Here is a 72,089-nt window from a genome sequence, read left to right on the forward strand (position 1 = left end):
ATACAATTATATATACGTGTGTGTGTGTGTTTATGTACCATTTTACTAAATAGTACTCGTCAGCTAAGTTACACAAATACCTTTGAATAACTGTGTTATTGGAGCATAATACTCTTGAGTATGTTTTCAGATTAATTTATTAAATAAGACCCCAGTCATTAAATAAAATCAAAATAAAAAAAGTGGAATTTGTGAAAACGTTGTGTTTCTGTGACAAAATATAGATTTATCAGACTTGAGAGAACAAAACCTTATTGAAATACTGCTTCCTTGGGGTCTCACTGCAACACAAAACAAGCAAAACAAAGGGTTAACCTCATTTATCTGCAAAACGGAATTCAGAAGTAAGAGGCAAGGTGGTGGAAAATGTGGTTAATGTATTTTTCAGTACTTGATGCTATGTATTTGATGAAAAAGATAATGCAGAAATGTAACCACAATTTGATCTTGGGCTTTATTAGTTGTTGCAATGTATGTTTTTTTATTTGCATCTTTTCTGTTACATGTGGGCAGGATGATTACAGCAAAACACTTCCAGTTTCCAGGAAACGCAGTAGAGCTTTTATTGGGGGGCTAATAGTGTCATAACGGAAAAATACACTGATCTTGATTAGCCTCCTCAAAGCAAAGACCTTCTTTGCTGCCTTGATATTCTTCGTAACTTTATTTTTTAACGAACAGTGCAGTGCAAATGCTCATTCAACAAGTACTTTATATAAAATGTTTTACGTGTATCAAATTTAAATAAAATAAGAAAACAATCACATTTTCCTGTCATTGCTGTAAGTGTTTTTAATCGTATTTTTTGAGAAACATCACAGTGTTAGTTTAGTGAGCAGAGCAATACATGTTCCAATTACAAAATAAATCGACCAATTCAAAATCTGCTCATTAAATACACAAATTACATGTCATATATCAATGTAATTTTTCATTAAGCAAACTTGATACATCATACACCAAAGTTTCAATTGCAAGCTAGCTATGTCACATACCAAGGTGTGTGTCATATAACATATCAAAGTATTTTTTGAAATATTGCAAACTAAATATATCACATATCAAAAACTGTGTAAACTCCAGGTGTAGTGGTGATCCGCAGGTCGTGAAACCACAGAACATTTTACAGAACAGATTGTATATCCAAATCAGACAAATAAACGTTATTAAAATACATTAAAAATTATAATTATGTCTCATGTCTGGATTGACTACAGGGCATACATTCATGCTGGAGGAAGAGATTTAATCAACCTTATGCAATGTATTAAGTCCTTCAACACCTCGTATTGAAAAAACAAAAAACAAAGTATTGCTCCACTGTTATGTACATAGTAACGCTACATTCTGTTTTGCAAGTGTTAACCTTTCAGTTAATTACCGTAAGCTTCAAATTTGTTTAAATTAGCAGTACAGAATAATTACAGATTTGAAGAACTGTTATACACAGGACAACACAATTAACTGAACATTTAAGTTTATTTATACATTATATACATTAATATGATTAAATATTATGGTATGCATATACATATTTTTTTTTACATTAGACTTAAAAGCATATACAGCTAAATTACAAGCAACTTTGGCAGAACTGGCATTGATTCTGAATAGGCACTACTAAAACATTCTCAGAGAATATCTATTGCAGAAGAAAACAGGGAAACAATTTTGGAAAATTTCAGGATCACTTATAATATTTTTAAAGAATAACAATTTCACTCTTAAAATTGATCATTTTAACTACAGCAAACAAGTCACATTACCAAAGAACATTTCCATTTGACTGGATTCAGTGACATAGGTATCTTTTAGCTTTGTAAACTAATTTGAATTTTTTTTTCCCTTTAGGACAAATACATTATAATCAAAAGACAAAAGCCCTATTTGTACTTTAGAACCTAGTAGACAACAACATTTAGGCAACATTTGTGTATTTGTATGCAGTTTCTATTGTATAAATGTATATCGTTTATTTGCTGTTGTTGAACTCTACATTAGCCAGCTCAACTAATACAAATAACATGGCAGGTCATGATTACATATTTTTTTAGTTACAAAAAATGACTTCTAAGCAGGGGACAAAATATTGTACAATTCATTTATTAAAACCTTTTTGTTGTGTTGTTAAAACTGAAGACAAGAAAATACAAAAATTTGTGACCATTTAAAAAAGGTTTCAATGTTGAATTTTTTTATTTCGGCCCTTAAATAAGGATAAGGGCACAATACAAATGAATACACTGGACACTTATCAGATAATTTCATAGGGTGAAAAAAACACATTTAAACAAAGTTTATAAAAAATAAGCATGGCATTTGCATGTATATATATGCACACACACTAAAATCAACCACTAATTCTTCATTTAATTCAGCCCAAGAAGCTATTTAAAATCAATAGAAAAACATCTATTTAAAGTCTTACCACATTCACATTATACTGTAAGAATTTAAACCCATTACATTAAAATGATTCATGGTAGAAGCAGAAGGAAAGTGACATGTAAAATGTAATTGCTACTAGTGACTTGGTTTTCAGTTAGCAAATGCTCATTCTAAGCAGTTGTGGAAAACATATCTAAATGCTAAAGCCAATGCCAAAACAATTATATATATATATATATATATAAATAATTTTCTGATTATGTATGACTATAGAACACATGCAGAATATATGGCAGAATATATGGCAATAGTTAATAGATAAAATAAGGTGAGTCAATAATCTAAAACCTTTCAAACTTGGTTATTTGGCCTCCTCACAAAAAACATTATAGATATAACCAGAGATGATTATAAATAATAATAATACACAAAAGAAATGTCTGAAATGTCATTGACCAACAATTGATTATTTTGTAAAAGAGATTAACGTAGATCTTAGAAGAATTTAATGTTTGCACTTTGCCCAAACGTCACAGCAAACAAATTCAAAAGTAAATACTTGGGAGAAAAACAACAACGTGTATATCTGTATGGTTGTAGTTTAAATGTACAACCTTTATTTGTCGATTCATTTAATGTAATCATATTTTTTTCCACAGTATGCTGAAAACAGATATTTAAGTTTACAATCCCCATCCTGTATCAGTTTAAACGCCTGGAACCTTAAAACTCAAATCATAAATAAAATGATTTATTAAAAAAATAGATATTTTTGGAAGTTTCAAATGATGCGTGTGAATACTTACTACAGGTTTGTGTGTGTATGTATGTAAAAACAACAACAAATTGAGTTCAAGGAGTTAAATCAAATGTAATTCAGTTTATTAAGTATACGTACATAAAATAATCAGCTTCCTACTTAAAACAGACAAAAATGTTCTGATTGTGATGTTGTATTTTCTTCTATTAAATAAACAAGCCATCTGTACCTCTGTGTGATGAAAGAGAAGGTCATGGCAGCCTCCATTATGCCTGCTTACAGAATGTGCAGAATGATGCGCCGCTTAGCTAGAATGCATATTTATGAAAACAACGCAGCAAAGTATGAAATATAATTTGTAGACAGAGATTTTTGCAATTTCCTTTACATTATCGAAAAGTAATTATTACTTATAGATATAGATATAATCTGAGAGAGTCAGAGCCAGAAAGTCAGAGAGTATCCACTTCGAAAGCCAGATTTTCGAAACTCCAATTGATAAAAATAAAACTATTGACTTTTTGCCCATACATACATACATACATACACACACACACAGGAACATTTGTTTTTCAAACAGTCAGCCAGGCAGTGGTTAACGAATGCAAGAAACAAGTTAAAGTCTAACATGGTACTGTACACTCCAGTGTTTCACAACTTTAGAGTACATTCTTTATATTTGCTAAATTATCTGTATACAACAAATGCAATAACTACTGCAATGTCTCTTACAGCTAAATACTTATGGCTTTCATATTATTAACATGTCCTATACCATAGCCTTTCCATGTACTGTCAAATATTTTAATTTAATCATCTACTCTAGCATGAGGATTTAAACGTGTTTATTCTTCATGGTCCTTGTCTCTTAAGACATTAAATCGTTTCAGCTGAAATGCACTGAATAATAACCATGCTAATTGGAGAGGATCCAATTAGACAGTGCCCTATTTCAGTGCAATGTGTGTACTAATTGATATGTTAGAGTTGATATTGAAGTTAGATTTTGTTTGAAAAGACACTGGACTGAAGCTCACATAAGAGACAGCTGTAATAGAGTTCGTGCAGGAACAGTAAATGCTTCAGTGTGTTTGAAATGTCCAATTATAGATGTCATTCTGGAAAACAAAAAAATACCAGTGCATGACAGCTACATTTACACAAATACAAATAATGACTTAAATCTGAAATGCAAATAAGTCAACAGTGTGTGTGAACATGTATTGTAAACTGTGCATTATGCACTTCTCTTTCTTTAGGGTTTGTACAAAATAAAAGTAAAATCTGATTAAATGTATGTAACTGTTCTCATCACAGTGCTCAATATAGCAATTAGCTAAAACAAAAAGGAGAAGCTATAGATGATAATGTGTGTTAAATTCGTTAAAAACAAATATTACCTTTTGAAAACAAGGGTAAGCATAACAGTTTGCCTGGGAAGGTAGTGCAGTGAGTATGGTAGGAAAAACAGCAGCTCCTAGTGCCGTTGGAAGGCAGCGAAAGATCCCATGCCCGAACATTGATACCAGTAAACCAAGCAACCCGCCGCCCCGTGCCACTTCCATCAAGAAAGACCCCAGACTAGTGCTGGTATGACGATCACAGAGCAGACTCAGGTTGTCAGTGATTCATGCCTCGACAGACGGCACAATCTTTTCATGAAGTATTCCCCAAAATGCTGTAAGAGGACATGAATAACATGTTTTTTCTTAATGAATAGTTTTGTCCAGTTTAATTAATGTTTCTGCTACATTCGCAAGTCCCTCTTAATGTATAAAACAAGAACAGAATTTGCTTTGTTTAACATGATATCAAATACTGAAAATGTTTAAAAAATTTTAATTGCTTTTTATTATACATACATTAAAAAATAATAATAATAATACTGTCCCTACCCACTAAAGTACTGGCTTCTCACTGTCGTGCTTCTCTTCGATATCCTCATCAGAATCTGCAAAGACAGAGCAGTTATACTTACAATCCAAACAACAAAATCTATGCATTCAAAAACAACAGCAAATACAACTGCGCTGTGCTGTGGACAATCACGGAGGTTATTCAACTTTTACAGGACTCTGGTCAGCAGTCTCAGGCAAGTGTTCAAAAAATTATTGTGTGAAAATGAAAAAGCAACCTTTTTACGATTCAGCAGCTTTCATAATTAATCACTGTAAGGTGCTTTAAAAAGAAAGGGATGCATAACCAAAATAAATTTAAAAAAATCTTCAGCGGACTGAAGAAATGCTTCTTAAATATAACTAATTTGAAGATAAAGGTACATTACAATGCATTATTAAAAAACAAGGATACCTTTTACACTTAACAAAACGGATTGTTTCTCTTCAATGTTTAAAACTGGAAGATGTACCATGTGACCCATGCCAAACCTTTTTAACGTAGAAAATGTCTCATGTCTCAAAGACATTTACAAGTCTGACAAGTTTCATGACTTTTGAAGAAGCGGAGTGTGTTTTAAAGGCTTTGGATGTTTTGATAGAATTCAAATAAAAATATAAAAATAATAATCCTAACAACAACAACAACAACAACAACAACAGGTATCAGCAGTTTCGATGCTCAGACCACAATCATTCTGCCATGGAAGCCCAATAATAATAATAATAATAATAATAATAATAATAATAATAATAATAATAATAATAATAATATGATGATGATGATGATGATGATTAAACTGTAACATTTATACAATTGTTGATGTAAAAATAAATATGTAGACACATGGTCCAATCCATAGCTGGAATGTGTGATTATTTGGACACCAGTGGAAAATCTAAAGAAAACCAGAAAGGTAGAAAGGGATGCAGAATACTGCATAATCGCATTACACCTGCATTTATTAAATTCCCCACATCCCCTAATTTTGTTTTAAGTAAATCAGTAAAATGTAAAAAATCATATTAAATTGAAACCTTAAATCAAAAGGAAACGCGCTATACCATAAATAACTTTGTAGGGAGATGCTGATGAAAATCACACATGTACAACGGAGGTAGAGAGCAGACCCTCTCGGCATAACAGAAGAGCAATGCATCCGAGTCCTGGGCGATGTGTACCCTCGTACTCTCAGCAGCTCACATTACAACACTTAGCTATAATACATATATACACTTAGCTATGTTTATTTTTTATTAGATGTTTGATTTTGTTATTCATATGCATTTCTTTCTATGAGTTATCAATATGTACGCATGCAAAGACTTGTTTAATCACAAGTAAATATAATTCGCCTATATGGTTTAAATATCAACATACACACATCTGTCTCTCTCACTCATATATATCTATATCTATAGATATAGATAGTGTGCTACAAGCCATCTATATGTTGTTGACTGTGTGGTACAGTTTGTTAGAGTCATCCTGGCAAAAGTTCTTTATTTAAAAAAAAAAAAAAAATGGTTGATGGGCCACCATTTGTTTTTTTTTTTTTTTCCCTACCTCTCCCTTTTACTGGACCAAGAGTTTTTGTTTTAGTAGCATGAATTGGGAGTTGTGAACCTGAGATAAATAAGCTGCCTTTCACATTCGTGGGAGCAGTAAGCATTTTGATTTGGTGAACCCTACATATTAAATATAACTTCAATTTACTGATTAAAAAAAAAGAATTTAAATTAATAAATAAAATACAAAAGTATACATAACATGTTAGCCTATGTACATTGTAGATTCTCTGAGCATTCACCCTTACTACAACATGAAAAATAAGATAAGGGGAATGTGTGCATGCAATGGAAACAAGCACACCTGTACACTGAAATTAATAAACTACAGAACTCATGGGAGCTCAGTTTACACATTGATCCCACGGGCCTCTGCACGTGAAGTCTGCACAGATCAGATGCTGGTGGTGTAACTTATAAGATTTCCAGATGATAACTGGTTTGATTATTGTGGTTAGCGCTTCTACAAATAATATGGAGTGCTTTACAGTGGTACATAATTCAGTGGAAAATTTGTCAAACACTACCACAGACTACTAATCTAATCAAGTTTAAAAAAAAAAAAAAAAAAAAACAGCTACACATATAGCATTGCAAGAATATGACTGTTCCAATATTTCCAATCCCATCACAGACCCAAACCATGTCAATAAAATCACTTTACTTATGGAGTAAAGATATGAAAGGGTTGAAGTTCAGACTTTTTTTTTGCAGATAATGATTCAGATGTTTTGCAGTCTGCAATAAAGAGGTGATTAAATGCAAAACTGCATACTTAACCATCTTGCACAAAATCTGAACTGCTCAAGATTGAAAAAAAACATCCATATAGAACAAAAACAATCACACTTCCTATTTGAAATATAGTCCATGGCCTTGCCAGAATGAAATGATTAACCTTAAGTGAGACATACGTATTCCAGACAGCAAATACATGTTGGATGGATTGGAGCAAGTATAACACTTTTTCCCCTGTCTTTATCCAAGTACATACAGAATCGACATGTGAAGCGGGGCAGTTCGAGTTCTTTCAAGGCTGCCGCTGCAGTGGGACGTAGACATGACTGTTGTTGCTGACAATCAAGGAATCAATCAAGCAATCAAGAAACGTTCAGAGATTCTTGTTTGTGTTTGAAGATACCACTTAATAACTGGCATTAACAATCAGCACTAGGGTTGGGTGATATTAAAAAATTACATTTCGTGATGTTTTGAACATCCATCATCGGCGATATCCGATATTATAGTCTCCCCGGTGGAAGGGTGATGCATGTTGCGCAGGTGTGCGGCGGGGGAGTAGCGGAGGTGCACTGCCGCCGGAGGATATAAGTTTAGCGCCTATATGTTTTATATGACTATTATTTGTATCTTTCAATTAATTTACATATTTACTTATTTTTGTGCAGTGACAAAATCTGCGTTTCTTTCTTCAATATAAAGCTGTGCTTAATTAATACCCTGCAGCTGCAATAGAAACTTAAACAGCTAGTGGTGTGAGACAGTGGTCGAGGTGTCCATCTGGACGATCACACCTGTAGCGTCAACACATAGCAAGCGTCTCTGAACGAACCTCAGTGCAACATTACCACCTGCAGACAGTTAAAAGATTACGTGAAGCTACTTCTTATTTTTCAACATATTGAAAAACGTATGTGGGTTCACCTTTTTCTGTCAAACACTAATTGAGATGTGTAATTATGATCGTTCATGAGCAAGTGCCGTGAGAATAAAGTGTCATTCTAACGGCCTAGAGATCTGCAATTACCTAATCCAATCACAGACCATGACTCTACAAATATTAAGCCAATCGAAAGACACTCTGAAAGCCCTGGAACTCTCAGGTGATAAGGCAGGTGTCAGATTAAACGCTGCTCCAGAGCACACCGGTCAGAACGCAGAGGACGGACAGAGAAACTGACTTTTACATTGTAGCTTATAAACAATATTGTTTTGCTATGAACCACAACATTTTTGATAACTATGGATTCAAAACAACTTCTGCTGAAATTAGTATGCATGTAAAATGTACTTATAAGGAAGTATTTGAGTGGAAAATGTTCTTCCGCCCCCAACCCCCCAGACGCGAATTGCACATGAAAGATTGCCAATAATATCATCTATCGGCACAACCCTACTCAGCAGTCTTTAAAAACTCCTTTCCTCTTCTATTCTTAAGGTATTTGTTCATTGCACAGTAATTTCTAAAACTAATTCCATACACTTAATCAACTCCCTTGAAATTATTAGGGTTTGGCAACACACTGGATAGGCGTTCCACTTTTTTCATATTCTTGGAAAATGTGGCTGGGGGTTGACTATTATTATTATTATTATTAGAGGAATTCCAATGACAAAACAGAGAAGATTTCAGAGAAGTTGTACATTTCTGGCATCTAGTTTTAGATTTCCACGGAACTGAAAATCAATGAATTAATTTAATAGAAACACACTTCAGTTGTTGAGGCCTGATTATGTAAGCCATCACTGGACTTTGGAAATATATTCCATACCTGCAACAGACTCTGGAGGAGAGTAGAACTGGCCATCTGAGAGGGGACCGGGATGGATAAGAGGTGCCCTGTCTGAAGTATCCACAATCGAAAGTAGCCCTTCAGGAGACAAAAACAAGGAAATAACATGTATACATTTTCTTTGCAAAATCAATGCATTACTTGACATGAAAGTGATGCCTACAGTACACATCGTCTCTCTGTGGAAAACAAATTACAGTATAGACAGTGTGTGTGCGTAACACTGCTGTCACAGCACTCATTTTACGGTTGTTAATTTTTGAATTACTAATGTCAGTATCTGTTCATTAGCTCAAACACAAACGATAAGAATCCTGATAATTATCTGCATCATGCATAATGTCTGACAAAAAGCCTTGATTATCTCTCAGAACTTTGTAAACTCAGATATTCAGATGCTGAAAGATGTACATTTGCTAATCTGTGACTTTATGATTGAAAGTCAACAATACACTTTTTGATATCACAAATTGAGGATTTAATGTTAAAGCAGAAAATTAAAACTTGAAATATAAGTGACTGTCATAGATTACTTAAAGCATGCTTCAAAGGAAAGATACATCATAGGCAACTTGAAAAATAAGTTCACTAAGGGCCTGGAAGTCCATTATTACCAATCAATCTACTTACGGTTTTCATCCTCTGCTTCTTGAGGCAAGACCTTAAAGTCTAGGAACCAGGTCTCAATCCAAGCCAGGATGAATGAAATAATTGGTAGCAGGTAACCAAAAGCCCCTTGAGAAAGAAGCTGCAACAGAGACAGTGAGTTAATGTTACACAAAGATTCAGGAGACATGCTACTTCAAAACTTAAATGCTTTTAAGAGAAGATTTGCAAAAATACATACCTTGGAGATAATTACTTTTGCTATCAAGAAGGCACTAGTAGCTGCTGTTGTTATCTGAAATTAGGAAAATATGTCAGACAATTATTGTTCAAAGGTTATATTTGTATTTAAGCAAACACGTTTACAAACAACTATCTATTTCATCACATTGATGTTACATATTAATCGTTACAGTGGATTACATAAGTGTTTTTTTATTACCCCGGGTGCTCCACAAAGCTGGGCTATATGGGAGAGGGGCGTGGAGAAATTTGTTGCTGAAAATCCATGACATCAAATCCCATTTGGATTTTGCCATAAGGCATGTGAAGCCATGTCAAAGATGTGGCAAAAGGTTCTCTGCTTGGATGAGACCAAAATTGAACTTTGCGGCCTAAATACAAAAGACTTTGTGGTGCAAAGCCAGCACTGCTCATCTCCCAGAGAAGACCATGCCCACAGTAAAGCATGGTGGTGCAGCATCATGTTATGGGGATGCTTTTAATTGTCAGGGACTGGGAAACTTGTCAGGCTTGAGGGCAAGATGAGGGAACCAAATATAGGAAAACCCAAGAGGAAAACCTGCTTCAATGAATGAAACCTTGGACTTGGGGAGAGGTTCACATTTCAGCAAGACAATGATCCACACAGCCTACACTGGGGTGGTTTAAAAACAAAAAAGCGGAGTATCCTAGAACAGCCCAGTCAAAGCCCAGACCTCAATCCAATTGAGAATGTGTGGCAAGATTTGAAAGTTGCTGTAAACCAACAGTGCCCATTCAGCTTGAGAGAGCTAGAGCAATTTTGCAAAGATAAATGGGCAACAATTACAGGAACCAGATGCGCAAAGCTGGTAGAGATCCATAAAGACTCACAGCTGTAACTGAGGTCAAAGTTGTTCTAAGTATTGACTCGGGGGGTGAATACTTATCCAACTAACACATTTCAGGTTTAATCTTTAATTAACGATTTTTTCACAATATTAAAAAAAAATTGCACCTTCAAGTTTCAGTGAACCTAGGAAAGAGTGGATATAGAACTGATGGTTCAGAGATATTAGTGGAGCAGTAATAAAGTCTTGCATACAAAGTTACACAGAAGTTTTTTTTATATATATTTAAAAGGCAATAACTTAATCTGTGTTTTAATTTTGTGCGCGCTTACCGCTATAGCCCACCAGTGATGCAGTTTGCAGACAGCATATGCAAGGATTAACACAGCAAACCTAAACACCGCCAGTATCTGATAAAAAAAAACACCAAAAAAAAAAAACCAACATGAGCAGTTTGGTCATATTACAACAACCTATTGGCCACTTTCCTTCAGCAGTGCTCAGTCAATTGTGCACCGTCCTCTAGTAACTCCTGGCCAACACAGATGATGGCACATGTGGGATATAAGACCAGCTCACTCTCACTTGTATTAGCACTGCATGCACTATGGGCAGAGGCTTTAATCACTGTGCCATGCGGAAGCCCCTGCTTTTGTTTGTTTTAAGAAATCCTGTGCTTCACAAACAGCAAAAGTGTAATTCACTGAGACTAATAAGCTCAAGCTTTTAAAACTCAAGACAGTGACCAAGAAAAAAAATAAACAGACCAAGATGAAACAGATAAAGATATGTACAATTCAACTATTTTTCAACGCACACTGTTTGGATTAACCAATATCACAATGCTCATTCATTCATCATTAAAAGAGTCTTGTCAATTTTGGGATGTCCTGCTATCATTTTATGAATTTCCCACTGTGACTTCCATGAGACTGTTTTTGGGAATTAAAATACTGGTGAGACAGCATAAGTTATTAGCATTTGGCATTTACATGGTTTATGTAGTTTAACACTAGGATAAACATAGTGACTAGAAGATAACTATAATTTAATGCATTGGCAGGATAACAGCTCAATTCCAGTGATGAAGGGAAATGTTTTAGGATTACTACCTTTTGAATACAATGTATATTTCCTTTTTTAAAGAATTATAAATAATTGTAAATACATGTTGTTAAGGACACTTCAATCAGTGTCCTGTGTTTATTTTGTGTTTAAATGTAGTTCACTTAACTTGGTATTTGAACCCAGGCATACATGTGTGTACACATGTAATATTTACTATTAATATACAAAATCCAAGTTCTCTAAAATATTATGGAATGTGTGACTATAAATAAAGCTCAGCAAATGGAACACTGTACATACTAGTGCCACCAAATACATAGGATTGGCACAACCATATAATATTTCAAATCATAAAAATTATGCAATATTTTTAATAAAAAAAGTATTTGATCCCCTGCTGATTTTGTACGTTTTCCCACTGACAAAGAAATGATCAGTCTATAATTTTAATGGTAGGTGTATTTTAACAGTGAGAGACAGAATAACAACAACAAAAATCCAGAAAAACGCATTTCAAAAAAGTTATACATTGATTTGCATGTTAATGAGGGAAATAAGTATTTGATCCCCTATCAATCAGCAAGATTTCTGGCTCCCAGGTGTCTTTTATACAGGTAACGAGCTGAAATTAGGAGCACTCTCTTAAGGGGAGTGCTCCTAATCTCAGCTCGTTACCTGTATAAAAGACACCTGTCCACAGAAGCAATCAATCAATCAGATTCCAAACTCTCCACCATGGCCAAGACCAAAGAGCTGTCCAAGGATGTCAGGGACAAGACTGTAGACCTACACAAGGCTGGAATGGGCTACAAGACCATCGCCAAGCAGCTTGGTGAGAAGGTGACAACAGTTGGTGCGATTATTCGCAAATGGAAGAAACACAAAATAACTGTCAGTCTCCCTTGCTCTGGGGCTCCATGCAAGATCTCACCTCGTGGAGTTTCAATGATCATGAGAACGGTGAGGAATCAGCCCAGAACTACACGGGAGGATCTTGTTAATGATCTCAAGGCAGCTGGGACCATAGTCACCAAGAAAACAATTGGTAACACACTACGTCGTGAAGGACTGAAATCCTGCAGCGCCCGCAAGGTCCCCCTGCTCAAGAAAGCACATGTACAGGCCCGTCTGAAGTTTGCCAATGAACATCTGAATGATTCAGAGGAGAACTGGGTGAAAGTGTTCTGGTCAGATGAGACCAAAATCAAGCTCTTTGGCATCAACTCAACTCGCCGTGTTTGGAGGAGGAGGAATGACCCCAAGAACACCATCCCCACCGTCAAACATGGAGGTGGAAACATTATGCTTTGGGGGTGTTTTTCTGCTAAGGGGACAGGACAACTGCACCGCATCAAAGGGACGATGGACGGGGCCATGTACCGTCAAATCTTGGGTGAGAACCTCCTTCCCTCAGCCAGGGAATTGAAAATGGGTCGTGGATGGGTATTCCAGCATGACAATGACCCAAGGCAACAAAGGAGTGGCTCAAGAAGAAGCACATTAAGGTCCTGGAGTGGCCTAGCCAGTCTCCAGACCTTAATCCCATAGAAAATCTGTGGAGGGAGCTGAAGGTTCGAGTTGACAAACGTCAGCCTCGAAACCTTAATGACTTGGAGAGGATCTGCAAAGAGGAGTGGGACAAAATCCCTCCTGAGATGTGTGCAAACCTGGTGGCCAACTACAAGAAACGTCTGACCTCTGTGATTGCCAACAAGGGTTTTGCCATCAAGTACTAAGTCGAAGGTGTCAAATACTTATTTCCCTCATTAATATGCAAATCAATTTATAACTTTTTTGAAATGCGTTTTTCTGGATTTTTTTGTTGTTATTCTGTCTCTCACTGCTAAAATACACCTACCATTAAAATGATAGACTGATCATTTCTTTGCCAGTGGGCAAATGTACAAAATCAAAAGGGGATCAAATACTTTTTTCCCCCACTGTACAAGTATTACAATGTTTGATAAATTCTGAATTAGTTTGAACAAACCTTTCATATCCCCTTCATCAATTAAAAAAATAACTTATGCATGTATTTAGCAATTAGATCATACATCTATTAACTTTATGAATGTAAAATGACTCAAAAACTACCAAAAGACTATTCAAATTGTAGCACACAACAGCAGGAAATCCTATGATGTTTTCTATCTAGTTAAATTTCAAATTTGTATTAATTGTTTTGCCTGCTATAGGAGGTGAAGAAAATGGCAGTAGTAAGGAGAATGGCTTCTGAATATATATCACACTTATTATCAATTTGGCTGACTGATATAGTTTGTGTTAAAAAAATACAAACGCGCTATGAACTAAGAAGGACATTTAAAAATATATATATTAGGCTTAACAAGCAAATGTTTCTTGACAACAGCAGTAAGATAAATACAAAACATGACACAGAAAATTAGGCAAAGGATGATAAAATCACTGCACTGTGGTAGAAGTACAACTTAATACCAGCATGTGAATGGAATTTATATTACAAAAGTATGTTCATAAAGCAGTATGTTCCACCCCTCAATGTTAATTGCAAGCCAAATTCCCCACTCACATTACTCACAGCACCTTTGCATATAGAGCTTTAAACAAGTTGGTGTACTCTTACATGTGAGCGCCCAACTAGCACGAGGAAGTACAAGAATTTTTGCTTTTGTAGATAAATAATAAAGTCATGAGACTTGTTCATCTTCATGATATTCGGCATGACTGAAATCTGCATGTAAACACAGCCATTGTGGGACATCAAAGGAGTTTAAAAATAAATAGTCACATGCACTCAAATTTTGAATCCTACCCCTTGCTTTCAAAATGACTTCATGAAGCAGTAAGATACTTTCCTTTTGAGAAAAAATATACATAAACAGAAGGATAAATAAAAGAACACTTACAAATATATCAAAGAAGGAATCATGATAATCATAATGGAGAACTTCTTTTATCAGCTGCTTCTCGATACCTCCATTAACCTACAGAGGGACAGAAAAACAAATTAAATACAAATTATTAAATCGGGAAGTTGATTTGTTTTTTAAATAAGAGAATATTCAAAAGTTTATTCAAGCACTGCAATAATAATTTAATTAGGAATAATCTAATATTAAGTCTCAGCATAATTGCTAAGTAGTTGCCATGGCAAGTTTTTTTATAGGCAACTGCATAGTATCCTCTTTGAAATATTTGTGATTACACCTCTACCCCGATATAACGCGGTCCTCAGGAGCCAAAACACTCCATTACAGGTGAAACTGTATTATATTGAACTTGCTTTGGCTTCAAGCATTTCCAGCATTAATAGTCAGCTAATACTTTTTGGTGTATGCAGTAAATAGATCTGTTCTACAATGGTTAAATTACAACAATCATGTCATAAGCTTGCTTAAAAGATACTGTAGTACATCAGTATAATATACATTCAGTACACACTAGTGCTACATGCAGTGTTCTAGGGCAAGCTGTGCTAGTCTTTTTGAGGACTAATTCTTGCATATCGGTGTAGGAATGCACTGCATGCAATGGGAGCAATAGGGCACATAGCATTGTGATTATAGGATGGTTCCTGCTAAATGGAGTCCCTATCATTATATTTACAATTGTTTGCGTTATGTTTATGGTCACAAAGGGTGAACGTGTTGGACCTAGAGTCACTTGTGGGAATAGGTGGCTATGGTATACCCAGGGGGAGTATACAGCTCTGGAAAAAATTAAGAGACCACTGCAACATTATCAGTTTCTCTGGTTTTACTATTTATAGGTATGTGTTTGGGTAAAATTAACATATTTGTTTTATTCTATAAACTACTGACAACATTTCTCCAAAATTCCAAATAAAAATATGAATGGAATGGAATGGCTGCCATACATGTAGAGATGCTGATTTAAGAAAAATTTGCAGTGGTCTCTTAATTTTTTCCAGAGCTGTATATAGAGGTTCTGCAGGGGTTTTGAGGAGTCTGCACCCCAGAGAGTGGAGGTAGCCCATTACTATTCTAATAAATCCCTGTTTGCTTTGAGAAGACTTGTCAGAGTCAGATTTCAGAGCACGTTACAATTTAGTGTATTAACAACACAGGTACAGTACTAAACACTGCTAAAGCAAGTGGACAAGGTTTTATCATAAGTCAATCGTTTGGTCTGCGTGCAATGCTCAGGAAGAAGCAAAATTCACATAAAATATAAGAAAACGCATTCTTAAAAACGGTCGTAAAAAAGAATATTAGTATTTTATCAAACAGGAGTATGGGCCACTTTGTCACTTAGCCACCTATGTTATACTTAGTTTTTTTTAAGTAATATAATATATAACAGTTGAGTTAAATAAATTGAAAACATTTTGGAGATGGTAGATTTTACAAGTTTTAGAGGCACTGATAAAATGGTAAATATCTTGTACATGCTGTAAATGCGCTTGTGTTTGTGTTTTCGACTTTCAAAACTATTTTTGCTTTACCACCTTATATCCGAATTCACGTTATATCGGGGTAATAGTGTATTTGATAATAAATTACAGGACCTTTCAAAAGTTTTTACTTAAGTGCAAATGTTGTCTCTGCCTATTCAAGCTCCAAATAAACCTCTTATTTTGTCTATTCCTAGATCTTTTACAATTGTTTTCAAAGGTTGAGGGAATAAAATTGCTCCTGAATCAGTATGAGCGAGAATGATGTTTGATTTAAAAATAAAGAAAGAAAATAAAAACACACATTCAGTTCTATGATCCACAGCAGTGTGATGAAGAGCAGGTCAAAGGTGACAAAGAGGCAGAAGGTCCTCCTGACGTCAGAGATGGACTTCTTCTCCAAACCCTCGTAGGACTCGAGCCTCGCAGCCAGCTGGGCTGTATTGATGGAGTTTACCACGCGGAGGGAGGCCCTGGAGTCCAGGCTGCCACTCAGTGTACTTTCCATCCTGGACAACTACTGACAGTTGCTGGTATCACAACACATCACATCTGAAAAGGACAAGAAATACAATAGTGAGCACAGAGAGATCTGAAAATGCACACTTGTTTTGTTACAAACGGTCCTATTTTACTAATTAAAAATCTCCCCTTGTCTGATATTTTCCCCATTTATTACAACTATTAACTAGTACAATAGATCATTAACATGTTAGTCAGAGGTTGTGCATGCAAATCACAAAATTGCTAAATCATGAAAAAAGGATAAAACTGAGCTAGGGAATTACAGATCAATATGCTTTGGTGAAAATAACAAGGAGACGAATGTATATGAATAATAACTGTATAAAAGCAGACAGTTATCAAGGATTTATATGGTTTAGATATTCATTAACCTAACTATATCAAAAATGTTAAAAGCCTAGACCTATTTGTTGCCTTACAAGCAGTGTAATTCATCAGACAACATGAACATGAAGATCGGGTTTCACAATTAAGTTAATAGGTCTGATATGTCCATGCTGGCAAAGGTTGTCCCAATACATTATAACTTAGCATATTTTTTAATTTGACAATCATGACATGTTTTGGTTTAGATAGAACTTTTTTTTTTTGTATTTATTAATAGAGCAGGTGCACATTTACATGTACATTTAAAGAGATCTACAGATGGATGATTGTATGTATAATATTAATATAATATTAATATCAATCCATTGGTCTCTACACTTTATATTAATTTTTGTTCAGTGCAAAAGGAAAGATTAAAACAACTAAGTTGGTATTCGGTATTAATTAGTAAATGTATACATTTCGCAAACAAGGCAAAAAAGCATCTGAATGGAAAGAAGGTACAGAATGTCTGAGTAATAATGATGGCATTTAATTGGATCTAATTATTTACACAATAGCTGATAGTTTAAAAAGAAGTTGAATAAAATATTTAATAAATAATAAATGTAATTTTATGAGAACTTATTTAGTATGAACATTTTTTATATAGGGCATAGACAAGGCTAGCATTACACCAGCTCAAGTCAATGTGTAGACCTAGAGCAAAACATTTGCTGTCAATAAAACATTTAGCAAATATTTACTAACTTTTATGTTGTATTTAAAAAAAATGTTCATTAAAGTATGATTCCAAGCAAATATTAAGCTATATAGAACCTGTAGGCCTTTTTGACTTGCTCATATAGATTTATAATAGATCTATCTATACAGACAAAAAGAGAAATTAGATCTCACAGCAACATGCACACATTTTTTTATTTGGGTATAGGTAAAGCACAAAAACCAGGGCTTGAATTTCAGTGTGGGATTGTGTGAATCCCACATTCTCTGTCTTACTCCCAAATGACTGCAGGAAAACCCTGCAATATATAAGACACTAAATTAAGAAATAAGTTATATTCTGCACATTTGTGCTTGATGTGCTTGTTGCTTTAAGCATGCATTTGAGATTGCAAAAGTATTCACCCGCAAAGGACTTTCACATATTGTAGTATTACAAGCTGGAACAAAAAAAATACTTAATTGGGACTTTGATGTTGAAAAAAAAAAAATCTTATTAAGTTTAACTACAAATAAAAACAAAATAAGTCTTTATTACATAAATATTCACCTCCTTTGCTATGACACACTTAAAATAGCTGTGATGCAGCCAATTGCCAATCACAAAAATGAGTTAAATAGAATCCACCTAAATTAAAATGTCACATGATCTCAGATTAAATACTCTAGGGACTTCCAGAAATAGGTGTATGTCATATCAAAACAACCACCACACCATGAAGACTGAGGAGCTTTCAAAACAAGTCCAAGAGAAAGTTCTGGAAAAGCACCAGTCAGAGTTGGCTAACAAAAAATAAAACAAAAATCACAAAACTTTGAATATCCCCCTGAGCACAGTTAAACCAATTATACAAAAATTGAAAGAATAAGTAACAACCATGACTGACTAAAGTGACCAGTCAAGGAGGTCAGTGGTCAGAGGAGCCACCAAGAGGCAAATGGTTACTCTGAAGAAGCTACACGGCCAGGATGGGAGAAACTGTCCCATATGTCAACTATTACCCGGGTTCTCCACAATGCTGAGCTATATGGTAGAGTGGTGCTGAGAAACCCATTGCTGAAAATCTGTCACATCAAATCCCATTTGGATTTTGCTATAAGGCATGTGGAAGACACAGCAAAGATGTGGCAAAAGGTTCTCTGGTCAGATACACAAACTTTCTTGCATAAATGCAAAACACTACGTGAGGCACAAAGCCAGCACTGCTCATCTCCCTGAGAACACCATCCCCACAGTAAAGCATGGTGCTGCAGCATCAACTTATGGCGATGCTTTTCATCAGCAGGGACTGGGACACTTGTCTGGATTGAGGCCAAGATGGATGGAGTCAAATATATGAAAATCCTTTAGAAAAACTGCTTCTTCTGCAAGAAACCTTGACTGCGATGGAGATTTACTTTTCAGCAAGAAAATGATCCTAAACACACTGGAGTGGTTTAAAAAGAAGAACAGCGTTCCCCCCAAAAAATGTCATAGGCATGGCAGTCTGTGTTTAGCCAGGTGGCACCGATTTTTATATATACAAATATAGCTGAACATAGCTACAGGAAATCCTGAAGAAGCCGAGTGTCCTAAAATGACCCAGTCGAAGACCAGACCTCAATCCAATTGTGAATCCATTGCAAGACATGAAAGTATCTGTTAACCAACGGTGTCCATTCAGTTTGAGAGAGCTTGAGCAATTTTACCAAGAAGAATGGGCAACAATTATAGGAACCAAAAGTGCAAAGCTGATAGAGATTTAACTAAAAGACTTACAGCTGTAATTGCGGACTCAGAGGGGTGAATACTTATGCAACTAACATACTCCAGTTTTTTTTACTGTGAAACAAAAGAAAAATGCACCTTCAAGGTGTTGTGTTAATCAAATCCCAATTAAATCAAATTTCATTCCAGATTGTAACAATGTGAAAAGGTTATTGGGGGTTGAATACTTATGCAATCGACTGTACATGCAGCTAGTACACAAAGGCTTCTCTGCACAGCAAGGTTTAGAGAAGGCATTTAATTTTATTTGGAGGTGGGGATTTCCCAGCAGAATCACTGTCAAAAGTATATAAAAAGCAAATACTTAATGCTTCTGAATCCAATTAGAGGTTCGCACTGCCACCTGCAGGATTGTAAAGAATTTAGCTAATGTTCATTATTTTTTGAAAGTCCAGTGAATTTAATTTTGTGTCAAGTAACATTTTATGTTAACACAACCTCTCATTATTATGCAAATATTGCTATATTACACATGGAATAGTTTTCTTGTCTCTTCGTGTCATGAAAGAATAAAATGTCTATGCATGTTAAATTACTTTTATTTATAGTCTATGAAAAATACTTCTCTTTTTACTTAGCCTATATATATATGAAAAAATAAACCTATCACTTGAATGTGATATTTATAGCAACATAAAGAGCTAAACTTGTATAGACATTTTATTCAAACAAGATAAATTACTGGTAAGTAAAGAAAACTGTTCCATGTGGAAAAATAGAGGTGTGCTTAATAATAATAGGCTAATAATCACATATTCATCATACTAATAATGTTTTCATAAGTAAGCACCTAAAGAATGGTAGTGTTCTTCAAGTGCCTATTAATATAATTAAACTCATTTTTATTTGGTATAGTGCACTTCATAGGTTAAAACACAACAGCGATTAATAATAAAAAAAAAAAATAGCTTACTATAACTATATTTTTCCACAGAGAAGAAGGTTCTTGTTTTAGTATAGTGGATACTGTTATTGATACTGTTCACTGATACGGTTTACCTAATGAGGAGCTTTTTCTGATAATTTAATTTGGAGTAAAATGTTGTCTATAGCCTTACATGTTTAAATATTTTTAACATTGCATTATATGAACATAAATACAGTAATAAAAAAACAACACTATTTCATAATCCCTCTAGGAAGTGCTACAGGAGGCAAATAACTTTTTCCCATACTAGTGATGCAGAAGTAAGACTGATAATGCGCAATTCTCACAATCCTGCACTGAAATTCAGGCCCACAACATTCGGGACTCCACAGCAATACAAAAAAGGCACTATTAGAATGTAAACCTATACTTCTTTAGTTTTTACATTTCATTTCTAAGATGCTATAGGTGTTCTTGACATGGGAACCTAGACAGGTGAATTTCACAACAATTACTTTTCATTAAATGAAAAATGAAGTTACAAAAGCCTTTTAAAACATCGCTCTCTCAACTGAAGTGATGCAGTTCATAACTAAAGAAGTGCACAATGATCATTAAAGCCAGCACCTCTAACGTGTTTGTCATGTTTATGTATTTATATATGGTATACAGGCATATATGCTAGTCAGCAGAACTTTATGTCAGTATTTTTCAGTTCTAAATACACACATACATCTTTTGATAAGCCATCCAATATAAACATGAAGAAGCGATTTTATATAGATGTTAAAGGTCTAAGGTAACTGAATTGCAAAGAAAGAGCACAAAGCCAGAGTGTACCATTTCATCAGTTCAGAAAGAGAAAGCTTGACTACCACCCGGTCACAAGACCAGCTGCTCAGCCATCACCAAAAAGGAAGCCGACCGCTCTTAAAATCTGAAAAACAGAAACAGGAAATCATATGAATGTTATTTTAATCCATTCACAGACCCTTCCAGTACAGGAACATACAAAATGATTTAAAGGATTTGAAAATAAGTAAATGTTGTTCTTTTCATGAATATTTGCATAATATCATCATTTTTATCTTCATGAATTTGGAGTAGATTGTGTAGATTCTAAATATAAAGTCCTATTTGAAAGTTTCATGATTGCAAACTCAACAAAAAGACAATAAAATGTATACTTTTGCAAGGTATTGTGTGTGTGTGTGTATTTGTGTGTATATATACACTCACCTAAAGGATTATTAGGAACACCATACTAATACTGTGTTTGACCCCCTTTCGCCTTCAGAACTGCTTTAATTCTACGTGGCATTGATTCAACAAGGTGCTGAAAGCATTCATTAGAAATGTTGGCCCATATTGATAGGATAGCATCTTGCAGTTGATGGAGATTTGTGGGATGCACATCCAGGGCACGAAGCTCCCGTTCCACCACATCCCAAAGATGCTCCATTGGGTTGAGATCTGGTGACTGTGGGGGCCAGTTTAGTACAGTGAACTCATTGTCATGTTCAAGAAACCAATTTGAAATGATTCGACCTTTGTGACATGGTGCATTATCCTGCTGGAAGTAGCCATCAGAGGATGGGTACATGGTGGTCATAAAGGGATGGACATGGTCAGAAACAATGCTCAGGTAGGCCGTGGCATTTAAACGATGCCCAATTGGCACTATGGGGCCTAAAGTGTGCCAAGAAAACATCCCCCACACCATTACACCACCACCACCAGCCTGCACAGTGGTAACAAGGCATGATGGATCCATGTTCTCATTCTGTTTACGCCAAATTCTGACTCTACCATCTGAATGTCTCAACAGAAATCGAGACTCATCAGACCAGGCAACATTTTTCCAGTCTTCAACTGTCCAATTTTGGTGAGCTTGTGCAAATTGTAGCCTCTTTTTCCTATCTGTAGTGGAGATGAGTGGTACCCGGTGGGGTCTTCTGCTGTTGTAGCCCATCCGCCTCAAGGTTGTACGTGTTGTGGCTTCACAAATGCTTTGCTGCATACCTCGGTTGTAACGAGTGGTTATTTCAGTCAAAGTTGCTCTTCTATCAGCTTGAATCAGTCGGCCCATTCTCCTCTGACCTCTAGCATCAACAAGGCATTTTCGCCCACAGGACTGCCGCATACTGGATGTTTTTCCCTTTTCACACCATTCTTTGTAAACCCTAGAAATGGTTGTGCGTGAAAATCCCAGTAACTGAGCAGATTGTGAAATACTCAAACCGGCCCGTCTGGCACCAACAACCATGCCACGCTCAAAATTGCTTAAATCACCTTTCTTTCCCATTCAGACATTCAGTTTGGAGTTCAGGAGATTGTCTTGACCAGGACCACACCGGTGATTGGTTGGTTAGATAATTGCATTAATGAGAAATTGAACAGGTGTTCCTAATAATCCTTTAGGTGAGTGTGTGTATATATATATATATATATATACATACATACATACACACACACACACAGTGAGGGAAAAAAGTATTTGATCTCCTGCTGATTTTGTACGTTTGCCCACTGACAAAGAAATGATCAGTCTATAATTTTAATGGTAGGTGTATTTTAACAGTTAGAGACAGAATAACAGCAAAAAAATCCAGAAATACGCATTTCAAAAAAGTTATAAATTGATTTGCATGTTAATGAGGGAAATAAGTATTTGATCCCCTATCAATCAGCAAGATTTCTGGCTCCCAGGTGTCTTTTATACAGGTAACGAGCTGAGATTAGGAGCACTCGCTTAAAGGGAGTGCTCCTAATCTCAGCTCGTTACCTGTATAAAAGACACCTGTCCACAGAAGCAATCAATCAATCAGATTCCAAACTCTCCACCATGGCCAAGACCAAAGAGCTATCCAAGGTTGTCAGGGACAAGACTGTAGACCTACACAAGACTGGAATGGGCTACAAGACCATCGCCAAGCAGCTTGGTGAGAAGGTGACAACAGTTGGTGCGATTATTCGCAAATGGAAGAAACACAAAATAACTGTCAGTCTCCCTCGGGCTGGGGCTCCATGCAAGATCTCACCTCGTGGAGTTTCAATGATCATGAGAACGGTGAGGAATCAGCCCAGAACTACACGGGAGGATCTTGTTGATGATCTCAAGGCAGCTGGGACCATAGTCACCAAGAAAACAATTGGTAACACACTATGCCGTGAAGGACTGAAATCCAGCAGCGCCCGCAAGGTCCCCCTGCTCAAGAAAGCACATGTACAGGCCCGTCTGAAGTTTGCCAATGAACATCTGAATGATTCAGAGGAGAACTGGGTGAAAGTGTTGTGGTCAGATGAGACCAAAATCGAGCTCTTTGGCATCAACTCAACTCGCCGTGTTTGGAGGAGGAGGAATAACCCCAAGAACACCATCCCCACTGTCAAACATGGAGGTGGAAACATTATGCTTTGGGGGTGTTTTTCTGCTAAGGGGACAGGACAACTGCACCGCATCAAAGGGACGATGTACGGGGCCATGTACCGTCAAATCTTGGGTGAGAACCTCCTTCCCTCAGCCAGGGCATTGAAAATGGGTCGTGGATGGGTATTCCAGCATGACAATGACCCAAAACACACAGCCAAGGCAACAAAGGAGTGGCTCAAGAAGAAGCACATTAAGGTCCTGGAGTGGCCTAGCCAGTCTCCAGACCTTAATCCCATAGAAAATCTGTGGAGGGAGCTGAAGGTTCGAGTTGCCAAACGTCGGCCTCGAAACCTTAATGACTTGGAGAGGATCTGCAAAGAGGAGTGGGACAAAATCCCTCCTGAGATGTGTGCAAACCTGGTGGCCAACTACAAGAAACGTCTGACCTCTGTGATTGCCAACGAGTGTTTTGCCACCAAGTACTAAGTCGAAGGGGTCAAATACGTATTTCCCTCATTAACATGCAAATCAATTAATAACTTTTTTGAAATGCGTTTTTCTGGATTTTTTTGTTGTTATTCTGTCTCTAACTGTTAAAATACACCTACCATTAAAATTATAGACTGATCATTTCTTTGTCAGTGGGCAAACGTACAAAATCAGCAGGGGATCAAATACTTCTTTCCCCTCACTGTATACACAAACGCATTAATAGATACTCAAATCCAAATCTATGTCACAACAGCATCAGAGAGAGTTCCCTAGGTACCAAATCAGGATCTTTAAAAAAGTACAGGCCTATAGTTCTCCACAGAGGGATAAAGATTCTTAAACAGAAGTAAAGGATTGATTGAAATGAGAGAAGATGGACAAAATTAAAGTGGGTAAAATTGAATAAATACTTGGCAGGCCAAGAATAATTAAGGCCTAATGTTACTGAACCTGTTATTTGGATTCTATGTTTTAAAATGTAGGCTGTCAAACTGTTCTTAGATTAACCTTGTTCTTTGTCACTGGTGTGGGCTACAATAACATGTTTTAAGATGTTGCATACCTGTGTTCTGTATGATGACCAGTTGAAATGGTTTGTGTTCTTAAATGGTACATCGGGTGCCCAGTCAGGACTTAACACATTTTCAACAATATATCTTTATTATTTATTTTATATGTATTGTAACCTTCTCATTTTCTTCCATAAACCAGTGAATTACATATTTAACATGTTTCAGCTTAAAAAGCACACTTTACACTACAGAATGTAGGTATTGCAGTTTTTGAAAAGGTATCCTGCGTCCCTTGTTTTCAGGTTACAATTTCACGTCAGTGTTTTCATATGTACGCCATGTTCACGTCACAGACAAAGTTATTATAATAATGTGGAAATCGAGTGTAAAAATTGCTTATTTTATTGCATGTGTGTCTCGGTTACACTTCGCATTTTGTGTTGATTTAGCTTTCTGTAATTAAACTACAATTTAAGTGTCATCCAATTACTTGTATTCTAGTGCTGGTGAAGGGATAAGAGGAGCACAATGAGCTCTTGCAAAATCAGTCAACACAGCAATAAGGATCATATCTGTGCAGACCAGCGAATCATCATCCTGACATGAGATCCATGAGAAATGTCTTCTCTCTCATTTATAATGTTTAACAAGCAAACAGCCTTGAGAGGTTGATAAGTCTACATAACTACATCTAGAGCAATTAGACATATGCAGTATGTTTGAAAAACAATGGAAATACTCTATTATATAATTCTTGGTGATTAATTGCACTTACTGGTTACTTTGCTTTGGTTTCAAAAGCATACTGAACTGCATGAACAATGGTACTGTTCAGAACTGTTTGTTTGTTGCACAAGGGGGGTTTGAGACGGGTTTCTGTGGACTCTGATCATACAGACAATGCATTTACAATCTATAATAAAGGAAACAAACAGGCGCAAAGGGAAGAGGAAAAGAAATGACCCCAGCACTGAGGGCTGCTCGCTCGCACGCACGTCACAAGGGCAGCCGTGTCTTTATCAGCTGCAATTCACTGCACCAGCACATTATATCAAAATGCAGAAAGCTGGTGCCATACAGACCTTCAAACAGGATGTATAGTCTCCCAGTTTTCATAACACCAAGTTTACGTCACCGGCGTTATTTCCAACAATTATCAAATTATCAACCGTCATGCATAATAATAATAATACGATTAGCCTCCGTATACTCACAGAAAAAGCGACTCTATAGTGCACAGTGTCATACTAGCCCGATCAATATGTTCTTGTTATTGTAGGAAATCTTGCACAAGTGGGTGAAGGAGAACATACACACGTAACATATGCATATACGCTTAAACGACTAATCTAAATCATGACTTGTCATTTTGAGAAAAAAAGTACAATTGAAAGGTATGAACCACTTACCCTATTCTGTAAAAAAACAACGGATTATTTATCCAGATCCGTGCAAAGTTACTTCCACCTAGATATCCGTAAACGGTAGGTAGTGAGTAAGCAATGGCCTTGCAGCCTTGTTTCTGTCGGACAGGAAATGAAGCAGCACGAAGAAGAAGAAGAAGAAACCTTTTGTAGCAAAGAGACATGGGATATGTAGTCTTAACAAAACAAAACAAAAAAAGGCTCACGACTGGCTGAGAGAGATGTTCTCATGTAATTTGGAAATACAATAATAATAATAATAATAATAATAATAATAATAATAATAATAATAATAATAATAATAATAATAATTTCCCTACAATATCAAATGAATAAGTAATAGATTATAAAACCTTTACAATATCACTATGTTTCTATTCTAAATCTTATTATGAAAGGCTATATATGCTTATTTTATTTATTTATTTATTTATTTATTTATTTTTATTAATCCATTTAATTTCTTCTGTGATGTTCTTTCTGACTATACAAATTTATCAAACATGAATTGGAAGAAGACTATTATATTATTCATATTATAATATTATTGTATTACTCTAGCTGCAGCTCAATTTATTGTCAGATGTCGTTTTCTACTACTTATGAATAAACATGCAAGTACAAGTTAATATTTTACAGTTTGCAGGTAGGCCAAAGCCTTTTTGGTCAATGTCTTAAGGTGTATATAAATTGTTTACATATATGTAAGAAAAAAAAACGTACTCACACAAAATTACTTACCTGGGCCTGATGATATATTTCCAACAGTACTTAAAGAAATAAGGGAAATTATTTATAGACTAAATATTCCAAATGACAATTAGAACAGGGGATGTGGAGATGTGGATGACAGCAAATGTCATACCAATCCACAAGAAAGGGGACAAAACTGAGCCAGGAAATTACAGACCAATCAGTCTCACCTGCATCACTTGTAAAATGTTGGAAAAAATGATTAGACAGAAAATAGAGGAGCATCTTAATGAAAACCATATTCTTGGAGATAGTCAACATGGGTTTAGACGAGGCAGATCATGTCTTACTAATTTATTAGAATTTTTTGAACATGCAACTGCAGCTGTAGATCGTGTGAAAGCATATGATATGATATACTTAGATTTTCAAAAAGCTTTTGATAAGGTTCCACACCAAAGACTGATCCTCAAATTGGAAGCTGTAGGCATTCAGGGTAATGTAAGTAGATTGATTATGAACTGTGTGATGTATAGGAAACAGAGGGTGTCGATTAGAGGAGTCGCTTCTAACTGGAGTGAGGTTGTTAGTGGAGTTCCACAGGGATCAGTATTAGGGCCTTTGCTTTTTCTAATCTATATTAATGATCTGGACTCTGGGATAGTTAGCAAACTTGTCAAATTTGCAGATGATACTAAAATAGGTGGCTCAGCAGATACAATCTCAGCAGCACAGGCTATTCAGAGGGACTCAGATAATATTCAGTTGTGGGCCGACACCTGGCAGATGAAATTCAATGTGGACAAGTGCAAGGTATTACATGCAGGTAACAAAAATGTCCACTGTAATTACACTATGGGAGGAATAGAACTAGATGAAGTAATGCATGAGAAAGACCTAGGAGTCTATGTGGACTCCTCACTTTCTCCATCCAAACAATGTGGGGAAGCAATAAAAAAGGCAAACACAATGTTAGGGTATATTGTCAAAAGTGTAGAATTGAGAACAAGGGCAGTGATGTTCAGACTGTACAATGTGCTAGTTAGAGCTCATCTGGATACTGTGTACAGTTCTGGGCTCCACACTTTAAGAAAGATATTGCTGCTCTAGAGGCAGTTCAGAGGAGAGCAACCAGACTTATTCCAGGTCTGAAGGGAAAGTCCTACTGAGAGACTGAGGGAACTGAACCTTTTCACCCTGGAACAGAGGAGACTATGTGAGGACTTGATTCAAGTCTTCAAATTCAAGAAAGGTATTGACCACTTCAAGCCAGAGGAGCTTTTCCAGATCAGCAGGGACACACGCACCCGGGGACACAAATGGAAATTGGGCTTCAAGACATTCAAGTCAGAAAACAGGAGATACTTCTTCACACAGAGTTGTCACAATCTGAACAAACTCCCCAGCGATGTGGTTGAATCTGAAAATTTGATAACATTTAAAAATAGACTGGATAGGATCCTTGGATCACTTAGTTATTAATGGACACCAAATGAGCACGATGGGTTGAATGGTCTTGTTTGTAAACTTTCTTATGTTCTTATGTTCTTAATAGGATCAGAGCAGAGGTTAATCAATTAAGTGAAAGGAGCAAAAATCCTCTCTTTTTTGTAATTTAACCTCTTCATCTGACATTAAAACATGGGAATTTCCTCCTTAAAGGACTAGCCCAATTTAAAACCCATATGCAAAGTCATGTTTCACATCACCTTAAGAAGGCACCTTTGTATATAGCTGGTTGAAGCTCCACATATCCCTTCAGTGGCCTGGTGACAACAATTGTACCAATTTGTGTGTTGATAGGAGAAACAGAACCTACTCTAAGAGGGCTTTTATGAGAGGTCTCTAGGTACTGTCCAAACACATACTCAAGTGGCCAAGCATAACTGTAGATTAAATAATGCAAATAACCAAATAATATTAGGTAGTCTGTGACTGTACCAGTGTGCAAAGACACTGTAAGGCTTGTTTATGCATTCCTCTTGTGCAGAGATGCTACTGGCTAAGCACCGAATCTGCATATCGTTTGAAAGCTGAGTTTATTGGCTACACGCCCCTGTCAATCTCACAGACACCACAGCCATTGTTTTACAGATGTAGCAGGGTGAGGGGACCCACACAGATGGGCATAGATCCCTCAAATTTGATCAGATTTCTTTGCAAATAGACTTGTTTTGTTCAGAACACCCTAACGATTAATCGAGTATATGTTATATCAAACACAGAGAAGCTTTGGCTGTCCCAGGCATGGGGGGTCCCTGAGGTGGACAGGACTCGCCTCATGGACACCCCTATTTCACCAGGCTTCACTTTTGGCCCCTCTGTGGAGACGATGCTGACATGCAACCTCCAGGACAGGGAGCAGTCCCTGCAGTTGGCCCGGGTGTACCCTGTTGCACCTCAGGCCCAGCAGCGTAGGCCGTCTGCAGCAGCTCGTCGGCGGGGAGGCCCCTGGACCACGGCTCCCAGGCCACAGCCCAGGCCACAGCCCAGGTCACAGCCCCGCCCACCTGCCGCTCTCCGCCAGCGTCTCACTGGCAGGCAGGCGCCCCACCAGGCTCGCTGCCCTGGACCCTGGTAGCCCACGGCAGCTCGTGGTAGGAGGGGACCCGGACCGACCCCACTTCCTCCACCACCCGTGCCCTGCCCCTGAGGCATTCCAGTAGCCTCTGGCCCACCCTTGAACCCCCCAGCAACTCTCAAATGTCAGGGCAGCATGAGGGATTCTATTCCCCATACTTCCTTTTGCCCAAGAAAGATGGCGGTTTCTGCCCCATCTTGGATCTGAAGCGCCTGAACCGCCACCTCAAGGTGTTGAGCTTCAAGATGCTCACCCTGCGCACCATGTCCCAGGCCAGAGGCTGCTGATAGACCCTCCCCCTTGGCCTCCTCCAGTTGAGGACACTGCAGTGGTGGTTCAGGTCTCTCAGGATAAATCCTCCCAGCAATCGAGCACGCCGGGTCACAGTCACTCTGGCATGCTGGAAGGCGCTCCGTTGGTGGTGGAGCCCTCATAATTTATCCCTCGGTGTGCCCCTGGGGCCAGTCTACCACCGTGCAGTTATGACAACAGACGCCTCCAAGCAGGGTTGGGGAGCAGTCGGCGACGGACGTGGAGTCCGAGGCAGGTGGATGGAGCCCGCACGGGCCCTCCATATCAATGTCCTGGAGTTACAAGCAGTACTCCTTGGACTGTCTCATTTTCTGCCAGTCCTGCAGGACAGACATGTACTGGTTCGGACAGACAACACAGCAGTGGTCGCCTATATCAGCAGGCAAGGAGGCCTCTGGTCGCGCAGACTGTACTGTCTAGCACACCATCTGCTTCTGTGGGTGCAGCCACGGTTCAACTCCATCAGAGCAGTTCATCTCCCAGGCCTGGCCAACACGGCGGTGGACCTCCTCTCTCGGGGAGGCCCCATGGTCTCGGAATGGCGCTTTCACCCATCTGTGATACAGCAACTGTGTATCTCTTTGCCTCAGCAGAGTCCACACACTGCCCACTATGGTTCTTCGTCCAAGACTGCTCAGGAACCCTAGGGATCGACGTGCTAGCCCACACGTGGCCACACTGTTTCCTTTACGCATTCCCACTGTTGCCCCTTCTCCCAGTGGTCCTGGAGAAGGTCTGCTGATAGCCCCTTGGTGGCCTCACAGATTCTGGTTCACAGACTTGATCGCCCACCTTCATGGAGAGCCTTGGCAGCAAGTGAGAGCGGACTTGTTGTCCCAGGTGCAGGGCACGCTTAGACACCCTAATCCGGGCCTGGCCGCTGAGCAGGAGCGACTAATTGCCTGGGGTCTGTCAGACGAGGTAATAGCCTCACGTTTAGCACCTGGTGCCAAGACAGTGGTCAAGACCCAATTAATTGCCCCATCGGGGTCATATTGCAATTTCTACAGGAGCTGTTGGACCATGGCAAGTCCCCATCCATGCTCAAAGTGTATCTGGCGGCCATCTCCACATGTCATGTCCGGATTGATGGTGAGCCCCCTGGGTCTCATTTCCTGGCTGTGCAGTTTTGTGTCGATGGCTGTGGCCTCCTCGCACCCCTTCACTGCCCGAATGGCGCCTTGATGTAGTGCTGGACGCACTTTCCCAAGACCCATTTGAGCCACTGAACTCAGCTGAGCTGAAGCTGGTGTCACTTAAGCCTGCGTTTTTGCTGGCAATCACCTCTGCAAAGCGTGTTAGCGAGTTAAACGCACTGTCCGTATACCCATCGTGTGTCTGTTTTTTGGGAGATGGCTCCAGGGTCACAATACAGCCTAACCCTGCGTTCCTCCCGAAAGTGCTGTATCCATTCCATGTCAACAGTCCTATTGAGTTGATGGCTTTGCATCCTCCTCCCTTTGCTTCATAGCAAGAGAGTCGGCTTCACCTGCTCTGCCCTGTGAGGGTCCTCAGGTGCTATTTGGAAGCACTAAGGACATTCGGCGCTCAGTCCAACTGTTTGTCTATTATGGAGTGCGAACACAGGGCAGGCGCTTTCAAAGCAGCGCCTCTCGCATTGGATTGTGGACACCATTACCATGGCCTACGAGTCTACCGGGACCCCGGTGCCTGAACACCTGGTGGCCCACTCGACTCAAGGCGTTGCCACATCTTGGGGCCTTTCTCAAGGCACCTCCTTGGCAGACATTTGTGCGGCTGCAGCTTGGCCCTTGCCGTTTACATTTGCCCGGTTCTACAGGTTAGATGTGACGGGACCGGTCCCTTCCATTGGGAACCCGGTGTTGGCTGCAGTCGAGCCCCAGTAGCCTACGGGCTCTGGCTCCTTTTTCCTCTCCCAGTCTGCCCCTGTTAAGTGCATCCTGAGGGAGCTAGTGAACTGTGTCTTCCCTTCCACCGGACAATGCCTTCCAGTCAGGGACCCGCGCAAGCTGCTCCTGAATTTACTGACAGCCGATGTGTTCCCAGGGTTTGTCATGCGGCCTATAGGCACTTTGCCTTACGAGGCCGCCCTGTATATATTTCATTCATTATGCGGTGGTGCATGTGTCTGGCCTGTACCCCGCTCTATATATATATAATATGTGTTAAACAGCAGGACTGTGGCTCCGCCTGACCTGTGCAGTATGGAGCTCACTGCCACTGTTCCCAGCTGATGGCGCTCGAGTTTCACTGCCTCGCTGTGTATATAGTTCCTTGGTCAGCAGGTCGGTGGCCCACTCTGGCTGTATATGCCATGGAGCAAGGGGACCGTTGCTTCCTTTTTCAGATAACTGGGGTTGCATATGCAAACCTATAGTTTGTTTTAGTATACTGTACAGAGAGTATTTACTTCCTGACAATTTGAGAAGTGGTTTTTGGCCTTGCCCTTTACGCGCTGAGATTTGACCGGATTCCTTGAATCTTTTAATTATATTGTGCACTGTAGAAGGGGAATGTCCTTGGGGAATGTTGTTTTCAACATGTTGGATTATTCGCTGACGCATCTGTTTGCTGATTGGTGAGCCTCGACCCATCCTTGCTCTTGAAGGACTAGGCCTTTTTTGGAGGCTCCTTATATACTATGATTACACAATTGCCTCACCTGTTTCACATCACCTTCTTATTTCAATTTGTCACAATGCTATTAGTCCTAAATTGCCCCTGTCCCAACTTTTTGGGAATGTGTTGCATGCATCAATTTCAAAATAAACGTTTACCTTCAAAAAACTATGCAGTTGCTTAGGTAAAACATCAAATACCTTGTCTTTATACATTTTTTGTTTAAACACAAGTCAATGTACATTTATAAATCACTCCTCTTTGTTTTTATTAGCATTTTCCATACTGTCCCAAATTTTTCGGAATTGGGATTGTAACATACCAGTTATAAAATTGTGATTGTTAAAAACGCATGCTATCAATAAGCAGTTGCATTTCCTGATTAACGACCTCAGAACAACTCACTGACCATTAACTAACATCAATGCAAACTGTTTGATAGTAACACACCACCAGAAACATTTGCTCCCTCCTCCTCTTTTTTTCTTCTGCCTTACTTTGATAAATGAAGAAGGCAGTTGGCCACATAAAAAATGACTGACAAGTTCCTTCTGCAGGTGATTGGCCGCATAAAATATGATTGACAGTTACTCCAATGACCAATGCCAGTGCTTCAAATCCTGTGTGGGAGTGGCTTGCATGGAGAAACCTTGCTCTAATGGAACTACATGACAAATACCTTAGCTTAAGATATTTGCAGCCCACAGAAAACTGTCATATTCTGTAAAAATAAAAAGCACAATACTATCTTGACATGTTAAGATGTCACTTAAAGAAGATCCTCTTGCATGCGCCCTGTCTGCTGCTCTGAGAACCTGCTTCTGAGATACAAAAACAACTTTACTTTTCTGAAATCTACATGATTTCTTCAGCACTTCCAAAGAGTTCAGTGAAACAAGGAGCATAAAACATAACCTTTCACATCACATTCACTTGGACACCTGTGCACAGAAACTGCAGGCAGAAAGCCCTGAGGAGACGGACAGAGATGGACGCTGTTCCAATCAAGATTCCATTGCCATCAGCTTGTAGCCCACAAGTTCACAGTATTTGTGTTTTGTATATGCTGATAGAGATGTTCAAGGAGGTTTGCTTCTCATTGTTCTCTGAAGTGCAGGGCTCAATGTCGTTTAATTTGTGTAACTATCTTAGCTGTATAAAACCAACTATTGTTTTTGTTATTGTTGCCTTTAAAACCCTAACCCTAGCATTTTGCCTCAAAGGACATGAGAAATCAGAGCCTTCCAAATTGTTGTCTATACTTTAAAAGCAATATCGCCCTTTGAATTTCTGGGTCTGTGGTCACAGCATGCAACATTTGTTAAATTTGCAGGCTTTTGCGGTAGATATAGATATATAGAGATATTTTTATACAATGTATAGATTACACTTAGCCCTTATCAAATTAATTAATGTAGCCAGTGCATTAGGCCTAGTTATTGATGTTTGTTAACGACTTTACTAAGAATATCAACCTTAATATCACTTAACAGATGACTGATTTTATAGGTTATATAAATGTCATTTTAAATGTGTCTATATATAAATAGGCCTACTGCTCGAATAGCTTATAGTTTATTCAGTTAGATGCATGCTCATATACAGTTGTGAGAAAAAGTTTGTGAACTCTTGAATTACCTGCATACCTGCATAAATGGCTCCTTAAATAGAGTCTGATCTTCATCTAAGTCATAATAGATAAACACAGTGTGATTTTACAAATAACACACACAAATTTGTACTTTTACATGTCTTTATTGAATACATTGTTCAAACAAACAAAATAGGCTGGAAAAGGTATGTGAACCATGATTCTCAGTAACTGGTGAAACCTCCTTTATTCAGCAATAACCTCAAGCAAACAGTTTCTGTAGTTGCTGATCAGACCTGCACAATGGTTAGGAGGTATGTTGGACCATTCCTCCTTACAGTATCATTTCAGTTCATTCATAATTTTGTGACGTCTTGCATGAATGGCCGTAGTATTTCAAAAGGGTTGAGTCACGACTTTGACTTGGCCATTCCAAGATGTAAATGTTCTTCTGTTTAAGCCATTCTGTTGTAGATTTGCTTTGATGTAGCAGAGATTCCAAGAGAATGGGGGGCAAAGCGGTTTGCAGGACTCAGGCCAGCCCGCAGGGAGAAGATTGTCTAGAGGACTGAAAGGTGGGGCCGTGATTGGAGCTGGGTTTGCCAGCCATAGCTCAGACAATTGGGCGGGGGTCATTGCGCACGGGGGTCCAACTTGTAGGGAATACTCAAGGACGAGCTCTTGCTACAGGCATCAGCTGAGCCGGTGAGCAGTGCCCAGAAGCCGTGGGAGGCGGGTGAGTCGAGCTGGTGGAGCTTTAAGAGGGACTTTGAACAGATAGCACAGATAAGTGTCTGGAACGATGGGATAAGGGGGGCCAAACTGGCCATTATACTGTGGATTGCGTGCACACTATATTGGTTCACAATTTCGCATACTACATTGGTTGGCATGCATACTACATTGATTTGTGTGTACTACATTAGTTATTCACTTGACTCAATTGGACAGGGCAGGACCAGAGACACAAAAGGAAATCAAGGCGGTAGCAGCAGTGCGAGCTTTGTCCTCAAGCAACACATTACTGAATTACTTGAGCAAGATATTACAGATTACTTTTTAATCTTTGTTTACTTTTTATGGGGCGCTCTTTGTGTCAAACATAATTTGGTGCACATAATTCACAGTTTGTCCCACAAAATGACCATTTCAAACTCACAATTCACATTTTGTCCCACAAAATGACCATTTCTTGCACATAATGATTATTTTATCCTATAAAATATTTCCTTATTTCCTGCTTAGCAATTTTGTGTACAAGAAGTAAAATGTACTTCCGTGGATGGAATGACCACCCAAATATGTGCAGCCAGTCCGGTCAACGCTCCTCGCTCGGGATTCTAACCGCACACCACAGTCGCCCGTCCGAGGTGTAGCCAGGGCAGATTTTTTTTTATTTTCGAATTATTGTCTGACAAATACGTCCTAGTAGAATTAGCTCTGTTGGAATAGAACAGCTGTCTTATTCTAGTGGGATGTATTGCCAGACAACAATTCGAATAGATTTTTAAAGAAATAAATATTATATAAATCGCTATATCTTAAAAATGGTGTTTGTGTGAGTTAATGGTTGGATCTGACCGGGCATGTGACTGATGACTGATCTCACTGTATACAGAAATGAAATCTCAATGTATACGGAAGTATCTCAATACAGTATGATCTCACAATGCGGAAGTGAAATCTAACTGTATAAGTCTCAGTATACAGGGTGTGTATCTCAGTGTACAGAGTGGTCGTCTCAGTATACAGCATACAGCGTGGGCGTCTCGGTAAACAACGTACAGCGTGGGCCCCTTATGTGATAGTCAACAATCTGCAGGAGACAAGGGTTTGTTTTTATTTTATACCAAACTGTAATGCGTTATAAACTGATATTGGGAGTAGTAACCGGCAACTGAAAAAACACTGATGTAATTAAAGTGTGAAGCTGAATTTATAATATGTGAAAAGTACTAACAGATCTGTACATGAGCAGTGATTACGCTATTAATGGTAATTGTAGTTAAATACAGGGGTGCGTGATGCACAGGGAAGGAGAAACACATTGTGTGCAGGCTCACATTTCACATTTCTACCACTGTGTTCCATAAATCATGGTGATTCATCATGACAACAGACAAGTCCAATGCTACTCTCCTCCACTGAGTGCCTGGACACAGCGTGAGAGCGAGTGCCATACAGAGCCATGATGTGTGGACCGCCATTACTCTGTGATCGCCCGCTCGGAAAGCTGTTATAGCAGCTCAAATCCTGAGCTTTTACAATCCTGCTTTCTTTCTAGCCGTTTTGCCTAGATCCATTCAAGTATTCTTAGGCAGCCATGTAGAGATGGTGGAGACACAGAGGGGTGTACACTAGGAGAGATACAGAGGAGTGTACACTAGGACAGTGGTTTTCAACCTTTGTGCCATGAGGATTCCCCAAGTGTGCCATGAGATTTCTATCCCCTCAAAAATATGATGTAATTTTGTTTCTGTCAACTTCATGAATCTTTTATCAAATCAAACTTATTCAAAGTTGTGAAAATGTAACATTTAAACATTTACTGTAGACTGTAGGAAGCGTTTCATAACTGAAATGTTTTGAATGCACACCTGCGCTGCGCTGAACTGCAGTGCTATCAGTGGTACTGAAACGCAACTGATTGAATGGACAGATGAATTCATTTTTATCTTGCTCTCTGCTTGTCCTTTTTCTAGGTTGGACTTCTGGACGAAATAGATTTTATAAATATTATTTAACAGGTTTGTCCTTTCCCTTTTGGTAGGCTTCTTTATTTGATATTGTAACAGAGATGGAAAGGCAGCACAGGCCCTCTTGATTAATATGCGGCCATCTCCGTAGGGGCTGCTGGGAGATTAGAGAAAGGACTATAAAAAGTTATGTATTGATTATGTACTGTATGGTTGTTGGATGTCTCCTGTTCCTGTAAGTCTGATTTGACATTTCAGTTCCGAAACGTTTAATCAAATAGAATAAAACAGAGAGGATAGCATGTTTGATCTGTGTGCTATTGTTTTTCAACCACTTAGTTGAATTAAGTTATAAGATATTGTGAACTGAACATATTTTGCTGTTCATTTATATTTACTGCCAATAGTTTTTAGTGTCTAGTCTTGGTCTGCCTGCACTAAATAAATGATTTGTATTAAGTAATTATTTAGTATGTCAGTGTCACGGGCGGGGCGTGATGGCAGTTGATCACTTCATTGATTAATTAATTATTATATTATCTCACTTAACTAATTATAATGTGTGCACTTTATTTTTCACGATTTTGGTTGTTTTCACTTATGAAGTCTGTTGTTTTCTTTCTTCCTTATATTGTTTGAAGCACTTTTCTTGTGTTATTGGTTTATTTGGTTTTATTGATTGTGTGTTTCTGCCGAGCGCTTGCCACCCGCCGCAGCCTCACCTGTACTGACCTGCGCGTCTCCAATCGCCATCACCTGCAGCCTGTGGATTTAGACTGAGAGACCGAGGCATTGCGAGGAGAGGGGAGACGAGAGGCCAGACTGGCAGACGGGGTGTAGGAGTGGCAGGCCCGGGTTTCGAGTAAAGGAGGAAGAGCCAGTGCTGGAGAGGTGAAAGAGGGAGACCTTTGGAAACGGATTACAAATAATAACCCGGAGCTGCAGCCCAGACTGCGACGAGACCCATGGAGGACCGAGCAGCAGCGCAGGACGGCACGGGCTTCAGCAGCGGGTCTGGGGGTTTGTGTCCGGGGTCGCATAGCGAGGGGGCAGTCACGGTCATTTACTACAAGAACCTGAAGAGACTTTCGACCGGCAATTAAGAGACTTAGACAGTTGTATTTGAGGACGGCTTTTATTAAATCAGCCAGATCATTCTCCTGGTTTTTCATCCTATTTTTTGGGGGGGGATTATTCTGTGTGGAGAACTGTGCACTTACCCGGAAGCCTGAGTGATGCTTGTGTCTGTGGGAGTCAAGAGGGAGAAGTAACATTAGTAATTTTTAGGATATTGCAATGGAGTAATTTTATAGTATTAGTATTTTAGTCTGTTTTAGTAGTTTTTCTTTGTTTTGTGTGTTTGGGGGGGATTAAAAGCGGTTTTAGCTAGGTTATTTGAATTTACTCTTTTGTAAACTTTTTGGGTTTTTTTCATGTTGGCGTGCTGCAAGGTTTTTGGTCTTAGCAAAGTGTGCCGTGGCATTAAAAAGGTTGGGAACCACTTTCCAAGGAGCAGACGATGGAGGTCCTACCTTCAGTTTGGCATCAGGGTTGAGAATCATCTGGGCTAAGTGAGCAATAGCATCCACCACCGTCTGGGCCAGCTCTGGCGAGTGTTTGGACATGTCGCTCAGAGCCGAGGCAGTGACTCTCTTCAAAGCCACTTCTGGCTATCGGAGACACAGAACAAGAAGAGGAACGGCTCCCGCGTTGACAACAGTATGCGCCAGTTCTGTGGACCGCCAGGAAAAGAATGAAGTGTGTATGGGTGAATAACCCTTGGGCAGGCCATCTCTCACTATGACATCCACTAGGAGGCTGCATGTGTGTGGACACGTGTGTGCACGTGTGTACGTGTGTGGGTAGCTGGAGTGAGCTGGCTACTCGATCACCACACCTGCATTTCAAATCAGCCCTGTCAAGCTGCATACAGCATGAAGACCAAGCTGCTGCTCAAAAGGACACAGGTCACTGGGTGGGCCCCACTAGAATGCACTCATTTCAGGCAGGCTGGACTTGTGCAGTGTGCTGCTTTGTCTGGGGCTATTTCAGAGGCATCAGCGAGAGCACATTATAGTCTGTAACACTCAGCCAGTTTAGCTATACTTTCCCCATTTAAAGGCTGAAGTGAGCTGCTTATGCTGATGCCCTGGATTCATAAAACAGAATAACAAACAAGAGAAGGAATTACATATATAATATATACAGCTATATATAATATATCCATATATTATCCATCTAAAATCAAAATAAATGTATGCATTTAATGAAAGTGTAATACAAGACCTGGGTGACCATTAAAGAAAATATGTTTGCACCTTTAAAAATAATTGAGGGGAAAAACAATTATGAATACAGTTGAAAAAATAGTGCAAGAACCAGATGCAAGAATAAAAATAAAAAAAGTTTGGTTTTTGATGGCAGTCATTGATGAATTCTGGAGCACCTCATTAACTTTACTACACATCATAATATTTAAATTACAAGGTATTTATAGTCATTTTAAGTTAAATTACATGGTACATGGATAAAAGATGGAGAGATCTGAAGGCTTTTTCTACTAGAAAAGACAGCTAGTGTATTGATGGACTGCAAAGAGTTTTCTGAAGGATAGTGTCTGTTACTTCCTGTGAAATTTATTTATAAATAAACTATTTATTTATTGATTTATTTAGTGAGTTACTTATTAGCAGTTGCCCAAACCCAAGCAATGACTTACAGTTGACAAATTATACATGTCAAGTAACATAATACGATAAGAGCAAGAAAATATAATATGCCACTTTAGTCCTAACTGCAGTGAAATTGGCAAACAGCAAAGTACAAAAGTAAGGGTCATGATTTCATTAATGGCCAGTTACTGTTTTATTTGGTATAGTATTTTACATTTTCATTAAAAAAAAACAATTCAATTTTTTAATACTTATGATTAAAATCTTTAAAAATCAATTCTTAAAATCACTTAAAATTTTTAAAATCTTTGTGATTTTTAACAAAAAACAAAACAATTAACTTCAAAATAAACGTGCCCAAAACAACAAAACAAATGTGATTAAAGCAAAAACTGCTCACCAACATAAAAGTCAAATACATTGAAAATAACTGAAAATGCATTGGACAAAATAAAGAAACAATTAAAAAGGTAAAAATAAAAAACAAACAAAAAAGGTCCAATGCATTTAAAATTAAATCCAAAACGGTCAATGTATTTGACAAAAGAATATAACAAAACGAAACCAAAAAACCCCTAAAACAATTAGTGATTTAAAAACAACTAAATCTTTAAAAGCAATTAAGATTCATTTTTAAAATCTTTTTAAAAACAATCATCGATAAAATATTTAAAAGATCTTGGACTCGGGCTCCAGCAGGGGGAACTGACCATCCCCGGAGGTGGGTCCCATCATGGGATCCTGAGCTCCCCTAGATCTTGTATATGCCAGTTCTTATAGGCTTCCTCCTTGCCCCTCTGATGGACCTCCAGATTGACATAGTCCCTTACGAACACCATGCCCCTCCGCGCGATGACAATCGGGTCCAGCTCCTGCTTGTTGAATAAACAGATGTTCCGTCCCTCCCACAGTGCCTGCTTCACTGCGCAGACGACACGCCACCAGCACCTCAGGGTGGATGATGATATTCCCCTGGCCGGACCGTACAGGATCTGCTGGGCGGTCGCCCGCGCAGGAACGGCAAACCTGTGGAGGAACAGAGAAAACAGGAGCCAGACCCTGTGGGCGGAGGGGCACTCACTAAAGATGTGAGCCTCCGTCTCCTTCCCCAGGCAACCCTTATAGGGGCAGGTGTCATAAGGGGCTATGCCCCTTCTGTGCATGAACACTCGGGTGGGGAGACACCGACTCACAGCCATCCAGGAGACATCTTTCTGCGTATTCGTGAGGCAAACGTGCGTAGCGTTAGCCCAGATAAACCGGCAGGTTTCGGGAGGGAAATCTTCTATCCGGCTGGTCTCCTGGGTAGATCTCATCTGGCTACAGATGGTCTTATAATCCCAGGAGGCCAGCACGACTTTATGGAGGCCTACTTCGAGCGCAAAGGCTCGGAGCGCCCTGTAGAACGGCGGGGGATCCCACGAGTGCGGCCTGGTGTTATCCATGGCGCAGAGGCCGAATGGTCTCAGGCTGCTGGCAAAATAAAAGCGGTTCATAAAACTCACTTTCTTGCCAGCAGCCTGGATGTTCTTGACCACATAGGCCAGCCCCTGCGCCTTTATCAGCCGCACAACGTCCGGGACCCCCCTGCCTCCATCCAGGGTACCCTTCACCATCTGCACTCTTTTCAGCCTCTCCATTTTGCTCCCCCAGACAAACCGAAATATAATTCGGGTCACTAATTTTGCGATGACCTTGTCTGGGGGGAAGATCATTCCTACGTAGAGGAGTATCGGGAAGAGGATGGCCTTTACGACCAGCACCTTACCAGCCATCGTCAAGGTCCTTGTGCTCCAGCCGTGGATCTTCCTTTGGACCTTCGCTATGGCCTCCTCCCAGCTCCGGGTGCCCGTGTTGGTCCCGTCGATCGTGATCCCCAGAACCTTGATAGAAGGCTTCACAGGGAACACGGTCGGCGGGCCCCGGCTGACAGGCCATGCCCTGGAGAGGTAGACCTCGCTCTTGGCCTTGTTGACAGCGGCCCCCATCGCCCTGCAGAAGCCGTCCAGCAGTTCCTCGACCCTGGCCACGCCGGAACCCGGGAGATGGAAACCTGTCACCCGGACGTCCCGGCGGATCGCCTGCATGAACGGCTCCAAGCAGAGGACGTACAGCAGGGCCGACAGGGGACAACCCTGCCGGACCCCCGACCTGACCGGAAATGGTTCGGTCAGGTGGCGGTTCACAAGGACCCTGCTGCTTAGGCCGCTGTAGATGATCTTAACCCACTTCCTCAGGCCAAGAGCGAGACCCATCCTCTCCATGACGAGCTGCAGGTATTCGTGGCCCACTCTGTCGAAGGCTTTCTCCTGGTCCAAGCTGATTAGGACCAGGGGAAGCCCTCTCTTGTTCGAGTAGGCCACGACATCCCTGAGCAGCATGGCGTTGTCGGCCGCCGATCTCCCCCGGGCACCACAGACCTGGTCGGGACCCACGACTTGAGGGAGTGGCCGCTGCAGCCAGAGCGTCAGTGCTTTGGCCAGTATCTTGTAGTCGGTGCACAGAAGGCTGACTGGCCACCAGTTCCTCAGATCTTTTTGGTCTCCCTTCTTGTGAAGAAGGGAGAGGATACTCTTCTTCATAGAAGGGGCCAATCTGCTCTCTCTGTACATCGACCCCAAGACCTGGGCCAGATCTTCTTTAAGCACCTCCCAAAAGATCTTATAGAACTCAGCAGGGATCCCGTCGGGACCCGGTGTCCTTCCAGAGTTAAGACTCTTTATCACCTGGGAGAGTTCAGTGGTGGTGATCTCTGGATCCTCCTCCTCCTAAATGTTTTTACGACTATGAAGGGGTTTTTCAGGAGTACGGCAATCCCGTCCGCTCGGGACACATTGGACCCCGACCAGAAGGATTCTCCTAGGGTCCAAGTGTCCCGGAGATCTTTATATTCTTTTTGGAACGGGATGCCGCACTCCTGCAAACAAATAATGTCCGCCTTCATTCCAGCCAGAGAGTTTAAAACATCGGTCCTCTTTTTCACCTCAGCAATGCTCCTCACATTTATTGATATAATAATTAATGCCATGATGACTGTGAGGGCAATTACCCGCTCCGTAACAATCATGTAAAGAAACCTTTCTCTTCCCCACTCCTCTCTTCTCCCTCACCTAGCTTAGCGCTAGCACCCATCATTTCAATCATTTGCCTCACCGCTTGATCCTCTAGGAAGACTATGGGGGGGGCTCGGCTCCCGCCACCCGGTAAGGCTGGCGAAACTCCACTGGGCTCAGGGCCCGTGGTGCTGGAGGTTCTCCCTGGTTCCTTTGTGGCCGAGGCCCGACGAGCAGATGGCAGGGCAGAGGCTTTATGTACAACTGGGGAGAAAACTGTGTAGACCCCGCTAGTTGTTCTTTTGACTAATGGTGGGGGAGGGGGTGGTCTCTCCCTTCCCGGCTGTCTGCCGCCGCAGGCCTCCTCCCCCAGTGCCAGTGACCTTGCCATTACGTCCCTGATGTCTTTATGGGAAAGGACACTGGCACCGACTCTCGTCTCTTGAGGACCTGCGGCTCTCCCACTACTGCCGGGAGGGCATACCTGACCCCTCCCCTGGGAGAGTCTCAGTTATGGGGCAGGAGGAATGTTATTTCTAGGGGCCTCTCATCCACCAGGCTGCCCACTCGGGGCAGTGGAGAAGGCCCACTGCTCTCCTCTCCGGAGTCAGAGTGGGGCGTGTAGAAATTAGAGGGAGAGGTCTCTGCAGCGGGGGAGGAGCCGGCAGGGGGGGGAGAATCTGCAGAGTGGATCCTTTTATTCATCATACCCATGCTCCTCTTCTCTGCCCTCCTCCTCTTCCCCGCTACCACTGTCCACTCCCCCTCTGCCTCCACTGCTGACCCAGAGTCAGAGAGGGAGCCTATGAGGCTCCTGAGGATTGTTTCCTCTCTACCCCCATCTTGGGGTATCACCTTTGGAGGAGCCTCCACTTGATTCTCTCTCTCTCCACCACCCCCGAGGGCCCGCGCCCTATTTGCATAGGAGGAGGGGCAATTCCTGAAGAGATGCCCTCCCCCACCGCACAGGTTGCAGGCCCTCTCCTGCTTGCAGGCCCTGGTCAGATGTTCTCCGCCGCAGACCTTGCACTTAACAACAGTGCAGGCTGCGGCTAAATGACCCAGGGCCCCGCAGTTCCTGCATAATTTGGGCATGCCATGGTAGAAGACAAGCCCCCTATTTACTCCTAATACCACGGTGCTCGGCAGATGGCGTACTCCGCCGATGGCGGCCACTTCCACCTGCAGGCGCACCTGCCACCGCCGAGCACCGGTCCAGACCCCATCCTCATCATTAACTCTCCTGCTTTCAGACAGGATCTCGCAGTGTCTCCTCAGCCATACCTCTACGTCGTACTCTGCCACTGCTTCATTTTAGAACTGAATAGTTACTATTTTTACCTCTCTATCTGTCAGGGCATCGACCACAAAGTCACTCAGGGGCATACTATCTTTTTTTTCTCTATACAAATTCCAAAAACTCTCCAGCACTTGAGGGTTCTTAAAGCTCACCTCAAACACGTCCCTAGGTCCAGGCAGTTTAACCACGCAGTTCAGCTCAGAAGGGGCAAAGCCCAGGCCCCTCTGCAGCACGGACCTGCTGAACTCCAGCCGGGTGAGGGCCGCGGTCTCGGCTCCAGCCTCACGGCTGAAGCGCACCGCATTATGGCGCCTCACACCGGCGGTTCGCTGGGCCATGCTGCGCTTTCCTACCTGGGAGAAGGGTCCAGAGGCTCTCAATCCGGAGGTCGGGGCAAGTCCACCTGGCTGGGGAGCAGCTTCCACCTCCGGGGCTCTTGCAGGGAGCGGGCCTTGCGGGGAGAAGTCCGGGCCCTGGCTGCAGGAGGCCTCCCTCAGGGACGTTGCCGATCGGCCTGGTCGGTCCCTGGAATCCGAGGCCTCTCCTGGATCCTGGCTGGTGACGTCAGCAGGGAGCAGTCCTGGTCAGGCCGGGCTCCGGGTAGATGGTCGGCCGGGCTTCTGGGTGGGACCCACTCCGTGAGGAGTCCACCGACTCCTCTGGCTAGGTCCCCTGTCGCTCCCGGTCCGTCCCAATCTCCACTCGCCTCGGCCTCCGGACCGCTCCAAGGACCCAGGACTCTGCAGCTCTGTCAACCGGCACCTCCCCGTCTCGTCTGGTCTGGCCTGATGGATCAGCTCCCTGCAATTAATGGCCAGTTACATCAGTGCTACGAACAGTGGGGTGGAAAAGGGAGCTGAGGAAGATGCATGTCGATCAGCTCACAACACCCCTAGAAAGATCCACTGCACACTCAGGGGAAGCCCAGGCACTGTTCCATCAGGATCAAACACTAATTGCACACATTTAGCACAGGCCTGTATTTTCACACTGAAAGGTGGGCTTTAGGCTACATGAATCTCAACATATCTACAGATACATTGACAGACAGCAGGAAATCACCATGCTAGGAAAACCGCATTATACCGACAGTATATAATTCTCTCAAGGGGTGGGGTCACGCTGCCTAGCATAAATAGCCTGGTTGAGCTCGAGAAGCAGAGTTTCCCAGGGTGTGAAGAGAAGCCATACCCGTGTTGTGTCTGGCAATGCTCCCCAGGGCCCAGGCTTGGCCTCCTTCACTCCAGGATCAAACTCCTCAAGCAAGATCACTAGGGCCTCCAGCGCCCTGCAGTCCACCAATGCCATGGCCAGCTCCGGGGAGTGCTTGGCCACAGCCCTCAAGACGAAGGCGGCAGCTTTCTTGTAGCACCTTTGTGGAGAAGAGCACAAACAAGTCAGTAGCATCAGACCCAACACTTCTTCTCTAAGGGCCTGTGGCCAGTTGCATTAAACAACTTAAGTACTTTTCTAAAGTTGTTAACTTAAGGATTTTTTCCCTTACTGAAGGGGATCAATTAAGAGTGTTGCATAAACCACTTTAAGTATTCCCCTTAGGTTAGAAAAATCCCTTGCTCCTCAACTTTTTCTACAGCCAGACTGTAAGATGGTCAGAAGAAGAAAGTTAGTTTTAGATGAAGAGTACAGTAAAAGGAAAAATATGTTTACGTCCAGATTCAATCCTCAGAAGACAGCAAAAACTGTGTGATGAAATCGCGGAGGCTGTAAATGCAACGAAATAGAGGAAGCTAGTGACATTTTAAAAACGATTAAATCATTGCAGTAATGGCAATCAATGCTGTTACAGAAGAGAAGCTGTAAAAACAGGTTAGTATTTCTGTTATTTCTGTTGAATTAGCATGTTGTAACTAGAATATCGGTAGTTTTTCATCATTATATCATTAAGTGTATCCAAATGATTCTCTCTATCAATCTGAATACCCTTGTGTGAAGCATAGCTTCAACTTAATTTTCAATGTGTAGAAATGCAGGCATTATAAAAGGCTAATAACACTGACCATCAGCCTTAGGTGCTTTATAATATATTGACCAGATCAATCAATCCACATTTTAAATTAATAGTCTCAGATCGATAGTAGTATGGTTTATGTACTACCATTCCAAGCTTTGAAATGTATTCTGTAATAGACCTGAGGGTCATTTTTATTTTTTTCCATTGTAGGCTTGAATATATACAAGGAATCTGCTATTAATTGTAGGCCTGCCAGGTAACAGCTGGTAGTTTATTGGTGTGAACTAACAGAGTCCGAACAAAATTGTAACTAAAGTAATACAAAAATATTTGTAAACTGTATTTTACTATAAATAAATAAGAGTGCAATACATTTCCCATGCAGGTCCAGTGTAAGATTGATATAAAATAGTCCATCTGTATATTTATCTTTGATATCTGAAGTCCTACTCTTGAAGGACTGTGGATTGCCTCTGCATAGCTCTCAAATACCTGAGGTCTACTGTTGAATCCACGGAGACCCCCCCACACCCGAGTGCTCTTGCTTGGTACGGATATCGGTTGCAAGTCGCAACTTTGAGTTCGGGTTACAGAGAAACGGTCGTCTTGGCAACAAACGGGTCTAGAGTGACGTAACAAAACTGGCTGTGCTTACGTCATAAATTAATGTCAATTTACAGGTTCACTTTTAACGACAATAAAATGTATTCATATTTAATTTTAGGTTTAAAATTAACTTTATTGAACAGATGCAAAAACAAAACCCAATTACATTATAAATGTATCCACCAAACCAGCAACTCAACAAGAAATGTTAACAATGAAACCCTCAAAACCCTCCGAACCTGCGCTGACATCATGTTTTATAGAACAGGAAGTGGGAAAGGACCTGTTTTGAGTGACGTGCACAGGGTCCAATGGCAGCGTTGATAGAGTGACGTTTCAATCGGGTGCCTACGGAAGTTCGCAGAAACCCCTCCCCCTTGGGCAGTGCTTCCGACTTGAAAGATAACAGTCTCTGTGCGAAATAAGCAAATATGAATGTCTCTTTCCTTTTCTTATTATAGGTTGTAAATCCCAGGACAGCCACCAGAGGAGGGTGAGGGAGGACAGCAACGGTTAAACTATGCATTTGCAATTTCAGTCCTGGTTCCAAAAGGACTCCTACCATCCTTTACCACTTTCCATGGTGTTTGAAATAAAGTGCACCAAGTGCCGTGTTTAAATTGATTGTCTTCATCTCAAACAAAGTACTTATCCACACTGGGCAGACCAGTCTTCTCCCACGGCCTCCAAACATCAGGTTTCTGGTACACGCTTAGTTGGGTTCCACGGCTCTTCCTTCAATACAGGTCCCCAGCATCTATTGCTTCACAGTCCAATCCCCCACTCCTTCCTCCAGTGTATGCTTGCATCTCAAAATGCTGGGCCCGTGCTGGCTCTCTAGTGAGCAGCGCTTCCTGCTTTTATAGGCAGAACAATAGGGTCAGGGGTGCAGGTGATGGTAATCGAGGAGGTGATGCAGGGAAGTCCATGTGGGAATGTGGCTGGGTGGCGTATGGTTGGCTGTTAACTAAAATAACACAAGTGAAGCAATTATTCACTAACAACTTATTCAAAAACAATCAAGGAATGAAGAATAAAGGAAACCAAAACAAGGTTATTGATAATTGGAAATAAGATAATTTAGAGAAATCAATAATAATTAGTGAAGAAGGAACCCAACAAACAATAATTCAATAATAAGTGATTAAGGTCTGTCATGCCCCGCTCGTGACACAAAGCAATAGCTTTGAAAAGGTGTTTATGGTCTTGTTAAGGTAGTTCTGCTCTCCTGCAACATATTTCTACAAGATCAAGAACAGGTTGTAAAAGCACTGAGGGTTACAGGACGAGGACACCACAGCAATGAGCAATACTGTATACAGGATAAGAGCCAAGGATACTGTTTTGGAGTTAAAATGTGCCGGTCAATACCCAGGGCCATTGTCATTTTGATGATCGGGCCAACATGGGCACGATGACGTCATGCCAATGTCATTAGGCCAACCTTGGCAAGATCAGCAAAAAGACCATCACCTGCCATTGCTCTTGTCCCGTGGCTGCCTCTAGGAATCACGGCATCAGCACCCCATCTCAGACAGCCCGCCCCGGCCACTGTGCCCACAAGGCCTTCACAGCAGGGGCTTGTGTAGCCACTTCCTCCCACAGAGGCCACCTCTGCTACTACACCCAGCACAGCACCATCTTCAGCTCGGGGTCCTCTTCCTGGTGTACCCTCCAGTCGGGGAAGTCCACCGGTAACACTCACCCAGCTCCGGCAGTTCGGCCTCCCTCTGGTCACAATGGGTGTAGTATTGGCACCCATCATCCACGCAGGGCCTCCGGGACATGGGGTCTGCATTTCGGTTCTTCTCACCTGGTCAGTGCTCAATAGTGTACTGGGAAGCCTGCAGCTGCTCGGTCTAGTGGGCCATCTGTCCCTCTGGCTCCCAGAATGACATCAGCCACCACAAGGCGGTGTGGTCTTTACGGACACAGGTAGTGTTTGAAGTGCCGCACCGACTCCACCAACTGCTAGCAGCTCCTTCCTGGTCACACAGTAGCTATGCTCCACCCAGTCCAGTGCCCGGCTGAAATAAGCAATGACAGCCTCACCTTCTGTAGTCTGTTGGGCCAAGACTGCGCCAATCCCCTCATCGCTGGCATCGGTGTCCAGGATGAATGGCCGCTGTGGATCCGGGGCCGCCAGCACAGGTACATGGCAAAAGGCCTCCTTCAGTGCACTGAAAGCCTCCTGCCTCTCCTGGGACCAGGCGAAAGCCAAGTTATTGCGTGTCAAGTGGTTAAGCAGGGCAGCAATAGTGGCGAAGGCGGGCACAAAACTATGTTAATAGGAGGCGAGTCCCAAATACACTCTCAGCTGTCTCAGGTTGGTGGGCTGGGGCCAGCCCCGGATGGCCTCAATCATATCCGCCTCCGGTCCCCATTCACCCGGTGTCCAAAGAAGGACCCCCACTCTTTATCCCTTCCTCTCAGTCCCTCTCTGTCCCTGTCCCTGATTTTTAAAGATTTTAATCATAAGTATTAAAAAATTGAACTGTCCCTGTCCCTCTCTCAGGGGGTGTTGCTGTGCCTGTACAGCCTGTACTCTCAACCCTCGCCTGTTTCGACTCCTCTTTGCCTCTCCGTACCTGGGTTCGTCCCTCTTGTGCCTAGTCTATTACACATACAGCCTGATGAACTGCTCATAGTGCGAAAATGCACCCTAGATTGATGTATCGTTTGCCGTTCCCTCCTGACTAGTTTTTAGTAGTGAGTCTGAACCGACCCAATGCCCTGGTAAGAACCAATAGCCCAGTAAACACAATGGAAGGAATCTGGCAAAACGGGGAAATGACCACATTTGAACAAACGCGTCCAGAGTGTCGGTCCTGTCTGCTCCGGGCTTCTGTAGCGTCTCGGTCCCAGGGCCACAGAGCTCTTGCCGACAGTCTCTGTTTTCTGTGTGAATGGATCCTTGCCATTAATTCAAACCCAGTGTGAATGGGGGGCAACAGGAAAAAAGCAGGCAAACGTTGCCTGCAATTTTCCCCGTATTTCAGTGTGAATGGGGCTTAATATAGGTCCATGGGAAATGACTGTGGGTAAAATGTATGTAATGTAAGTGCAAGAAAATTGTGTGTTCTTAAAATGTAGTTTTATTGAACTAACTTTGCATTTTATTTTTGGCAACAAAGAAATATAATACAAATATGATTTTGTATAAAGAGGAAAAGAAGAGAAATCTGACAATGAAAACAAATAAATATTGACGGACTTTGTTTTGAGAAAATGTTAAATAAACTCATTTGGCTGAGTAGACCGAAAAGAAGCCAACATTGTTGTGTCTAATCCTTTCTCCTGTTTCACAGGATTATCATCTGTTCACATGGTCCTATTCCTGGGACATGTAACATCCACGCAGGACACCATCTGTACAACCTATTGTGTTGTTGTTTTGTTAGATACACAGGCAGAAAGAAATATACATAACAGATATACAGATAAGACAGATAAAGAGATGGAGAGATTGAGAGATAGGTAGGCAGACACAGAAGACAGATACAATTTTGTTGATCTGTATTTTATTTGAATTCAGCTAGATAGGAAACAGTTGATGAAAGCATTTATCAGCATAAGACAGTTATATATAAAAACAAATAGTTCTGTCACAGGTTCAAAATGTAATAGGTAAATGTTAGTGGGTGCCTTAAATAGCTAAGCAGCTATTTGTAACTATAAATGTAACAGTATACATGTAGGACATTTAATGAACAATTAAAGCAACTTTTTCATATTGAAGACAGATTGTAAATATAGATAAGTTTATTTTGTATTATCAGTAAATGTTTATTTATTTTTAATCTCTGATTATATTTACATATAATTAACAGAAAACAATATAAAACTGATATGTGCTTGACAAACTCGAGCAGCAAGTGGAAGGCGACTATGTGGCTATATCACTGAATTCTCATTTGAAAGCTCTCTTGTACCTTTCAAATGTTCTTTCAGCAACCTTTTTACCCCAAACTGGAAAATAGCATAATATAAATGAAAAAACAAAATCACAATATAGTTTTTGTCAAAGGTTTACGTATCCCAATTTGAAATAATTTGTCTACATATTTTTCAAAAACAATTATAGGAAACAAAACCTAGCAACACAAAAGTTTTCGTGCATTAAAAAATGCCATACAAGCCATAGATTCTATAATAATAATTAGTAGTAGTAGTAATAGTTATAGTTCACGAGCAGCAGTTTATTCTCTGATAAGAAAAAATACATGAATGTCTTCGAGAGGCATCTTTAGCAAAAAAAAAGGATGAGGATGATATTTGTTAATGAGCTCTTAGCATGATTTTTACTAACTTGTATCATTCTTCAATACAAATTTGATCTGTTTCATTTTGATTGTTCATACAAATTGTTAATTTCACTACTCCTTTTCTTCAAGTTATTTTTTCTTCAAATAGCTCTTTACTTTTTCCATTATTATATCTATATTTTGTGATCACGGTGAGTACCCCTAGGTATTAATAATATTGGTAATGCAGCATTTGTATACTCTCTAAGAATGATCACCTACAAATCCATATTTTTTCAAGACATCAAATTCCATATTAACATATTGAAATGTCTATCACCTTGCATACAATATTACCATAGTGTCAAAATATATGAATGTCAATTATTGTAGTTATTATAGTTTTACAAAATGACAATAACAAAAATGGTTACACTAAATAATTGTTCTCAAACAATTGGTTCAATAAAGACACTTAGAGCTCTGAGGCAAAAAAGCAGATGCCATATTGCCTTTCATATCGAGGAAGGTAAAAACTACTACTACTACTAATACCTTTCATTAACCTTTGCTCTTCCAGTTCTAGATCACACAAGCATCAGCCATGCTTGACTATAGTTTTTTTAGTTTTTATTTTATTACTATATCACTGTGTTTTACTAGTGCAATCTAGGTACAGTACCTTACTCAAGGGTACAACAGCAGTGTCCCCCACCCACCTGAGACTGAACCCACAACCCCCTGCTCCAGTGGCCAGAGTCCTAACCGCTACACAGCTGCCCGTCATGGCAGGGGAAGTGTGTGGTCCTAAGGAATCAGCAGTCCTGGCTCATCCTCTCTGCCCGCGCAGACTGGCAGGTGCTGGGTGGAGTGAACACTGCTGGGTCACTGATTCCAAGCTGCAGATCAAAGAAACGGGTGGAGGTTGTCACACTGTAGTTCTTTGTGTATGTTTCCTGCACCGGGTAACAGTCCTTGACCGTGTAAACTCCAACCCAAGCTTCATCTGAAATTAACCAAAACATTTCTGTTAGACACTAGATTTAAAAATACATAAGGATCTTTATGGAAAATACTATATGCCAACTCCAAAACTTTAATAAGAAAGAAATCCAACATTGCATTGTTGTGCGCATATGCAAATGCATAGAAATGTATTATAATTTATCACAAATACATTATACCCATTTCATTTCTGATTCTTCTTTGTGTATTACAAAGCTGAAACTGAAATATAGTTAATCCTTTATGGTTATATAGGACTTGTCAAGCTTGTCAGGTCCAGTTTATTTAACTGAAAAAATAACATTAAACAATGTGCTGCAAAATTAATTGGACTCACAAAATATTAAAGGAAAACTAAGATAAATAGAGGACTTAAAGAGTCCAAATCATAAATTGTGTTTATGTCAAAGAAGTGATACAGATACTAGTCATTCATTGTATGAATACAAATAAATTAAAAACATGTGACATGATAGACCCTTATTTTAGAGGAATAAAACAGGAGGCAGTTTTCATTTGAAACTGAAAGGACTAAAACAGGGGCTGACAAATATTTTCAGTTGGCACATCCCAGTATCTGCTCTTGTAACTGACAGGCATCGACAAATTGAATAATTTATACAACACATGCCTGTTAAAAGATGTTGGCATTCTTTCAGAGTTTGGCAATTAGTAATGTTTTTATGTATTTCTTTTTTTTTTTTTTTAATTTGAAATATATTATTATTATTAGTTTTATCATATGAGGGATCAGGAAACATTTCCCAAAAGCATCATGAGCCAAAAAAGCATTGTCAGCTCTGATCCATTTCCCAAACACTGTCATTAGTTATGAAATTCATGAATAGCATTGCACGTTATCAAGTGGTCTGGGGCAATCATGACGAGACATTGGTCTTGAAAATATATAAATTCACTGAGCAAACATATCCCTAATATTGTATGGCATGAGCCCCTTTTGGGATGTCATAACTGAAAAATGCTACCGTATTTTTTTTATGACATTTACAGAAAAGCTAGGCAGGGAAAACTATATTAAGAATTCAATGCAATTTGTCATGGACAATCGATGGATTTGGATGTATGGAGTGTACAATAGATAGATACACCAATTTCGCCCATGCACTTTTATTGCGTATGCCCATTTGGGAAACGCTATTGTAATTGGTCATGAAATTTACAGCAATAGTAATGATTGAGGTTTATTGGAGAGACCAAGTTTAATATTTGACAATGAACTTGTTTTAATATCCATTTTGAAATATGACAGGTTCACTAATTTTTCCAATGTGATTCCAACTGTGGAACGTTATTACTGTAAGTGCTGCTGTATGTATTTGTTAATATTACAGTAATGGTGGTAAGGGAGGTCTTTGCAAAGATGCAGTTTCATTTTGAAATATATAAAGATATACAGAAATTATGGAGTGTTAAATAAGACAGATTCACAAATTCATTCAATGCTAATTTTTGGGATGTGCCAAGTGTTCATTGTTCTCTGTGCAAATAATGTTGTGACAGTTCTTGCAACTATCAGAATGGTAATTGTAGATTTGACTACTCTTTCCTCAATTCTCAAAAGATTTGGAAAACTGAATTAAAAAAAACAACTGCATTTTTAAAGATAACTGTCACATCTGATTTCTTGTTTATTCTTCTAGATTGACCTAACAGCAAACCAGTCTGCCTAATATGTACTGTGACAGTGGCACTGATCAAACATTGTAATTTAACCCCCCTATTACACTATCGGTCAAAAGTTTTAGAAAAACCCCATGTTTCAAGTTTTTATTGAAATTTAAGCAGTTCAAGTCCAGTGAATAACCTGAAATGGTACAAAGGTAAGTGGTAAACTGCCAGAGGTTAAAAAAAAAAAGTTTAGGTTACCAAAAACAGAAAGATAATGTACATTTCAGAGTTATATACTGTGTTACTACATCCTCTTAAGCATTATTTGGCAGTGTTACGCACAGCTCCTATGCATAGAAGTTACACTATATTCCTACAATGCACACATCGTTTGAAAGCTTATTCTCTTGGCTCCAGCGCGTTTCATTCTCAAACACATCCGATTTACAGTTTCTGTGTCGCCCGCCGTCATTCAGGGTCCGGGGGGTAAACACGCAGTCTGCTCCGGGGGGGTCTCATTGAGCTCTCTACGGGTGTGTGTTGCTTCTACTAAAACGTGGAGGGTCTTGTTTTGATCAGTAGTCTGTCTGGTTCCAGAATATGTCATAATTGTCAATATTTTCTGATTTTGGATTCCTACTCAGACCAAGTATCCCCCCACTCCCCCATTTCAGAGTGGGTTGGGCATAAATGCTGGGGGGGCATAAAAAACAAAAGTTTCACATTAGAGAATGCTTCACATCATTAGGAAGCTGAGAGTCTCAGCTTTCATGGGATACCAAACACTTGGCAAACAACACAACAGTGAAGAGTAGCACACGGTTTTGGTGCCCTTTTAAGGGACCAGAGGGGTTTGTCAGATTAAGGAGTTACATTTTGTTAAACAAAACGATTCCATTATTTGTTTTGATTGTTTATTTGTTCTATGCTTTCATTTCAGAGTACACTGAGACATTAAACTGCGTAAATTTCAATTAAAACTGGAAAAATGGAGGTGTTCTAAAACTTTTGACCGGTAGTGTATATTGGGATTTTAGGTACATCCATTTCAGGTCATATTGACTCAATGCAATTTCTGTCAAATGTAAACATTAAGTTGATTAAATGCTTTTATTTGCAATGCTTTATGCTTAACTTAACTTGTTTATTATAAACCTGAATACACATTGAACTGTATCATAATGCTAAATAAGTTGTACATAAACAAAAATCAAAACCATATCAAACAAAAATAATTGTATTCAGTTACAAGAATACTGAAGAAATATATCTTCAGCAATGTACAACTAGTGAAGAAGTTGTGACCTTTGAGTCCTTCATTTCTAAAACTACCTGCATCCGTTGATTCCTTTCAAGTGCTTCTCCAGGTTGTTTTCCTGTGTACACTTGCAAATGTATTGCATAATTAGACTGAGCATCACAAGTTACCCATATTTTTACGCCATACTTTGCAGGTTTCTTAGGCATATACTGCCTCATAGGAAAACACCCTCTGAATGGAACAAGGCATTCATCTACTGTAACATTTTCCCCTGGATAGTAATACAAAGGCAAATGCTTGGCCCATTCATCCCACTCTTCCCAGATTACAGTCACATTGACTGGGTCTAGTATTGCAATGGAAAAAAGCAAATTACTCTAGCAATCATGTGAAATGTTTCCGGTGACAGTGGCTGGAAATATTGCCCTACCAGTTTCTATATTCCAGTAGCATCTCCTCTGAATCTGTACTCTCCAGCTAACAGCAACAATCAATGTATACTTGCAAGTCAACCTGGTTGAGTTCTTTCCACTTTGTTGGTAATTTGGAGTATTATTTTTTCATTTGCTGGTTGTATGAATAGATCAAATGCTGATTGATATAATCGATGCATGTTATAGCATATCTAGTTGGTCCCGCAACCATTTTGATGTTGTTGCAATTTGACAACTTACCTTGACATGCACGTGGAGATGATGTCTGTGTATTGTTACCATCTTTGGACTTGAATGTTTCCCACACTAGAAGCAGTGGTTTGTTGAGAAACATCTGATGTTCCTGCTCTTTCTTTTACTGAATGAGAAAATGTGGCAGATTCATTGTCATCATATTCAGAGCTGTCAGAAGACACTTCACAAAAATCCGTATCATCATCACAATTGTCTTCAGCTTCAGAAACTTCCTCCTCAATTTCACTGTCACAGTCCAAGAGTGGTGATAAAACTTCCTTGACCCTGCAACACAGGCAATTCAAAGCTTTTTCTTCAGGAAGTTGATGCCAAATTCGATGATTTCCTATTCCACAACAATATATACGGTGGCTCAGTAAAGGCACGGTGCTGAAAATATATTTTTCTTTGAGTGATGTGATAATGCAGTTCCTGTTTGATGATTTGTCAGCGAGCAGCTTCAGCAAAACAGAAGACACTTTCTTAATGGCAACAAATGAAGCAAGAGGGTTATGGAATGTAACTGCTAGTAATACATTTTCCTGGGTAAATTAGATATCTTCTTATAGGTGAAGATTACTGGGCAAAGTGACTGCCCAGACACATTCTGTATTGAATGCACCAATCCTGAGAAATCTTGAGACAACTGGCTTTGTCAATATGTCCCATGTCTGGATCAACATACTGCTGTGAGGCATACTTTTAAATAGCGAACATGATAGAAATAACTGAGTTATGGAATAACTGATGAACATCTTGAACAGACTCTTTGCGTTGCTACTACAGCCTAAACCCCAACTTCAAAAGGATGTCAATGGATAAGATTAGTCTTTGTGTAAAAACAAAAATATGATAATTTGTATGTGGTCTTTTTCATGTTAGTAAATTGTTAAGAAAGAAAAACAACGAATGGACTGATCTCTAGAGTCTAGGCAAATGTGGTTGGCTGTGTTGCTGATTTGGGTTTCTGCACCATGGAGGGATGAGTGTATTGGTTAAGTAGACCTTTATTGAATTATGTTGGGAACCTGCAAAAAAACACTCAGGTGAAAGAAAGTCTTTTGAAAGTGAGAGAGCAGAGTATTGCAAATGCATATCCAGTGTCAACAGTGTAATCCCAAAATAAGGAAAACTGCTCGGAGAGTATTATATACTCTATATAGGATTAAATGTTATCAATCCAGTTATATTTCTAAAGCAATGCAGGACCTGTAGGACTCATGTCACAGAAAGGTACGTACCATGTATACTATAAAATGATTATTTGAACATGGTGCAGCACAACAGGAATGGTAACTATATTGTAGTGTATTTAAACCGTGGTAAACAGTAAAACCAGTATAATGTCCATCCCTAGTTCTTGTAGGTTAAGTTAAGGAGGAGTGAAAAAGGTTGAGAACCACTGGTCTAGCTGGTGGTATGACTGTGACTTTGGATTCTTTACTTACTTTTACGGGCAGGCTTTCTGTCAGACCACTCTTGCACCTGTATTGTGTCCCCCGGCCCCCCAATGAAGTACTGGTCCTCATAAGTGGAATTGTCTGGAATATCATAGGGGTCCCAGGCCTCTGTGAGAGCTATCTTGGAGCACTGCTTGGTGACCTGCTCAATCTGGAACAGCACTGCACTCTGGTAAATGTAGATATATTCAAAGAACCTGAAAGACACACAACAAGACAAAACATTCAAAGTAGCAAATGCTATAGATATAACTTCCGCTTTCAATCATAATAAGAATATTATATCTAATAATGACTATATAAGGATATGTCCTTCTTTTTGTTTCGTAAGGAGCAGTTCTATACCCAAAATTAATAGTTATAGAAGAAAAGTGGACCAGAAAATGAAATTAGTTACATAAATGGAACAGCTCTGGAATTGTGGCAGTGAAGTCAGATTGTAATTCTGTGCAGAACAGTAAAGAGGAAAGGTAGTTTTTCATTTATTAAAAACTTTTTACTCTGTCCCGGTGGCAGCAGTCTGCAGGCTTTTTTCCATAAATATGTATTCCATAAATGTATGTATTTCACCTTATTTTTCTTGTGCAGAACTCTGAAAATAAAAATTATACAGATTATAAAAACATTTTAATACAGGATAAAGGGCTAGACCAAATCAAAGCAGGAAAAAATAAAACACAAAATGTATTTAGTCCACACATTCCCTATAGATTAAATGCTAGGAATAAGAATAAATACTATTATACCCTGGTTCCCAACCTGCTTGTGTTTTTAAACTGTCTAACCTTGACTCCCTCTAGCGGACAGTATCAAACACTTTTATTAACCTTTTTTTTATTTTATCTAGGCCTAGAACTGGGCTAAATTAAATAATAGTCGATGAAGAGCTATTATGATTACTATTATTATATCAGTAATTAATTGTTTAACAGTAAACAATTATTACACAATTACAATTATTTGTTTATATGCTATCTAAAAACTTGCAACAGCCCATTCTTGTCACATGCAGGGTGTCTGCACCTGTTATTGGTTCTGCTTTTAAACGAATAGGCTAAATCGGTTGACGCCATTGACAAGGATGCTCAAACAATTTGGAGATTAAAGGAAAAACGAGGAGATTCCAAATCCGAAAACAATATGCCTGTGATGCAAATTAATCAGTATCGTAAATCGTATGGTAATATTTAGATCTTGATTAAAACAATAACCGACTTGCACAATAATAATAACAACAACAACCAGAAAAATAGGCTGCTCATAGTTTAGTCAAACCATTTCATACATAACCCATCAATGTGTTCATAAGGGTAATTAAACCGGACCATGAAAAGAGTCAGCGCTCTCTCTGGATGACATGGCCAGGCTCATGCACAATCTAGCATTCAATACAGATACGTACCTCTTACAGGGAATGTGTCCTTTCTTCTCCTCCAAAACCCTGATCCGTTGATTCTGCCCATCATAGGACACGATGGCCCGGGTGTTCCTGCCCGTGCTGTGCTCGTACCGCACCGACCTGCCCTCCCACTGCAGGGGCGCCTGGCACGGCTGAGGAGGCTCGTCTGCCCGGGAGCGGCCCAGCGAGGGAGCCGCTGAAGACAGCAACAGCACGGCGATGTGCATAAATACGTGCATAATTGTATTGTATGAAATAGACTTACAGATATGTGCACATACGAAGGCCAATAGCGGCGAGCTGTATCTGAGACAATGACTCGGCAGCTTCTCAAGCCTGTGTGAGCGCTGGGTCAGGCGCGCAGGCGCGCAGGGGATCTCTGATTTGACAGCAACAAGTGCTGAATCATTGCCAGCCTTTCACGCTGTACGCGGTTTCGTTTGCATTGTTGTCTCGAATAATAATAACAGGGATAGTAATAAGTACATTGTAGTTTTTCAACTGTTATTTGATTTAAAAAGTACAAAAGGAAAAACAAATATTGACATGCAGTGCGCAAGTTATTTTCCTTCACTTATGGAGGGGGAGCAGGGAGAGACGATTGCTTGCTTTGGTGTCTGGGAGAAAACTGGATTCTTCATTGTGTGTATTTGTCCAAAAGCAGGACATATGAGTAATGCATGATCTTGGTGGCACTGCACAACTCTTCCAGCTGGAGCTGTATCACTGTATGTGTATCTGAAGTTCACCATAAAGCAGAGCTTCCCAAACTGCGGGAAAGAGCTGAACGGGCAAAAAGTCAAGAGCAGACACAGAAACCCCGAGGCCTCTGACTGCTGATGCCGCTGAAATCGCTCTGGATAAACTGATGTCTTTTGCACCGACGTCTCTGTGTGAAACCACTGTTTCTGCACTGACACACATTACACACACGCACTGTTTCTGCACTGACACACATTACACACCCGCACTGTTTCTGCACTGACACACATTACACACCCGCACTGACACACATTACACACCCGCACTGTTTCTGCACTGACACACATTACACACCCGCACTGTTTCTGCACTGACACACATTACACACCCGCACTGTTTCTGCACTGACACACATTACACACCCGCACTGACACACATTAGACACCAGCACTGTTTCTGCACTGACACACATTACACACCCGCACTGTTTCTGCACTGACACACATTACACACCCGCACTGACACACATTACACACCCGCACTGTTTCTGCACTGACACACATTACACACCCGCACTGTTTCTGCACTGACACACATTACACACATGCACTGTTTCTGCACTGACACACATTACACACCCGCACTGACACACATTACACACCCGCACTGTTTCTGTACTGACACACATTACACACCCGCACTGTTTCTGCACTGACACACATTACACACCCGCACTGTTTCTGCACTGACACACATTACACACCAGCACTATTTCTGCACTGACACACATTACACACCCGCACTGTTTCTGCACTGACACACATTACACACCCGCACTGACACACATTACACACCCGCACTGTTTCTGCACTGACACACATTACACACATGCACTGTTTCTGCACTGACACACATTACACACCCGCACTGACACACATTACACACCCGCACTGTTTCTGCACTGACACACATTACACACCCGCACTGTTTCTGCACTGACACACATTACACACCAGCACTATTTCTGCACTGACACACATTACACACCCGCACTGTTTCTGCACTGACACACATTACACACCCGCACTGACACACATTACACACCCGCACTGTTTCTGCACTGACACACATTACACACATGCACTGTTTCTGCACTGACACACATTACACACCCGCACTGACACACATTAAACACCCGCACTGTTTCTGCACTGACACACATTACACACCCGCACTGTTTCTGCACTGACACACATTACACACCCGCACTGTTTCTGCACTGACACACATTACACACCCGCACTGTTTCTGCACTGACACATATTACACACCCGCACTGTTTCTGCACTGACACACAATTACACACCCGCACTGTTTCTGCACTGACACACATTACACACCCGCACTGTTTCTGCACTGACACACATTACACACACGCACTGACACAGATTACACACCCGCACTGTTTCTGTACTGACACACATTACACACCCGCACTGTTTCTGCACTGACACACATTATCACCCGCACTGTTTCTGCACTGACACACATTACACACCCGCATTGTTTCTGCACTGACACACATTACACACCCACACTGTTTCTGCACTGACACACATTACACACCCACACTGACACACATTACACACACGCAGTGTTTCTGCACTGACACACATTACACACACGCACTGTTTCTGCACATACACACATTACACACACGCACTGACACACATTACAGAACCGCACTGTTTCTGCACGGACACACATTACACACCCGCACTGTTTCTGCACTGACACACATTACACACCCGCACTGTTTCTGCACTGACACACATTACACACCCGCACTGACACACATTAGACACCAGCACTGTTTCTGCACTGACACACATTACACACCCGCACTGTTTCTGCACTGACACACATTACACACCCGCACTGACACACATTACACACCCGCACTGTTTCTGCACTGACACACATTACACACCCGCACTGTTTCTGCACTGACACACATTACACACATGCACTGTTTCTGCACTGACACACATTACACACCCGCACTGACACACATTACACACCCGCACTGTTTCTGTACTGACACACATTACACACCCGCACTGTTTCTGCACTGACACACATTACACACCCGCACTGTTTCTGCACTGACACACATTACACACCAGCACTATTTCTGCACTGACACACATTACACACCCGCACTGTTTCTGCACTGACACACATTACACACCCGCACTGACACACATTACACACCCGCACTGTTTCTGCACTGACACACATTACACACATGCACTGTTTCTGCACTGACACACATTACACACCCGCACTGACACACATTACACACCCGCACTGTTTCTGCACTGACACACATTACACACCCGCACTGTTTCTGCACTGACACACATTACACACCAGCACTATTTCTGCACTGACACACATTACACACCCGCACTGTTTCTGCACTGACACACATTACACACCCGCACTGACACACATTACACACCCGCACTGTTTCTGCACTGACACACATTACACACATGCACTGTTTCTGCACTGACACACATTACACACCCGCACTGACACACATTAAACACCCGCACTGTTTCTGCACTGACACACATTACACACCCGCACTGTTTCTGCACTGACACACATTACACACCCGCACTGTTTCTGCACTGACACACATTACACACCCGCACTGTTTCTGCACTGACACATATTACACACCCGCACTGTTTCTGCACTGACACACAATTACACACCCGCACTGTTTCTGCACTGACACACATTACACACCCGCACTGTTTCTGCACTGACACACATTACACACACGCACTGACACAGATTACACACCCGCACTGTTTCTGTACTGACACACATTACACACCCGCACTGTTTCTGCACTGACACACATTATCACCCGCACTGTTTCTGCACTGACACACATTACACACCCGCATTGTTTCTGCACTGACACACATTACACACCCACACTGTTTCTGCACTGACACACATTACACACCCACACTGACACACATTACACACACGCAGTGTTTCTGCACTGACACACATTACACACACGCACTGTTTCTGCACATACACACATTACACACACGCACTGACACACATTACAGAACCGCACTGTTTCTGCACGGACACACATTACACACCCGCACTGTTTCTGCACTGACACACATTACACACATGCACTGTTTCTGCACTGGCACACATTACACACCCGCACTGACACACATTACACACCCGCACTGTTTCTGTACTGACACACATTACACACCCGCACTGTTTCTGCACTGACACACATTACACACCCGCACTGTTTCTGCACTGACACACATTACACACCAGCACTATTTCTGCACTGACACACATTACACACCCGCACTGTTTCTGCACTGACACACATTACACACCCGCACTGACACACATTACACACCCGCACTGTTTCTGCACTGACACACATTACACACATGCACTGTTTCTGCACTGACACACATTACACACCCGCACTGACACACATTACACACCCGCACTGTTTCTGCACTGACACACATTACACACATGCACTGTTTCTGCACTGACACACATTACACACCCGCACTGACACACATTACACACCCGCACTGTTTCTGCACTGACACACATTACACACCCGCACTGTTTCTGCACTGACACACATTACACACCCGCACTGTTTCTGCACTGACACACATTACACACCCGCACTGTTTCTGCACTGACACACATTACACATACGCACTGTTTCTGCACTGACACACATTATCACCCGCACTGTTTCTGCACTGACACACATTACACACCCGCACTGTTTCTGCACTGACACACATTACACACACGCACTGACACAGATTACACACCCGCACTGTTTCTGTACTGACACACATTACACACCCGCACTGTTTCTGCACTGACACACATTATCACCCGCACTGTTTCTGCACTGACACACATTACACACCCGCATTGTTTCTGCATTGACACACATTACACACCCACACTGTTTCTGCACTGACACACATTACACACCCACACTGACACACATTACACACACGCAGTGTTTCTGCACTGACACACATTACACACACGCACTGTTTCTGCACATACACACATTACACACACGCACTGACACACATTACAGAACCGCACTGTTTCTGCACGGACACACATTACACACCCGCACTGTTTCTGCACTGACACACATTATCACCCGCACTGTTTCTGCACTGACACACAATTACACACCCGCACTGTTTCTGCACTGACACACAATTACACACCTGCACTGTTTCTGCACTGACACAAATTACACACCTGCACTGTTTCTGCACTGACACACATTACACACCCGCACTGACAAACATTACACACCCGCACTGACAAACATTACACACCCGCACTGTTTCTGCACTGACACACATTACACACACGCACTGTTTCTGCACTGACACACATTACACACCCGCACTGACACACATTAGACACCCGCACTGTTTCTGCACTGACACACATTACACACCCGCACTGTTTCTGCACTGACACACATTACACACCCGCACTGACACACATTACACACCCGCACTGTTTCTGCACTGACACACATTACACACCCGCACTGTTTCTGCACTGACACACATTACACACCCGCACTGACACACATTACACACCCGCACTGTTTCTGCACTGACACACATTACACACCCGCACTGTTTCTGCACTGACACACATTACACACCCGCACTGACACACATTACACACCCGCACTGTTTCTGCACTGACACACATTACACACCCACACTGACAAACATTACACACCCGCTCTGTTTCTGCACTGACACACATTACACACCCGCACTGTTTCTGCACTGAAACACATTACACACCAGCACTATTTCTGCACTGACACACATTACACACCCGCACTGTTTCTGCACTGACACACATTACACACCCGCACTGTTTCTGCACTGACACACATTACACACCCACACTGTTTTTGCACTGACACACATTACACACACGCACTGTTTCTGCACTGACACACATTACACACCCACACTGTTTCTGCACTGACACACATTACACACACGCACTGTTTCTGCACTGACACACATTACACACCCGCACTGTTTCTGCACTGACACACATTACACACCCGCACTGACACACATTACACACCCGCACTGTTTCTGCACTGACACACATTACACACCCGCACTGTTTCTGCACTGACACACATTACACACCAGCACTATTTCTGCACTGACACACATTACACACCCGCACTGTTTCTGCACTGACACACATTACACATACGCACTGTTTCTGCACTGACACACATTACACACCCGCACTGACACACATTACATACCCGCACTGTTTCTGCACTGACACACATTACACACACGCACTGTTTCTGCACTGACACACATTACACACCCACACTGACACACATTACACACACGCACTGTTTCTGCACTGACACACATTACACACACGCACTGACACACATTACACACCCGCACTGTTTCTACACTGACACACATTACACACACGCACTGTTTCTGCACTGACACACATTACACACCCACACTGACACACATTACACACACGCACTGTTTCTGCACTGACACACATTACACACACGCAATGTTTCTGCACTGACACACATTACACACCCGCACTTACACACATTACACACCCGCCCTGTTTCTGCACTGACACACATTACACACCCGCTCTGTTTCTGCACTGACACACATTACACACCCGCACTGGTTCTGCACTGACACACATTACACACCTGCACTGTTTCTGCACTGACACACATTACACACCCGCACTGACAAACATTACACACCCGCACTGTTTCTGCACTGACACACAATACACACCCGCACTGACACACATTACACACCCGCACTGTTTCTGCACTGACACACATTACACACCCGCACTGACAAACATTACACACCCGCACTGTTTCTGCACTGACACACAATACACACCCGCACTGACACACATTACACACCCGCACTGTTTCTGCACTGACACACATTACACACCCGCACTGACACACATTACACACCCGTACTGTTTCTGCACTGACACACTTTACACACCCGCACTGTTTCTGCACTGACACACATTACACACCCGCACTGACACACATTACACACCCGCACTGTTTCTGCACTGACACACATTACACACCCGCACTGTTTCTGCACTGACACACATTACACACCCGCACTGTTTCTGCACTGACACACATTACACACCCGCACTGACACACATTACACACCCGCACTGTTTCTGCACTGACACACATTACACACCCGCACTGACACACATTACACACCCGCACTGTTTCTGCACTGACACACTTTACACACCCGCACTGTTTCTGCACTGACACACATTACACACCCGCACTGACACACATTACACACCCACACTGTTTCTGCACTGACACACATTACACACCCGCACTGACACACATTATCACCTGCACTGTTTCTGCACTGACACACATTACACACCCGCACTGTTTCTGCACTGACACACATTACACACTCGCACTGACACACATTACACACCCGCATTGTTTCTGCACTGACACACATTACACACCCGCACTGTTTCTGCACTGACACACATTACACACCCGCACTGACACACATTACACACACGCAGTGTTTCTGCACTGACACACATTACACACACGCACTGTTTCTGCACATACACACATTACACACACGCACTGACACACATTACAGAACCGCACTGTTTCTGCACGGACACACATTACACACCCGCACTGTTTCTGCACTGACACACATTACACACATGCACTGTTTCTGCACTGACACACATTACACACCCGCACTGACACACATTACACACCCGCACTGTTTGTGTACTGACACACATTACACACCCGCACTGTTACTGCACTGACACACATTACACACCCGCACTGTTTCTGCACTGACACACATTACACACCAGCACTATTTCTGCACTGACACACATTACACACCCGCACTGTTTCTGCACTGACACACATTACACACCCGCACTGACACACATTACACACCCGCACTGTTTCTGCACTGACACACATTACACACATGCACTGTTTCTGCACTGACACACATTACACACCCGCACTGACACACATTACACACCCGCACTGTTTCTGCACTGACACACATTACACACCCGCACTGTTTCTGCACTGACACACATTACACACCAGCACTATTTCTGCACTGACACACATTACACACCCGCACTGTTTCTGCACTGACACACATTACACACCCGCACTGACACACATTACACACCCGCACTGTTTCTGCACTGACACACATTACACACATGCACTGTTTCTGCACTGACACACATTACACACCCGCACTGACACACATTACACACCCGCACTGTTTCTGCACTGACACACATTACACACCCGCACTGTTTCTGCACTGACACACATTACACACCCGCACTGTTTCTGCACTGACACACATTACACACCCGCACTATTTCTGCACTGACACACATTACACACCCGCACTGTTTCTGCACTGACACACATTACACACCCGCACTGTTTCTGCACTGACACACATTACACATACGCACTGTTTCTGCACTGACACACATTATCACCCGCACTGTTTCTGCACTGACACACAATTACACACCCGCACTGTTTCTGCACTGACACACATTACACACCCGCACTGTTTCTGCACTGACACACATTACACACACGCACTGACACAGATTACACACCCGCACTGTTTCTGTACTGACACACATTACACACCCGCACTGTTTCTGCACTGACACACATTATCACCCGCACTGTTTCTGCACTGACACACATTACACACCCGCATTGTTTCTGCACTGACACACATTACACACCCACACTGTTTCTGCACTGACACACATTACACACCCACACTGACACACATTACACACACGCAGTGTTTCTGCACTGACACACATTACACACACGCACTGTTTCTGCACATACACACATTACACACACGCACTGACACACATTACAGAACCGCACTGTTTCTGCACGGACACACATTACACACCCGCACTGTTTCTGCACTGACACACATTATCACCCGCACTGTTTCTGCACTGACACACAATTACACACCCGCACTGTTTCTGCACTGACACACAATTACACACCTGCACTGTTTCTGCACTGACACAAATTACACACCTGCACTGTTTCTGCACTGACACACATTACACACCCGCACTGACAGACATTACACACCCGCACTGTTTCTGCACTGACACACATTACACACACGCACTGTTTCTGCACTGACACACATTACACACCCGCACTGACACACATTAGACAACCGCACTGTTTCTGCACTGACACACATTACACACCCGCACTGTTTCTGCACTGACACACATTACACACCCGCACTGACACACATTACACACCCGCACTGTTTCTGCACTGACACACATTACACACCCGCACTGTTTCTGCACTGACACACATTACACACCCGCACTGACACACATTACACACCCGCACTGTTTCTGCACTGACACACATTACACACCCGCACTGACACACATTACACACCCGCACTGTTTCTGCACTGACACACATTACACACACGCACTGTTTCTGCACTGACACACATTACACACCCGCACTGTTTCTGCACTGACACACATTACACACCCGCACAGTTTCTGCACTGACACACATTACACACCCGCACTGTTTCTGCACTGACACACATTACACACCCGCACTGTTTCTGCACTGACACACATTACACACATGCACTGTTTCTGCACTGACACACATTACACACCCGCACTGACACACATTACACACCCGCACTGTTTCTGCACTGACACACATTACACACCCGCACTGTTTCTGCACTGACACACATTACACACCCGCACTGTTTCTGCACTGACACACATTACACACCCGCACTATTTCTGCACTGACACACATTACACACCCGCACTGTTTCTGCACTGACACACATTACACACCCGCACTGTTTCTGCACTGACACACATTACACATACGCACTGTTTCTGCACTGACACACATTATCACCCGCACTGTTTCTGCACTGACACACATTACACACCCGCACTGTTTCTGCACTGACACACATTACACACACGCACTGACACAGATTACACACCCGCACTGTTTCTGTACTGACACACATTACACACCCGCACTGTTTCTGCACTGACACACATTATCACCCGCACTGTTTCTGCACTGACACACATTACACACCCGCATTGTTTCTGCACTGACACACATTACACACCCACACTGTTTCTGCACTGACACACATTACACACCCACACTGACACACATTACACACACGCAGTGTTTCTGCACTGACACACATTACACACACGCACTGTTTCTGCACATACACACATTACACACACGCACTGACACACATTACAGAACCGCACTGTTTCTGCACGGACACACATTACACACCCGCACTGTTTCTGCACTGACACACATTATCACCCGCACTGTTTCTGCACTGACACACAATTACACACCCGCACTGTTTCTGCACTGACACACAATTACACACCTGCACTGTTTCTGCACTGACACAAATTACACACCTGCACTGTTTCTGCACTGACACACATTACACACCCGCACTGACAGACATTACACACCCGCACTGTTTCTGCACTGACACACATTACACACACGCACTGTTTCTGCACTGACACACATTACACACCCGCACTGACACACATTAGACAACCGCACTGTTTCTGCACTGACACACATTACACACCCGCACTGTTTCTGCACTGACACACATTACACACCCGCACTGACACACATTACACACCCGCACTGTTTCTGCACTGACACACATTACACACCCGCACTGTTTCTGCACTGACACACATTACACACCCGCACTGACACACATTACACACCCGCACTGTTTCTGCACTGACACACATTACACACCCGCACTGACACACATTACACACCCGCACTGTTTCTGCACTGACACACATTACACACACGCACTGTTTCTGCACTGACACACATTACACACCCGCACTGTTTCTGCACTGACACACATTACACACCCGCACAGTTTCTGCACTGACACACATTACACACCCGCACTGTTTCTGCACTGACACACATTACACACCCGCACTGTTTCTGCACTGACACACATTACACACCCGCACTGTTTCTGCACTGACACACATTACACACCCGCACTGTTTCTGCACTGACACACATTACACACCCACACTGTTTTTGCACTGACACACATTACACACACGCACTGTTTCTGCACTGACACACATTACACACCCGCACTGTTTCTGCACTGACACACATTACACACCCGCACAGTTTCTGCACTGACACACATTACACACCCGCACTGTTTCTGCACTGACACACATTACACACCCGCACTGTTTCTGCACTGACACACATTACACACCAGCACTATTTCTGCACTGACACACATTACACACCCGCACTGTTTCTGCACTGACACACATTACACATACGCACTGTTTCTGCACTGACACACATTACACACCCGCACTGACACACATTACATACCCGCACTGTTTCTGCACTGACACACATTACACACACGCACTGTTTCTGCACTGACACACATTACACACCCACACTGACACACATTACACACACGCACTGTTTCTGCACTGACACACATTACACACACGCACTGACACACATTACACACCCGCACTGTTTCTACACTGACACACATTACACACACGCACTGTTTCTGCACTGACACACATTACACACCCACACTGACACACATTACACACACGCACTGTTTCTGCACTGACACACATTACACACACGCACTGTTTCTGCACATACTCACATTACACACACGCACTGACACACATTACACACCCGCACTGTTTCTGCACTGACACACATTACACACACGCAATGTTTCTGCACTGACACACATTACACACCCGCACTTACACACATTACACACCCGCACTGTTTCTGCACTGACACACATTACACACCCGCACTGTATCTGCACTGACACACATTACACACCCGCACTGGTTCTGAACTGACACACATTACACACCTGCACTGTTTCTGCACTGACACACATTACACACCCGCACTGACAAACATTACACACCCGCACTGTTTCTGCACTGACACACAATACACACCCGCACTGACACACATTACACACCCGCACTGTTTCTGCACTGACACACATTACACACCCGCACTGACACACATTACACACCCGTACTGTTTCTGCACTGACACACTTTACACACCCGCACTGTTTCTGCACTGACACACATTACACACCCGCACTGACACACATTACACACCCGCACTGTTTCTGCACTGACACACATTACACACCCGCACTGTTTCTGCACTGACACACATTACACACCCGCACTGTTTCTGCACTGACACACATTACACACCCGCACTGACACACATTACACACCCGCACTGTTTCTGCACTGACACACATTACACACCCGCACTGACACACATTACACACCCGCACTGTTTCTGCACTGACACAAATTACACACCTGCACTGTTTCTGCACTGACACACATTACACACCCGCACTGACAAACATTACACACCCGCACTGTTTCTGCACTGACACACATTACACACACGCACTGTTTCTGCACTGACACACATTACACACCCGCACTGACACACATTAGACACCCGCACTGTTTCTGCACTGACACACATTACACACCCGCACTGTTTCTGCACTGACACACATTACACACCCGCACTGACACACATTACACACCCGCACTGTTTCTGCACTGACACACATTACACACCCGCACTGTTTCTGCACTGACACACATTACACACCCGCACTGACACACATTACACACCCGCACTGTTTCTGCACTGACACACATTACACACCCGCACTGTTTCTGCACTGACACACATTACACACCCGCACTGACACACATTACACACCCGCACTGTTTCTGCACTGACACACATTACACACCCACACTGTTTTTGCACTGACACACATTACACACACGCACTGTTTCTGCACTGACACACATTACACACCCGCACTGTTTCTGCACTGACACACATTACACACCCGCACAGTTTCTGCACTGACACACATTACACACCCGCACTGTTTCTGCACTGACACACATTACACACCCGCACTGTTTCTGCACTGACACACATTACACACCCGCACTGTTTCTGCACTGACACACATTACACACCCGCACTGTTTCTGCACTGACACACATTACACACCCACACTGTTTTTGCACTGACACACATTACACACACGCACTGTTTCTGCACTGACACACATTACACACCCGCACTGTTTCTGCACTGACACACATTACACACCCGCACAGTTTCTGCACTGACACACATTACACACCCGCACTGTTTCTGCACTGATACACATTACACACCCGCACTGTTTCTGCACTGACACACATTACACACCCGCACTGTTTCTGCACTGACACACATTACACACCAGCACTATTTCTGCACTGACACACATTACACACCCGCACTGTTTCTGCACTGACACACATTACACATACGCACTGTTTCTGCACTGACACACATTACACACCCGCACTGACACACATTACATACCCGCACTGTTTCTGCACTGACACACATTACACACACGCACTGTTTCTGCACTGACACACATTACACACCCACACTGACACACATTACACACACGCACTGTTTCTGCACTGACACACATTACACACACGCACTGACACACATTACACACCCGCACTGTTTCTACACTGACACACATTACACACACGCACTGTTTCTGCACTGACACACATTACACACCCACACTGACACACATTACACACACGCACTGTTTCTGCACTGACACACATTACACACACGCACTGTTTCTGCACATACTCACATTACACACACGCACTGACACACATTACACACCCGCACTGTTTCTGCACTGACACACATTACACACACGCAATGTTTCTGCACTGACACACATTACACACCCGCACTTACACACATTACACACCCGCACTGTTTCTGCACTGACACACATTACACACCCGCACTGTATCTGCACTGACACACATTACACACCCGCACTGGTTCTGCACTGACACACATTACACACCTGCACTGTTTCTGCACT

General features: G+C 41.7%; 2 protein-coding genes across 4 annotated transcripts; both read right to left on the reverse strand.

Moving 5' to 3' along the window:
- Positions 1-2,173: 2,173 nt before the first annotated feature.
- stard3nl (STARD3 N-terminal like) lies at positions 2,174-26,400 on the reverse strand. Of its 2 annotated transcripts, XM_066723601.1 has the most exons (10): positions 26,263-26,400; positions 21,317-21,413; positions 16,570-16,817; positions 14,758-14,835; positions 11,134-11,211; positions 9,991-10,044; positions 9,774-9,891; positions 9,123-9,221; positions 5,044-5,099; positions 2,174-4,826 (listed from the first exon to the last, which is right to left on the reverse strand). In XM_066723601.1, the coding sequence occupies exons 3-9, from the start codon at positions 16,771-16,773 to the stop codon at positions 5,047-5,049; spliced, it is 684 nt and encodes a 227-aa protein (XP_066579698.1). In that variant the 5' UTR covers positions 16,774-16,817; positions 21,317-21,413; positions 26,263-26,400; the 3' UTR covers positions 2,174-4,826; positions 5,044-5,046. The 2 variants fall into 2 exon arrangements, with proteins under 2 accessions (XP_066579698.1, XP_066579707.1); XM_066723610.1 differs by lacking the exon at positions 21,317-21,413 and having other exon boundaries at positions 26,263-26,393.
- A 23,448-nt stretch (positions 26,401-49,848) lies between these two features.
- epdr1 (ependymin related 1) lies at positions 49,849-58,383 on the reverse strand. Of its 2 annotated transcripts, XR_010822313.1 has the most exons (4): positions 58,024-58,383; positions 56,610-56,818; positions 55,168-55,446; positions 51,503-51,604 (listed from the first exon to the last, which is right to left on the reverse strand). XR_010822313.1 is itself a non-coding variant. In XM_066723623.1 (3 exons), exons 1-3 carry the CDS (start codon positions 58,257-58,259, stop codon positions 51,414-51,416), a joined length of 636 nt encoding a protein of 211 aa, XP_066579720.1. In that variant the 5' UTR covers positions 58,260-58,381; the 3' UTR covers positions 49,849-51,413. The 2 variants fall into 2 exon arrangements, 1 of the variants encoding a protein (XP_066579720.1); XM_066723623.1 differs by lacking the exon at positions 55,168-55,446 and having other exon boundaries at positions 49,849-51,604; positions 58,024-58,381.
- Positions 58,384-72,089: the final 13,706 nt, after the last annotated feature.

Source organism: Amia ocellicauda, chromosome 2, assembly GCF_036373705.1.
Source record: "Amia ocellicauda isolate fAmiCal2 chromosome 2, fAmiCal2.hap1, whole genome shotgun sequence".
NCBI lineage: Eukaryota > Metazoa > Chordata > Actinopteri > Amiiformes > Amiidae > Amia > Amia ocellicauda.

What these genes read in the sequence shown, in the direction of transcription:
- epdr1 (XM_066723623.1), bottom strand. Translation starts at nt 58,259, where the DNA reads ATGCACGTATTTATGCACATCGCCGTGCTGTTGCTGTCTTCAGCGGCT. An exon ending in GGACACATTCCCTGTAAGAG is followed by an intron (nt 56,819 to 58,023) that starts GTACGTATCTGT and finishes TGTGTCTTTCAG; the next exon opens with GTTCTTTGAATATATCTACA. An exon ending in CAGAAAGCCTGCCCGTAAAA is followed by an intron (nt 51,605 to 56,609) that starts GTAAGTAAAGAA and finishes GGTTAATTTCAG; the next exon opens with ATGAAGCTTGGGTTGGAGTT.
- stard3nl (XM_066723601.1), bottom strand. Translation starts at nt 16,773, where the DNA reads ATGGAAAGTACACTGAGTGGCAGCCTGGACTCCAGGGCCTCCCTCCGC. An exon ending in ATCACTGGTGGGCTATAGCG is followed by an intron (nt 10,045 to 11,133) that starts GTAAGCGCGCAC and finishes TCCTAATTTCAG; the next exon opens with ATAACAACAGCAGCTACTAG. An exon ending in CAAAAGTAATTATCTCCAAG is followed by an intron (nt 9,892 to 9,990) that starts GTATGTATTTTT and finishes TCTCTGTTGCAG; the next exon opens with CTTCTTTCTCAAGGGGCTTT.